Source organism: Silene latifolia, chromosome 8, assembly GCF_048544455.1.
Source record: "Silene latifolia isolate original U9 population chromosome 8, ASM4854445v1, whole genome shotgun sequence".
Taxonomy (NCBI): Eukaryota; Viridiplantae; Streptophyta; class Magnoliopsida; order Caryophyllales; family Caryophyllaceae; genus Silene; species Silene latifolia.
In genome coordinates this window covers 38,875,639-38,947,727 of record NC_133533.1, presented here as the reverse complement: position 1 = coordinate 38,947,727, position 72,089 = coordinate 38,875,639, and the positions used below count along the sequence as shown (strand labels likewise).

Below are 72,089 nucleotides of genomic sequence, written 5' to 3'. Positions count from 1 at the left end.
ATTAAGGACCGAAAGGTGACGTTCGTTACCCCTTAAATCTATTTGCTTGACCTTAGACCTAGATTGCTAAACTGATTAATCATGGTGAACCGACTGTCTTAGCTATCCCTCTTCCCTTGCTTTTCTCTTACTCTCTCGAACTCGTAGTTTAGAAAACCAATTTTATAAAACCCCCACTTGTGACCGAATAAACGAACCGTTAAAACAGATATCTTGCCTCCCTGCGGATCGACCCTTATTACTACCTTTTAGTAATTTGGTTTTATAAATATTATTTTTGATACTAAAACGACGGTATCAGTACCAAACCGGCTTGATCGCCGTCTCAAGGTACAAACGCTGGGAACTGCGAGGTCCCAGACGCTCCCTGACAGCGGCCGGCACCTCCGTGTAGTGCTCCCAAGGCCGCCCTATAAACTGCATTCAAAACAGAGCTACTCAACCGACTGGGGGCTTCCTAAGCTACCTAATCGTCCTATCTCTATCTATTTCTATAAAGAAGGAGAAAGGAACAGCAACTTACATCAGCAACTCGAAGGGCGTTCACACGACGCCTGTAGTCCTCGTAAGTCGACTTAATTGACTTCTTTCGAGCCACCGTCCAACCCCTCACAGCAGGGTAGGTCGAAGGGACACCACATGTAGTCCCCGGACGCAGAGGGACGAAGTAAGCATACAACCAAACCTGTAATCAAACACAGCAAAAACAAAACAGCCAATCTTTTCAAAAAATTGCCAAAATCAAAATCAAAATCAAACTCAAAACTACAACAAAAAAACGCTCGTACCTCAAAGATGAGGCCGGGACCAACCAAAGCAGGGGCACTACCATCCCCCACTGCCTCCGGACGCACCGCTGCGTGCATATACTGGGTAAAACTCTCCAAAGCCGACGTGACCCAGTCAAACTGACCCAAAGTGACAAGGTCAGCAAGGAGAGGAAGTACCTTGGTCGACAAGCACTCACCCTTGTCACCAAAGTACGTGGCACCCAAGAAGTACCACAACCGCGCCTCCTGCGCGTCAGCTCTAGCCTCAGCCTCCGGACTCGCCAACGGCGCCGGAGCGACACCCACCACTCTCCCTCTGAAGTAGTCTCTCACATACGAACTCGCGATCAGGTACGGAGTAATGTCAGAAGGCTCAGGCAAAGCAGTACCGATCAGACGAGTAACCGCAGGAGAAGACACCCTCTCCAATGTCTCTGTAAACTCAACAGGCGTCTCGCCACAAGGGAGGCCGGATATCATAGCAAAATCCTCTAAGGTCACGCCGACCTCCCCGAACTCCATGTGGAACGACGACGTCGTGTCCCAGTACCGATCCAACATGGCACGGATCAGACACAGGTTCGACCTAATCGAAGACCTGTGAATATCCCGCCAAGCAGCCACCAACTGCATAAAAGCCAACCTCTCTATCAACGCCCTCGTCCCGGCTCAGAGAACGTCGTAAAAACCCAGGCAGGTAGTGAATCCCGAGAAAGTCCTCATGGTGCCGATCTCCTAAAATAAAAAACAAACAACGTCAGAACACCTATTCAGGTCTGACACTTCAAAGGTGACGAAAGTTCAACCAGGTGACACAACTCACCAAGCCCTCATGAGCACGGTAGGAGATGTGTCTGTCCAGTCGAAGCAACAACTGGCTACCGTCAAAACCCTCGGCCCATGCAGGCGCCGCCCGTAGGTTCAGCCCCCGTGGGGCTGTAACCCGTCTAGCCTCCCAACTCGCGACGTCAGCATCGTCCTCAACCGTCTCCGCCCTCCGTCTCTTCTGACCGCGAAACTCAACGTGGCGGATAGAAGGCATCTCAACGATCATAGCGACGTTCCGTAACGTTCGTCTGGTCGGACGAGGACGACGCCTCCTCGTAGAAACCCTCCTCCCAGAGGTGCCAGCCTCAGACCCAGTCTGAGCTCTCTCAACACTAGTAGCCCCAACAACGGGCTCCCCACGCTCCACAACAGGCCCCACAGGTCCCAAATGGTACCCTACAATCAAAGGCAAACAAAGAACGTCAGCCGAAATTTCGGCATTACGACGGCGTAAAATGGACAAATCCAAAAAAAATCCAAAAAAAAACCTGCAAAGCAAAACAAGGGCAATCCCGCCCAAACCCAACAACAAAAACAATTCACAAAAAAAATGCACAAAAAAAACGACTCGCCCTTCTTTTCATGCAAAAGACGAGTCAAAACAACCACAACAAAAAGCGGCACCCCAAGGCCCATACAAGGTCCGCCAACAAATCAAAATACGTTCCCGGTACAATGGGGTATTTTTCTACGGCTCGAAAAGGCAATTCCTACGCCAATTTGAGCACAAACCGGTCAAAGATTCAAAATACGGCCACGACGAGGCAACATGATTTTATCACGCCTCAAAGCGACCTAAACTACCAATGGGGTCCATTTCAAGGCAAACTGACTCAATTCAAGCCCGAACAGGCACTTATTTTGTCATACATAAGACCGTCACAAAAGGCAAAAATTCCAATTTTGCCCACAATACCCAACAAAGGTCCACAATGGCAAATACGGTCTTTCCCAGCTACAATGCAACCTAGTGGGACCCATTACCCAAGCAAATAAACTTGGCATTGTGAGATGAGACGGTTTCATCGCCTCACTCACGTTTTTCAAGCATAGGGAGCGGGAACGGGGACCAAAATGCAAACTAAAAGCACCCCTATACTCCTAAACGGGTTTCTAACCTAATGCAATCATCAATTTCACTCGAAATGGGCTCAATCAAAAACGCCCTAATCGATTTTCTAGGGTAAATATTTTGCCCTAATGCAATCTATCAAAAGGACCAACAAATTCAAATGGATTCAAGAGGAAATACATACCTTGAGATGACATTGTTGATAATGGCATGAATGGAAGCGAGCAAAGGTCCAACAATGGCGGATTTTTGTGTTTTATCGAGACGATGAAGACGATATGAGAATGGTATGCGAACCATTCTCGCGTCTTTTACAGAAAAATAGGGAAGCTCCCTTGACTCGCCAGGTTGCTCGCGCCTCAATGAGGTGCTCCCTGCTCTTTCAGCGAAATTTTGGGCTTTGGCCCAATTTCCCGTAACAAACTTCAAGTTTTCAATGGCGACATTAAAGACCGTCATTTTTGAAATACAAAAATGATAGTGAAAAATCAAAGTTCACTATTCTTCAAATTTCAACGACGGCAATTAAAACCGTCATTTTCAAAATAATAGTGGAAATTCAAATTCACTATTTCGTCAAATTTCAAACGACGGCAATTAAAACCGTCATTTTCAAAATAATAGTGAAAATCTCAAAATTCACTATTTCTTCAAATTTCAAACGACGACAATTAAAACCGTCATTCTCAAAATCATAGTTGGAAATTAAATTCCACTATTTTCACCACACATGTCAACGGCGGCAACATAAACCGTCACTTCAAACGTAATAGTGAAGATTCCAAATTAACTATTTCCTTCACATGTCAATGGCGGCACATAAACCGTCACTTCAGACGTAATAGCGAAATTTAAAATTCTTTATTTCCTTCAAAAATTCAAACAAACGGCGATTAAATCCGCCACTTCAAATTCAAAAACGAGTAGTGAAGATTCAAAATTCACTTTTCCTTCAAATGTCAACCGGGGGCTCCCTCGCGATACCCGCTTGTTTAAAAAACAACGGTAGTGAAAATTCAAATTCACTACTTCCACGGCGACATCATGAGTCTGCTACGTTCAAAACAAGCCCATTCAACGCGGCTGTTCTCACGGTCAACTAACTGACCGCACCATGGCTGGCGAGCCTTATTACGCACCATGGCTGGAGAGCCTTACTACGCACCATGGCTGGCGAGCCTTATTACGCACCATGACTGGCGAGCCTTACTACGCACCATGGCTGGCGAGCCTTATTACGCACCATGGCTGGCGAGCCTTACTACGCACCATGGCTGGCAAGCCTTATTACGCACCATGGCTGGCGAGCCTTATAACGCATCGCGGCTGGCGAGCCCTCCTCATATACGCACCATGGCTGGCGAGCCTTACAACGCATCGCGGCTGGCGAGCCCTCCTCATATACGCACCATGGCTGGCGAGCCTTACTACGCATCATGGCTGGCGAGCCCTTCTCATGTACGCACCACAGCTGGCAAGCCTTTGTCCGCAAACGCGCAAGGACATATCCGAAGATGCCTCAGATATGACTCCTTCTTATGGCTGGCGAGCCTTTGTATGTAGTCTAACGGACTTTAAACGAACCGCAAGGATAGTCGACAGACTCTAAACTGTTCCCGACGATAGGTCCTTGGCTCGTACCCTCGAGTCGCCTTGGCGTCGCCCTTCCCGACGGCAGGTCCTTGGCCCGAATCCTTTCGAGCCACCTCGACGTCGCTTGGGTCTCCGGGTTGTAATCTTCGATTGACCTGAGGGCTCTACTTTGACTTTCGCCCTGTCCAAGCCTCAGTCAAAGTGGGGGCTCTGTAGATACCCAGTATCTGCTGAGACTCCAACAAACACCCGATGATTATCGGACTATAACATGCTTTGGAATCGCGGCGTTTGATCAACAGTTCGTGTACAACTTTACGACGGAAAACTTAAAACGATTTCGAAAATAAAACATTTCAAAACTTTTCAAAAGTACCTGGAGTGTTTAATGCACGACGACGAGGTCGCAGTTACACTAACTAGAGTCAAAACCGACACCGAACCAAAAACCGACTCAAAAATTCAAATTCCGACTCCAACAACGAGTCAAACCGAGTCAACCACAAAAAACAAACCATTTCAAACCTTCTATACTAAGATTTCCCGGATTCATGAATGGTCAAGTACCAAACATGTGACTACAAATCCTAGGATAGAACAAATTATGATTGCATTTGTGTGAAAGTGACAGGACAACTCGAACACCCGCGACGTGGCTCGCGCCTCTTTGAGCAGCCCAGGTGGCCACGTCGCTCAAAACTCACACAACCACTCATTTTCCTATAAATACCCCTCAAATGCCCCCATTTGAGAACTTACACGAGTGTCCGCCCCCTCTTTTCTCCCTTAAAATTCTCGACTCGACTTCCTAAGTCACAATCTGACGCGTGTTTATGACCTACCGATCGTAAATACAAGCCTTACACATTATTTGGTACCGTCATCGTGCATTAAATCACTTGACCGACCACTTCAACCACTACACCGTCACTAAACTTAATAAAACAATCTTTTTACTTACCAAAACGGTTTTAAACCGAGTCTTTTTCCGACCAAACGAGTTGTTACACTTACGTCGGTTTCTCGCCATAACCAAACATGTAAGTATGAGGGTGTGAAAATCTTTCTTTTATCATGTCTTTACTTGTTTTATGACTATAACATGCTAAATCATGCATAACACGATCCAAAACATAGGATAGAGGAGCCAAAACTGAGTTTTAACCTGAGACAGAAGCCCCTTGTTCTGCACAGAGGCTCGCGCCTCAATGCGGTGTCCAGGTCAGAACTCAGCCGTGTTTGTTCTCGTCTTTCCCCTTTAATCTATTTTCATATTTGTAATCGGTTTTTACCATTTCGAATATTTTCGAACCCTTTTATGTATTTTTACAAGTTTTAACCATAAAACGTTTTTCACCCTTGGTTCTTAATACCATGACGGTTTAATCCGTGTTTCGGTGATAATATTTGGTTAATAACATTTAAAAGGTATTTTAAAACCTTTTATTTCATTTCTTTACATTTTCAAAACAAACATATTAGTCACCAACACAAAGTCATCCTTGGTTCTACATACCATGCCGGATTTTAACCCGGGTACGATGATGAGTATCGACTAATTATATTCAAATGAACTTAAAACAATTAGTTCATGATCATTATCAAAACTATCCATGTCAAATCGAACCCGACGCCGAATATCGTCAAAACAATGACGATTATTCAAGCCTCGTTCCTCAAATCAACAAGTGCGGTCTAAACGGCCCTTTCAAACCAAATCGGGTCAAATACCCATTTTTCAATACGTTTTATAAACGTTTTTTAAATGGTCAGAGCACGGCATATAACCGTTGGCTGACCCGCGCCTAAATAGGCCTTTTCTTTCTTATTTTCAAAACTAGGGGAGACCCCCTTACATCGCCGGCATGCTCGCGCCTCATATGGCCGTCTGGCACAGGGCTTGTTTCCTTTCCAGCATTAGTCTAGGACGATCCCGACTCCGGCTAACCCGGATATAGGACGGATCAGATGACTATTTGCTCATTCAAAAATCGTACTTGCGAAACGCCTTACTAAGACAAATGTATCACGTTATGCACCATAAACCTAATACGGTAAATGGATGTTTAATTTCCGTCTTGCATGCAAATAAACCATAAATCCAACTCGACATCTTATACTTGATACTTGGATTAAATCAACTGACTTATAAAGCTCTCACATGTTAGGTTTAAATTATTGGATGCGCATTCATGCATTTAAACCGTTTTATCAACTTTTGCATTCAACCAACCAAGATCGATCAGTAGAGGCCGCTCATGGCGGGATTGGGTGTCTGATTAAAGGGCTTCCCAATACGTACCTTCACCTCTTACTCAAAAACTTTGGATAGTGGACGACCTTATCCGGGGCGTACGAGAGTCATTCTAGAGATAGGATGCTAAAGAGGGACGATTCCTTATCTTTAGTACCTATGTCAAACACTGCTTTGTGCTTCGTTTGACCGAGGTATAAAGTGGATTCGAACGGGTTCCAAGCATCCCACAATTGCTTGGTGGCGACTCCGAACATCTCTAATCGTTTCGAGACCCTTACCGAGACGAAACCGACCGATCTAAAACGATCCGGTCGAAAGCATTTTTACGCCTCCGAGCGTGGCTTTCAAAAGACCGTTGTATGTCCACACATCGGCTGGGTTTGCAGGTGGGCCATGTCCACAAGTTTGCGCTGATGTACTTATCGGATCTGATACGTTCCGATTGGATCCTGGCATTACCAAGTATAGAGATGTTAGGATATTTCAAAAAAAGGTATTTTAACCACGATTATTAACCACAATGCCCCACGGTGGGCGCCAAATTGTTTTGGTAAGATTTTACCGACTAAAGATTTGTGAGTCAATGCGGCTATTCCAATTAAAATACCATATTAAAGACTTGAGTAGATCGGTAGTAAGAACATAGCGAGAACGAAAGTAAACAACTAGTACGAAAGAGAAACAAACGAAAAGAAAGAGAGACAAACGACACAAGCAAAATTATGACGCGGGAAACCCAAAATGTGGGAAAACCCGCGGGGGGAATGGTATCCCACCAATGATCCACTAGTAGTAATAGGATCCGAGGGTGAACCTAGCTGGAACGATCAGGAGGTACAACAACAGTGATCTCCAAATGACTAAGTACAATTGATACGAACGATGTATTAATTTCTAAGTATGATAATGATATTAATTGTTGTAGGTGGTGAATGATGTTTCTCCGAGTGGAGCCAATGATGAATGCCCTGAATCCGATGTTTGTTTGATCTTTTATAGCCTTCCTTTGAATTGTTGCACATGCTCCCTACATATGCTCAACCATATGCTCCACTTCCTACGAAATAGGAAGTGGTTGCTGACTTTGTCAAAGCTTCTGCTGATCACCGCAATGTTCCTGCTGACCATTTCAACGTTCCTGCTGGCTGTTTGTTATTTAATTCAAACGTGGCCTTTGTATTACTTGAATGTCTAGGTTTATCCCCCCTTGTTCTTCCTTGCGTCTAGCAGCATGCTGCCTTGTTATTGATCTGTGTGCCTTTACTTTATCCAATTGCGATTTGCCACGTTATGATGAGATTGAGAGGGTATTTTTACCCATACAACTGGTACTCGGTCGAGTACTAGCCCGCACTCGGTTGGGTGCCCCTATATGGTTTGCAATTCCGACTAAAAATTACTATGCTTATACTAGTGATTACTTTACTAACAACTATTACTAATCACACCTTACTATGGTATTAATTAAATTCACATATATGGTATTGAAATGCTAAAGGAATGGGCTAGTGCCCCTCACACACTAACACGTAACAATCATTCTCGAAACATGGCATACTCATTTACTCTTTTTCATCCAATTTTTTTCACATATTAACATGTACCAAATGAATAATTACATCATGTAAAAATCCTATCAACTTGTTATAGAATACATGTAATTACACCACATTTCACATAGCCTTTACACATTGACACATAACAACCGCTCCAAAACATGTTACGCTCATCAATTATTTCATCCAACATCATACATGGTCACATTTCATTTGGTGAGTAACTCATGCAAGGTGTTCAACAAAACCATAACACACATATAATCATGCAACATTTCACTTCACGTTTCCCGACTCATAACCATCCACGTAGTGACCAACTGAAACAATAGGATCTAGTTTTGGAAATGAGGGATCCTTCTCACCCAAAACCGACCTCCTATTGTACTCGTGTCAGGTTCATTTTATTAGACACTCCTAGATTCAGTTTGGTTCATTGATTTAGGTTCAAAATTCGTCGCTCTGATACCACTTTGTAACACCCCCTTCTTACCCGGCCAAGGTAATTGGGAGATGTTACCGTCTCCGTTTCCCGAGGCAGTGAAATCGGAATTACAATTAAGAAACTCTTTATATAAATAACAAGTTTAGTTATTACAAACATAAACTAATGAATAAATGAAATACAACTCGTCTATGGCTATGTCATCCATGCTACACTACTCGACTCCGAGTCCAAGGCGCGGCCAAAATCGCGATCATGTCAATAAGCAAAACCTATACTCAACCTGCTCCCCATATGATCGGAAATATCATATGGATCGACACAGGCCACCCCGAAAATAGGTGCCAATTACAGAGACACACAAATGCCAATTTCAAGAAAATAAAGTGTGACACAGCTCAAAGTGTGTGAGTATGCAACGTGATTATGATATGAATGGCACGCTATCAAACAACCACCACCACGGTGCCGGGACACGCCCAGACATACCGACAACCACACTGGTACCGGGACACTCCCAGACATACCAACAACCACAAGCAGGTACCGGGACACGCCCAGACGTACCGGGTCCGGAAGCCAACCGGATCCCCTGCCAGACGTCGTGTCTCAACCACACAAGTCCCTCCGTAAGTCAAGCCATTAATGTGCACATCCCTCTTGGAGTGGGAAGTCCCAAGAGGCGACTCAAGCGTAAGACGGTCTCCCAACCATCTTACGTCTCCAAACAACAAGTAACCAATCAAACCTCCATGTTCTCTGACATATAAGACAACACAATAAATTCAAGATACCACCAAATAACATGTCAATTACCGATTCATTCAATCGTCTTAACCAATATCATGTTATAATGCAATCCAACCAACATACGTATCTCCTTAATGATGCTATTACCCACTAAACACGTTATAATGCAATTACTCTAATTATGTGACACTAATTACAACATTAACCACAACATATGTAATGACCACATTATTGAAACCGAGTAGGATTAACCTACCTTTTAGCATACTCCATAAGCAAATCCGAAACCACCAAGCCTCCATATCATAAAATCGTCTCATCCTACATAATTCCATAACAACTATCACAAAGCATCCTACAACAACTAATACCACTAATTAACCCTTCATTATTACCGATTAATTACTCCTAATATTAATTAAAATACTAATTAACAACACCCATAAAAACTCCCCAAATTCTAGGGTTTGACTCTTAAAACGAATTATCCAAATTAAAGGGAAAAAGGTAGTATAATACTCACCAAGTGATAAGGAACAAGAATATGTGAATGAATCTCCCAAATTCTTCATCCATAGTTGTAGATCTAGGATTTAGAGAATGAGGGATTGTAGAGAGAGGTAGGAGGGGTTTAGAGAGAAGGAAATAGGGTTTGGAAATGGGAAAAATCAGAAAATAGGGTATATATATGTCAAGGCCCATCATTAGAAAAGTCCACGCGTGAAAACTCAGCGGTTCCCGCAGCACTCGGTCGAGTGCTCGGTTCACTCGGTCGAGTGAGGCTCCACTCAGTCGAGTGAACCTCCACTCTGTCGAGTCACCTACGAATCATGAGCTTTAACAAATTTGCAGACTCGCTCGGTCCCTCACTCGGTCGAGTGAGGTTTACTCGGTCGAGTACTCGGCACTCGACCGAGTACTAGCTCTAGAATTTACGAGGTATTACACTCCCAACCTAATTAACTCCGTTGATGGTCAAGGGTTAAAAGTCAATAACAATCCTAAATTGAACATTAAACAAATTAAATCCTCTAATTAATTATCCCTAACCAATCCCCCAGTAACTAATCAAAGTGGGTTTTTATCGTGAAAATTATACATGTCGGGGATTAATCGAATCCTACTGAAAAGACTACTCGTTAATCATGGGTATTAGACACATAAAAACAATAAAGTTTGAGTCTTTAATATTAAACATGATAAAGTTTGAATTTTTCTACAATAACATGCAAGAACTAAACAACAATAAAAAGAAAGAGAATGAAAATAATACCAACTAATACGAAAAAAGGAACAAGGAAGAACAAGATTGAATAATAAAGCTTAAAACTTGAATTAAAATGGAAATAGGTGAAGGTTTGATGAAGTTTACAAGGAAATAAATTGAGTTTTTCTATCTAAAATGTTAATAAGTGAGGTCGAGAGATAAAATATTTGGGTTTTAGGTACTTATTGTAGGTTACAAAACAAGTAAAGTGAGTCGCTTTGGGAGCAGAAAGTTGTGCATAAAACTAAAATTGCGCACGGTGGACTTGAGGGAGGCACAACCGGATCCGCACGGCGTGGCCTTCCCGATAGGAGATGAGATGGGTAACGAATGGTCGGATGCACACTTCATGTACTTCTTTGGGTTTTGTTTCATTTCTAGTCATCCTCCTTCTATTGTTGGGCCATGGGTCTTGTGGTTGGTTCGTGGGCCGCTGTCAAGCTTTGTTGGGCTTTCATGTCACCTACAAAAGCAATAAAAACAAGCAAAATCGAACCAAGTATCAAGGTGACGAGTTTTATGCATTTTAAGAGATATGAATGTAAATAATCACATATTATGCATACAAATGAGGAATAAACAAAGGATTATTGTATGAAATACGGGTTAATAAAGCAGTTATCAATACTCTTCTTTTGTCTTATTCATCCTATTTAACTTGTTTTAAGTTTAAGACAGATATATGCATCTTAAACAGAAATTTGTACCATACCAGATATTTGAAAACTCTCTTTAAGTAATTATGTTAGTACTCATATTATTACAGTGATATGCATATATGGAACATTATTACCATTTTATTTCGGTAGGACATATGGGACATTAAATATCATAAATACTTTTATAAGTGGTCCTTTTTTTATATCATCAAGTATTTAAGTGTGCTTATAATAATATTAATGTTTTGGTAAAAATTTACCGACTATTGATTTAATTTAGTGAGTGATAGTGATTAATCTATGGCCAACGATGATGCGAGTAAAACTAATTTAACGAGCGTATGTACGGCAAAATAAAAGAATGACACGCGAGATTTTGCTGACGCGGAAAACCCGATGTGGGAACAACCGCGGAGGGAGTCAGAATCCCACCAATTTGGCACTATAATCGAGGCGGAAATACGAAAAAGAGGAAATACAATGGAGATTGGCTAGTGAATTGTTTATCGAATGTTAAGAGTTTTTTTGTCGATGTCTTGGTGATAGAATGAGGTCCCCTTTAGTTTGCCTTTGCTCTCCTTTATATAGTGGTTGAATGCTAGGGTTTGAGTCAACAACATTCTCTCAGCTTCTGCTCCTGAATTCCTGCGTCGGTTACACCAAAATAGGAGGTGGTTGTTTGACTCATTCAATGCCCCATTAAATACTCCTTTAAATTCTCCACTAAATGCTCCCCTTAAGACTAGCCATTATTGACTTTTTCAATTGAATGCTCCTTTCTTGCATCTGCGTCCAGGTTCTTCCGAATCAGGATCTGCTATTGATTTTCAGCCTTCAATCCCCAAATAATAGGTAACGGCTGTTGACCCATTTATTTCACCATTTACTCATTATGCTAAAGATTCCTTGTTTGACTTGTTCAAACCTTGCCAAAGAAGATATTTATATTTTTCCCACTAAATACATTGTTGGCCCCATCTTCCCATATCATCAATCTCTTCCTCCAAATCTTATCCACTCACACCATGCCACGTCATCTAGGTAGAAATTATGAAATTTTTCCCATAACAATTACAAATTCTCATTTCAGGCGGAAGGTATCAGTCTGAAGTGTGAGACAGGTTGGATAGGTACCATTTTGTGTGTAAATGGGTTAAATTTGTATTATGTAGCATGTGGCCATGTGGGGGTGTGACGTTGAACTGTTGTAGGTAGGATTGAGAGTACACCTACATATTATTATTTAATATAGTCTAGTCATTTACTTTTAACAAGACATTAATTGTGTTTGCAGGAGAATAGCCAACTTATCATCTCATCTCATTTGTCCTACTGTTCTCCATTATTCTTCATCTTCCATCATATTTTGTCATTCTCCATTGTTCTTCTTTCTCATTGCTCTCCATTTTCAATTCATCATTTTTATACTAAGAAATTTTTCTTTCATCATTTGCATTCACTATTTGAAAGATGTAAAAAAAACCTGGTTCATCGTAACTAACTAACAACTACGACAGCGAGACCTATAAATATTCCATTAATTTGGATGATAACGATGATGATTGCGCCATAATATTATATATGTTACCATTTCATTAGAATGTGTAGTTTTTCAAATCGTATAATTTAATCAAGACTGCATAATATTAAATCATTTCGTCACATCATGTCAGCATTTCAATGTACTTTGTAACCATTTCAATTTACTATATAACCATTTTGGAATTAAGAATTCCACCCAAAGAATTATTATAACATGAACCGGTAATATGTTACCATTAATATCACATATGTTATCACATGCGGTGTACTATAACATCATCTCATACGGTATAATTTTAATGTCAGTATAATCACAATGTCATTTCCTAATATGTAACAATATCACCATATATAGTTTGTTACCATTTTTACAAAATATGTTACCAATACATATTTTTTTTTTACAAACCAATACATATTTATAAAATGTCATTAGAATATATATTATTTTTTCTATTTCTCGGGGATCTCAGCCTAGGTAGCACCAAAACGGACACGGACACTGGACACGGACACGACACGAACACGTGACACGGCATCCCTTAAAATTTAGGACACGGGACACGTTATTTAAATTTAATAAAATATATATTTTATAATTATAAACGTTCGATTTTATTTTTATAAAAGTATTTGAAATTAAATTTAAATAAGTGAAGCTAAAACTTGCCCTTGATTATAACTCATTTTCATTAACATCCAAACGAATCTTTTAATCAATCTCTTTCGACAGCTCATTTCACGTTTAAAGAACATCATTCACCCCAAATGATGTCCAAATGTCATGGACACGCGTTGGACACGGCCGAAATACCATGGACACGCGTCAGACACGTGCCCGAATAAATGTAGAAAGTTAGACACGGCTTTATAGGTGTCCGACACGTTTCGACGTGTGTCCGAGGAGTGTCGGTGTCCGACACGGTGTCGGACACGGGACGGCTGATTAGGAGAAGTGTCCGTGCTACCTAGATCTCAGCATTACATACTATGTTACCATTTTCGAATGATATGTTACCCTTGACATTATATGTTACCATTTTATTGAACTATGTAAGTATTTTAGATTGTCTAATTTAATCAATACGGCCAACATTCAATCACTTTAATGTACTTTGTTACCATTTAAATTTCGGAATTACTTTTTCACATACGAACTTTACTCTTTCACATACATTTTTTCATTAACTTTCCATACAATACCCTTTTACCTATTATAATACCCTTTTACCTAAATATAACCAAATTACCTCTTATATCAATCTTTTACCCTAAAATCTAATCTAAATGCTCAAAGATTGGAACCATTGACCCTAAGTTTTTCTAATTAGTTAATTAAGATAAACTTTAATCATGGAGTTACACAAAACTACACCTAAGTTTATAATAAAATCAAAAACTAAGCACGAACACATCTTTGGTGCGATGAACAAGTGTTAATTAAATGGGAATTTGTTGAATTATAATGGGCTATGCCTAGGACTTATAAACGGCCATGAATGCGGAAAATGGAGTTTAAATCTTTACAAGAGGCAAATAATTAATGATATATCCCAAATTAATGTTGCAAATTTGAACAATGGCGTTGCTAATGAGTGCATTGAGCGATACAAAATGTGCTGAATTTTCATGGTTCTGTCCGAGGTCTTCCATGGCTGGGGCTGGGGTGGTCGGATCAGGGGGAGCGGGGCAGTACGGTTGGTCGTAGCCAGGTTCGCCGGAGAGACGACCGACGAACGTCGGTGGTGAAATGAGGTGAAGGGTGGATAAAATCACTTTTTGAGTTAGGAGTGAAAAAAATAACAAGGGTAAAATCGTAAAAAGCGTATGTAAAAGAGTAAAATGCGTATGTGAAAAAGCACAACCCTTAAATTTATGATGTTACTCTTATGGAATTTCACAAAAGAATGATGAATCGTATGTTACCATTATTATCACATATGTTACCACATTAATTAGACTATCATTTTCACAAAATATATTACTAATATATGACTTTCATCAAAAGGATTGATATCTTAGCATCACAACCTATATAACAATAATCGAATGATATGTTACCATATCAATTTGTTTACATTTCTTGCTAATATATATACAAATGGACTTCAAGTGGTGACACTGCATTCTTTGTTTGTCCTCCTTCATCTATTGTGTCACCTTCTTTTTTCTCTTATTGCTTTCATCTTCTCATCCTCTTAGTTGCTTTCATAGTTTCAAAATGGGTTAACACAAATTAACAATTTTAAATCTGAAAATTTAATAAAAAAAATGCAAATTTAAAACTAGCTTAATCAAATAATGGGGCGAGATGCATATGTTTTCGGTGGAGGAAAATAAATCTTAAATTTGACAATTTTACAAAACAAAACCAAAAATTAAAAAATATCTTCAACATTTTCATCCAGTACATGTAGTGTCTTCTCCTTTTTCTTTGCGTGTATCCTCTTTATCATAGTCTTTCTTACCATATTTATGTGATGATTAAAGATGATTTTAATAGGGATGAGACGAAAAGATGATTTTGGTGGAGGAAAATATATTGTGATGATTTTTGGATGAAATAAAAATCGGAGGAGAATAAATGATTTTGAAAATGGTATGGTAACTGCTCTTTTATGACACTTGGTTTTTGAGATGTATGAGTGTTGTATTGGTAATGTGAAAATAAAAGATTTATTTATTGCAAACATTTTCTTTCATTTTCTCTTTAGTCAAATCTCACTTTTTCATACTACACAGCTACCTTCCACCTCAGTCTGCATGCAATTAGTCCATAGGTCTACTTTTACCCATTTCCACACAATTTGGTATTGACCTGATCCGTTTTACACTTAAAACGGATATCATCCGTCTTAAGTAAGACTAATTGTAACAATATCCATCAATTGGCTTAAAGGACAAGCCAAGGGCTCGGAAGCTTTTACATAAAATGGTACTTTCGATCAAGAGACTTGAACTATGACAGAATCCGAGATGGATCCAGTGTGATTGATCTTTTATTACTCACTCCGTCCCGGTCATTTTATTGTCTTATTTTTCATCCACTTTATTATTAAGAACTTGACAAAATATAACAAGAATCCAAAAGAATATTGCCAAATGGAGGTAGAAAATTTTCCATATCACTCAATAGATATTTAGGCAGTGCACGTTGAGCAACCATCATAGATTTTCATATTGCAGAACATTTGTCACATACCCTACCAAATGCCAATCTCAATCAATGCCGACACTAAAATCCAACTTTGAAAGTCTTTTGTCATAAACAAAGTAGTCTTAGTCATATACTCCGTACAAAATTAAATCTAATTATCATTAGTCATCCTTAATTACTACTTTGATTAAATTAGCAACCCCTGGTCCTACTACCAGTAATCCGTGATGACTGCTTCTGCTAGTCTCCCTCCTGCTAACTTATGCCCAAGGGCAACCCGTCTGTGTTTAAATGGAAGAGTCATTGTGGGAGGCTGTACAGCTGGTATTTTGGTAACTTGGTATTGGTGTTGAAAACTGTAAGAGGCTGAGAGGGGAGTCGGAGCATGATATTTTTGCTAGTCTAAAGATGATGACATACAAATATACAATGCTATCGTAAACAGTAGTCATAATAACTCGTAATTTTAATGACCCTTGGATATTACTCAGAATTATCTCTTTTACGGTTGACAGTGGTCAATGACGAATTTAGAAGGGGTACATGGGAGAGCTGCACCCCTGAAATTTGAAAACAAGTAAATTTTAGTTTTGTCAAAGTAACAAGACGCGCTACTGTCACACAACTCACGGTGGTTGTCGCCTGTAGGTTATATGTCATCAATTTCATAAAAAGGGAGTCGATGTTCATATATGATAATTTCGAGTTGTGTTCTCTAATTCCCTTCATCGTTCTCACAATATATATAGTGATGTTTACACTGTGTTCTAGTGTGTACACAATCAAGTACTGTCACATATAGTGATGAAGGCAACAATGTTTTTCACTCTTCTAGGTTCCAAAGTGAAGGCGATAAGATAGCGATGGCATGACAAGAAAGCAATGTGCCTGGCTTAGCGTCTCAGACCAAGCGAAAGAATAGAAGATTCTTAAGAATACGTTGAGATAGAGGCAAGAATTTATACTATGTACTTATGCAGTACAGTAAGTTGTCACATAACTGAAACTTTCACTCTTCTAGATTCCAAAGCCGAGGTGCGAATATAGCTCAGCTCATAAGATTATACCACTGGGAAAGCTCCAGCAGCATCATGTATCAAAAATGTTTAATCAAAAAATTATGAGTTGTTTGGAGTTAATTGGATCATCAATGGCAGAAACATGGAATACCTGCCATATATCACCATGTAATAAGTCCAACAGCACTCCCCCATCCTTGGTCATTTGCCATAGCATTCTGAACTCAGGTCTGACTTGCAGCGTTTATATCTCTTAGCTCAGAATGAATTATGATGCTCATTATAGCTCATTTTGAAGATATTGATGTTAGATATCTCATCCAACAAGAATCGTCTGAAAATATGACCTAGATCGTGAGATATTGAGCTTTGAGTGATAGCAGGTCACTCATGACATGTGCTGTAACAGTTCAGCAACCAGGGGCATCTTGCAGATGCCCTAAATTCGGGGTAACGTAAAAGTAGGAAACCCATGAGTAGCCAAAATGAAGCTAAATGAGTTGGATTCCATCTCCAATTGGAATAATGCAAGAACATGACCTGGATTGAGAGATATAGGCTTTGAGTAAGTTCAGGTTAGGATTGAATGTTCAGCAGTTTTCCTGTGCAACAGCAGAAACTTTGATGCATCATATCTCCTGCCTCAGATTGAGTATAATTTCCCATAATAGCTCAAATTAAAACTAAATATGTTAGCTTTCATATACAAAAAGAATCACCCATAGATAAATATGTAAATCTCGAGTTATCAATCCTTGAGTGTTGACAGGTCACCTGTCAGGGAACGAATTGCATTCTGAGTGACAGTCTTTGGAGCTTGATTGTGACAAATATACTCAATGAAACTTGTTTATTCCAAATCCATATGAAAGAGGCCTTTTTCAAGAATTTATGCGTATAAAGAACACAAAAATTGACCTGATAAAACTCCAGATATGGAGCAAACAAAATGACCATAATTCTGACATCAAAACAGAATGCTATGTTTTGATTTTATTTTTTTTTTATTTTGGCTTAGGGAACTTCTTTCTTGGATTGTCATTATAAATTCCCATATCTCAACTCCTGTTGCAAAAGTATATATCTCAGACATTGGAAGACGAAGCTGCTCACCGAAAACTCATACTCCCACCATACCAATCAATTGTAAACATTTTGACTTTTTTGTACGAGGGATTTGACAAAATGATAACAATCTAATAAAATTAAGGAAGTACAACTTGGCTTATGAAGTTAGTGCATCTTTCAAAACTACCTTGGACCTCAAAGAGTCTCTTCGAAAGATTTTGTCGAAAGTGGTTTTGAGAAGGGAAAAAAAAGATTTTAAATAGGCATATATGCAAACCAAAGGAATACAGTTTCTGCTCTTGCAGTAAATAAACAAACACCATAGTGCAACGTAATTTGGATACGTAATGCGTGTAAACTAATTTGTGATTCGACAAGGGTCTGAGTGAATCCAGTAACCTTGCCTCAGACAGACTGTCAAAAGAGAACCACTGACATAGTCCATCCGCATCCAAATTAAAACTATGCTAAAACCGAACCGACTACAAGAATGTGTTAACATTGAAGTTTAAAGTCATAACGCACTACAAGAATCGTCATTTCCCTGTAGGATGAATTTTAAACAAATTACCATGAAATTGGTAAATAACTCGATAAAAGTCGTAAACTTAGCCATTACTTGATACTCAGTAAAATAGTTCAAGAAAAACAGAAAAGTTTCGGGCCAACATCTCAATATCACGTCAATCGTGAAAACGGTTACCAACTAAACGGTCGCCTATACTGATATTAATAGATTTAGTAGTAAATATGGACGAGACATTTAAATTTTTGAGTAAACGATAATTGCCAAAACGAACCCAAACATTGAAAATGTCATTGAAGGAGCAGAAAATTGTCTCCTGGGATTCCCTGCCAAAAGAAAAAAACCAAAGAAATTTTGCACCATTAGCTGCATGGAAATATTGCATAGGTTACTCACATTTAGTACAGAAAGCATCGATGTTTTAACAGCGAAATTAACAAAAGAGGACATGGTTTTGGTTCGAATCCAGTAGGGTAAAGGGTAATCCCTTGGCATCACAAGACGATGTTTAGTTACATATCGAAATAATTAGCCTGATCTAGCAGCACTGGCCGAAGATTATAAGCAAACTAGAACTCTCGGCGGAATTTCTTCAGCTGATTCATGCGATAGAAGAATTTCCCCATTTTTCTGCAAAGGATTTCAGAGTTAATGACATAATTATACGATTAATTGTTTCACAAAAAAGCATCATAAATTGTCCCGTAATCAATTTAAAAGAACTCAAATGGTATTAATTATTTGATACAAGAATGAAATGGACATGGTAGTAAATTCTATGACATCATTGAACACGGTCCCAGTAATCACAACAGTACATAACAATGACATGTTTTATCGGGGCTTGTTTTTATCGGACATATTGGTCAGGTATCTATTGTGTCAAGGCCTAATAACACGGAAAATATGAATTTGGAGATCAATTGGTAAACTGCGGATAGATCTAGTTTAATAGAGGCTCGGGTTAATAAACAAAAGGAGATCTTACTACTATATTAAATCTATGTTTGATACTTCATCACAAAATCGATTGTCGCTTGGTCGTTGTGCCATAAATAAAATGATATGCCTAAATATAGATCTATTAATACCATGAATAACACGGATAAAGTTTTTCATAAAGGAGAACACATATTATATATATAATCTTCAGACTTTGAGGAATGTCCATGCATTCATCGACAATAACTAAGTAAACAATTTTCAGGTAAAGAAGGGTATCATACTCAATTCCAGGTCTTCCCCGTGTAATAAGTTCCTCATCATCATTATCACTGCTGTCATTCTCATCATTTTCCTCCGAGATATATCTCCTACAACAACATTCACAATAGTCACCAGTCATAACATAGCAACATAGCATAGAAAGAATCCAAGCATATTTTTCATCGTTTGCTTCGGAATTACACTGCAGCTTTAGAACACACTCATAGCAGGACATTAGTCCTAGCAAAAGCATAAAACCAGGAATAGCAGTGTTCCACCAGCTTATGTGAAATGAAACAATCTACAGTCGACGTACTAAAGTCAATTAGAGGTCAATATAGCACATAAGAAAACAAGGTAAGGAGTATATTGTATATATGTGCAAAATGGACAAATCGGCAAACTACTAACTATGGCATTACTTTGGCACTTCACATTGGGGTTGGGTGCGCGTGTGTCGTGCATACGATGATACATCACTCCCACACACCAAATTATGAAACATTTCACAGAATAGACAGACTATTAGACACCATCTCGAGCGTGGCACTTGTAGCAGTTGTAGCTATGCCAAGGTAACATAGCTTGGGCATAAATAACATGAAAACAACAGCATGAAGAAACCCCCATATATCGACGTCTCTCCTATTCTAATCCTACAGCCAGATAACAGAAGTGTGTAATGTGTCGCGTGTCCTACATTCTAGGTGATTATTAAGACACTCAAAAAGGCTCAAAACCTCAAAATTTCCACAAAATGGCCAAGTCTGACAACTCGTGTTGGCCTTAACATAGTCCTAAGTTCAAATAGTCCTCAACCCAAATGAAAAAGCTTTTATAATAATCTACCTCATATTCTTCGAGTCCTGCCAGAAAGCCACATATACCATGTACATAATATAAAACATAAGACAATATTTAGAAACACCAAGTCCTATAACAAATACTCAAATCATGGTTACCGAATTCGCTATGAATACGTCTTTACCAATTCGCAATTCGCTCCTATAGAATGTGTGTTATATGTATTTTTAATAAGCAACATGATAGAATTCGCTTTTAGCAATTCGCGATTCGCAGGGCACCGAGCGAATTCGGTAACCATGACTCAAATTAACTTCCTTATATTACAGACAAGTCAAATTGACAAACAAAAGCATACAAGCGGCTAAAATCAACACAAAGAACAACCCATGTGGTACCTTCTATTCTTGCAATCCTTGTTCAAGAAAGCCAGACTCTCAACAAAAGAACACGCATCATAACGAACAGCATTCCCCGGTGCAAGCGTAGCCACATTGCCAGTTTCGATATCATAAGACACAAGCTCCTCATCCTTACTCGAAAAGAGCAACTCTCCATTCCTCCTCCAGTAAATACCCTTCTGTAAACTCCCCCTAAGATCAATACTAGCAACCTTACTCCAAGACCCGCCATTGTTATACTCCTTCTTAACCCACAAATTATACTGCACCAATTCTCCAACCAACATATTGGTCATAACATAGTGATTCACACACAACAACCCTCGACACTCTGAAACCCTAAGACCTAATGGACAAAACTCCCTCAACTCCAAAGGTAATTTCATCATTTGAAACTTCTCCTTCACAACATTAAACAACAACAGTAAAGTACTCTTATGACCACTACCCTCCTCCTCACTTCGCCTCTCGTAAGCAACCCAATGAATACTCTCTCTCACAAAACACTGTGACCACTCATTATCTATAGGACAATACTCCACATTATCAGCTTTAACCCACCTCCATTTCCCTTCCTTAACCTAGTACAACTCAGCTCGAGGCGGGATTTCATCCAACCCATCACTCCTTGATGGATACACAAGTCTAATAACCTTAAAGTCATCAACTTCATCATCATACCCAATCCCAGAAACATGCATATAAGGCCCAATTGTATCAAAACAAGCTCTGGGTTTAGGCAACTGGATAAAACAACTCAAAAGAGGATTCCATAAAATATAATTATAAGTATTACAAAGGTAATCATCTGATAAGAAAATAACACCATTAACTGACCCAACAAACCTAAACTGTAGCCCAATAATTGCAGTCTTGAAAGGACACAGAACACTCTTCTCAATTAGGGTTTCTAGGGTTTGATTCTTTGATTTATCACCATCGAAGCAAATGTGGTACAATTCCTTCAAGGGTTTTTGTCGGTTTTTAATGGAAAATGTTCTAAGAACAAAAAGATTGGAACTTTGATTGAATTTTTGGGATTTTGAAAGGAAGATGTTATGAGAAGAAATGAAAGACGGAGAAGTGATAAGTGAGTTCCATTTTTTTGACACGCACATGCAAATTCCTAGTTGTTTAGTTGGAACTCTCTTGAGAATCTCCGGCCAAAAGGATTCTATTTTGAGGTGAATCTCCGGTGAAATTATGGAGGAAATTTCCATTCCTTTGCTGTGTGGAAAAATGAGTAAAGCAGAGTAGTCTGAGTAGAGACCGAGGGTTTGCAGATGAAAAGAAACGGAAGCAGCTTTTAAGTAAGGATAAGACCAAAAAAATGTACGGAAAAGGCATTTTTTGGTTTTATGAAAATTATGAAGGCATTTTTATTATCGTGTTTGTTAAATCTCGCACAAGATTTTACTCAATTCTCCACATTTTACCTGTGACGTTCTAATTTTACCCTTCATCTTAAAAACCAAGTAAGAAACACAAATTCTTGTTTGTGACGCAGATACCCGTCGCAAGCTTGCGACGGGTCGAATAGTACACCAACCTTTAAGCAAATGGGTCGAATAGTGTTGATGTGAATTGATGGATTGTTTTTTGTAGGTTGCATAGTACTTGTGTAGGTGTGTACTTTATTACATTATTTTAATCACTCTTGATTTTCTAACCCATTATTTTAACACATTAAACACAAAAACACAACACAAACTAACGATTGATTTCTCAATCCATCAGCTAAATTTGATACTTCATTATTTGCTATTTTTCCTCATTCAAAGTTCATCATCCTCCCTAATTCCTCCCTTTAACTTTCTTTTTCCAATAACACAAATAACATTCCTAAAAATACAAATAGGTTCCCTTTCATCTTCAACTTATCATCCTCTTCATCTTCATCTATTCTTCAGTCAAAAACCAACATTCTGATGGCAAGGAAGACGATGACTACTTTACCCCATCTAAAAGGTATTCTTATTTTTATTGTTAGCATTACTATTAAAATGCATACACCAAAGTCTATATATCTATCTATATATATATATATATAAAAGAGAGTTTTTTCGAGCGATCTTAGAGCGTCCACATCATCAAAAATCAATTTAGGAAAGTATAATTTTTGATGTAAAAAATAAAGTGGAAAATCTTTTAATTATTATAATATGTATATTTCCTAAATTATATTCAAGTGATATTTCCAATTTTTATATCAAACTTTTACATTTCATTTGGTAACAAAATATCGTTAAAAAAATTATGAAAATAATATAATTAGCTTTGTGGTAAAAAATGCTATCATTAGAGTATAGATTTCATATTATTTGCACATATTAAAGATTGTGTACTTCTTAATACGTAAAATTGTGTACTTTTTAGTACGTTTTGTCCCACATTGAAAATAAGTAGGTGTGGTGAATATACTGCATATAAATAGTAGAATTGTCCCACATTGAAAGATTAATATAAGTTGATGTGATCCTATGATTATAAATAGGAGGCATATTTGGAACTTATGTATCCACCCAAAATTTTTTGAGTCTCATAAACATTGTTTTAAAGAGCTCTTAAGATTTTCTATCATTATCTACGATATGATATAAAAAAATAAAAAGAAAAATTTTTACTAATGGTTGTCTTCTAAATGCAGTAATAGAGCGTTAATGAGTCGATATATTTACGATATAGAGATTTCTATCTAATGATCGAGATTAAGTGATTTTACCTTCAAAGAAAAATAATATGTATACAATAGTGGTTTTTTTAAGAAGAGACATGTATTTATTGGTATGTTATATCTTTCACATTGAAAAATTATGTAGGCATGATGAACATAATACGTCTAAATAATTAAATTATGTATCTCACATTGAAATAATAGCATACGGTAAGGTGATTCTATAAATATAAATAGGAGGCATCCTTGAAACTTAACTATTAACCCAAAATATTAAGGTAAAATAGAAGAACATTTCATTCAATCATCGTCTCATTACACTATAACAATAAGGAGCAATACTAATTATTTAGAATTACACATACAATTGTTCATCATTAAACTATTACAAAATATTACAAGTAATACAATATGTAGAAGTTGTGTAGAAGTGAGCTAGATAACCGGTCCACGAGACCACGAGTTAGTTAAATATGTAGAAGTTGTGTAATTGGTGTGTATTTCATTAATTAACAATAACGTAGATATATAGAAGAGGTAATACAATAACCTAAAGATACAAAAATTCTAGGGCAAGCAAAGTATACGAAATACAATAGGCTAGCATCTGTTCATCCCCTCCCACCCCATAAGTTCATTCTATAAATATAAAAGATATGTACTTTTTAGTATGTTATATGTCCCACATTGAAAAATAATGTAGGTGTGGTGAATATATTATGTATAAATAATAGAACTGTCCCATATATATACATTTTCTATATTATATAAAAGTGATGTTTATAATTTTGATATCAAAACTTTATATTTCATTTGACAAATAAGTATCGTATGAAAATTATATAATTAGATTGTGACAAAAAAATGTTATCATTAGAGTGTAGATTATATTGTATTGTATTTTCTCATTATTAAATCGGGTTGATGTAAAAGTAGGTGCATAAAAAATGGTGTACTTAGTATGTTATTTGTCCTACATTGAAAAGTAATGTAAGTGTGGTCAATATACTATGTATAAATATTAGAATTGACCGACATCGGAAGATTACCATAAGGCAGGGTGATCTTATGATTATAAATAGAAGTCATAACCCAAAATCTTTTGATTCTCTTAAGTATTGCCACAGAGAGCTCTTAAAAGAGTTTGTATTACTGTCTCTACAATAATGATTTCTTACTTAAGTTAATCTTTGGAAAATCTTTTAGTTATTATAATATATACTCTGTATTTCTTATTTTATATTCAAGTGATGTTTCTAATTTTTATATAAAAACTTTTACATTTCATTTCGCAAAATAATGTCGGTAAAAAATTAGATTCATGGTAAGAAATGCTATCATTAGAGTATATATAGATTTCATATAATTTGCACATATTAAAGATGATGTATTTCATAGTATGTTATATGTCTCACATTGAAAAATAATATAGGTGTGATAAATATACTACATATAAAAAATAGAATTTTCTCACATCGAAATATAGCATAAGGTGGGTGATTCTATGATTATAAATAGTAGGCATCCTTGGAACTTAGGTATCAACCCAAAATCTTTTGAGTCTCTTAAGTATTGTCTTAGAGAGTTCTTAAAAGATTATATCATTATATTTTCTACCTATAGATTTTATATGTCCCATATTGAAAAATAATATAGGTGTGGTAAATATACTACTTTTAAATAATATAATTAGAATTGTGTTAAAAAAAATTCTATCATTAGAGTATAGGTTCCTATCATATCATTTGCACATATTTTAATTATGATAAAAAAAAATAGAAAATAAACGTCCATGGTAGCATGTGTAATCTATCAAAGTTCAAGGTTACCATGAGAAATTTCTAATATTGTAATGATATAGTTAATTAATTTTTCATTTAAAAGAGAGAGATATCCGTACCAATAAAATAATAAATGGGGTATTATTTTTTAATTGTTATTTTATTGCCACGGCATCAAACATAACGTCCCTTTACATTAGGGGGTACCATGGGCAAAAAATTGGAACCTCAAGGGTACCATAGGCAGATTCTTAAAAGTAGGGGTAACATGGAAAATCTGACAAAATTAAGGGGTACCACGGAAAATTTCCATATCTCAATTATGTTAAATTTTTTTTGAAGAAAAACAACGTACAAATATTAATGGAGAGTACTTGATCATATTATTAAATTTAAATATAACTATTAGATATAATGAGTACCAATTGTCTGTATTCGGTATTCGAGATCTGGTTGGATGTCGAACTAAGTGCAAAAAAGATGGTGTAATTCTGAATATATTATTTGTCCCACATTGAAAAACAATGCAGGTTTGATGAATATATATTACGTATAAATAGTAGAATTGTCCCACATCAGAAAAAAATCCAAGTTTTGTGAATATATTACTTATAAATAGCAGAATTGTCCCACATCGAAAGATTAGTATAAGGTGGGGTGATTATATAATTATAAATAAGAGTTAACCCACGTATATATTAATCTTTTATTTTTTTTGAAAGAGATATTTTAATAAAATGTAAACAAGTCATAAGACATAGAATGTAAATATTAGACCTTATAAAGTTTTTTTTTTTGGCATTATAAATAAGTTAATTACCCCGTTGCAACGCACGGGCATTCAAACTAGTATTACATTTGTTAAAGGTATGAAAAAATCAATATAAAAGAAAATTTTTAATTTATTTTGTTTACATTTGTTGAAGATATGAAAAAATCGATACAAAAGAAGAAGGGTTTTTTGTCAAACACAACCTTTCAAAAAAAAATTCTTCCAAACACCACCTTTAAAAAAACAAGTTTGTAAAACACAGCCTTTAATAAAATTTTTGTTGTCAAACACGACTTTTTGGCCGAAGGACTTAACATTTTGTAATGGGGTAACTTTCAGTCGATGTTTGAGATAGCAAACGATGTCGGTTTGAGGCGTTTTTGGACTCGTTGGAAAGGTGGAAATACAAGCTTTCAAGGGGTTATCAATATGATGGTCAAAGGCGGCCTTATGTAGGGTCTATTGATGTGTAAAGTAAGGCTGGTCGGAGAGATTAGCGGGTGGTTGGGAATTTTTAGTGGGTCTTTTAAAGAGGTTATGATGCTTTGTTTGGTCTGAAAATTAGTATGTAGGTAGCGTGGAGTGTAAGGTAGGTTGTAGTTGTGTTGTTTTTTGTGGTTGTTTGTTGTAAGTGCTGGTTTGAGGTGGGTGAATTGACCCACAAAAAAGAAATCCTACTTTGACATTCTTTTGAATGTTTTTTACCTTCAAATTAACTCCCCTCGAACCACCACTTGTAACCAACAACCACCACAAACAACACAACTAAGACCTACCTTGCACTCCCCGCTACCTACATACCAAATTTCAGACCAAACAAAGCATCACAACCTCTTTAAAAGACCCACTAAAAATCACCGACCACTCGCTAATCTCTCCGACCAGCCTTACTTTACACAATAATAGACCCCACATAAGGCCACTTTTGACCATCATGTTGATAACCCATGGAAAGCTTGTATTTCTACCTTTCTAACGAGTCTAAGAACACCTCAAACCGACATCGGTTGCTATCCCAAACATCGATTGAAAGTTACCCCATTGCAAAATGCTAAGTCCTTCGGCCAAAAAGTCGTGTTTGACAACAACAAAATTTATCAAAGGTTGTGTTTTACAAACTTTTTTTTTAAAGGTGGTGTTTGGAAGAAAAAAAAATTTAAAGGTTGTGTTTGACAAAAAACCCAAAGAAGAATCTTAATTTATTTAATTTGTTCAATCAAATCTATACAAAAGAAGAATCTTCACTTTTTGTTGATTATAATTGAAATTTTTGCTTGAATGTGCATAGGATGCTAGGAGCCATAGTAGGATTTGTTGTTAATTCGGATTTTTGGCTGTTTTAATTTTGGTTTTTTCAATTTTACGGATTTTTTGGTGTTTTAATTTTGGTATGTTCCATATCCTATTACATTTTAACTATATGTGACCATTTATGACTTATGCATATATGGTAACATATTACGGAGTATATCGATATGATGATAATTTATACTTGTGAATTGTATATTTGTGACCAATTTCTTTGACAATGTTGCTAAATTGAGATGGTTTCATATTTTGTTACAAATGATATATTTTTTTACTACTTGTGAATATAGCCTAGTTTTGTTAATTATTATTAATGAAAATGTTACTGAAGATGGTATCATATAAAGTTAAATTATCAACATGGTGAACTATTTGGCAAAGTTATGGATTACTATAAACTATAACCAATTATCAACTGTTTGTGACCAATTCTGCCAATTGTATAATGGTAACATTGTTTTATTTACGTGGTGACAGAATGTATATATTTCGATATTTCATGTCCAAATGAGTCCACAACTGAACGTGAACCTGCCACTTAGGATCCCGAGTACAACCAAAGCTACACACTCATGACAATCAGAAAAGGTCAAAAAACCGTGGGTGATGCTGCAAACGGTGGAGGTGGTGCCAAGAAATAGTAATTTGGTGTTTTGAGGCACTTATTTTGGACATGTTTGATGTTTGTATTAAAACAGTTGTTAATTAAGTTGTATGTAAAACTGACTTGTGTTTCGTGTTTTGGGAGCTTATTTTCAATATATTAACATTTAAATAAGTGAATTACTTATGGCATTCTATATGTTAAATAATGTTATCATTTTTGCACAAACTATTACAATTGAAATTGGTAACATAATGGATAAATATGTAAACAAGTTGTCATTTCTCGTGTACTACTTATGGCACTATATTTTAAAAATTATGTCCATATCTTGTATTAATATGTTAACATTAAAAAAAAAAAAAGAATTACCTATGACATTGTATATGTTAAGTAATGTACCAAAGTGTACAATCTGTTACCATTTGTATTTTACATGTTACCAATTTAAGATTTTTTCAGTTCTAATAAAACATATTGTATAATGATTACATACCCTCACTAATATTGTTACATTTTGTAAACATTTTTTAAAATGGTTACGTCTTCCGACTAAGATGGTAACATTTTAAACACATACTTTCACCCCACCATTTGTATTCATATATGTCATTATTTTAAAAAAAAAATCAATTAAATCAAACATTTTATAAAATGGTTACATAGAGTGAATAAAACGAAAATTTATATGTAACATATGATGCATTAATATAAACATGTCCTTTTTGTATGTGAACATGAACATATGGTGTTCATGTCCTTTGTATAAATTTATATAATGTTTGTAGAAGTTCACAATATGTTACCTTTTAATCTTTTATATGATGGGTAACATATATGCATTTAATGTGATCATGTGTGTCAATCATTTTTGTATTAACTCTTTGAACGGTACACTAATAGTTATGTGCATACTCTTTCTCAATAAGTTACCATAATATTAATCCATAACATTCATGTTAATTATGTGTTCAACATCTCGAGTTATGTTATCTCTGGAGTGTGACCCCTATATTAATAGGAAATTATATAAAGAGGACAACACATAGTCACACTATATTCCTAAAAATATTCGTAGAATTTCTCTATATGTTACCTCTTTGAAAATGGCAACATATTGGCATATTATGCAAACACTTTCCATACAAAAGGAGCCAATACCCAAAACCCGAAAAATCAACTCACGAGACAGATTTATCAAACAACAAATCCAAAATCTAACGTACTTTTTTTTACTCAATACAGACTTATCAAATAACTAAAAAAATACTCACATATTTCATACAAAAGGAGCCATACCCTAAATTTAACTCATTTTTTTTTACCAAAAATGAGCCTTTGACTGCTCATTTGTCACCACTTTCTCAGCATCTAACAACAACAAAATGAATAAATCAATTTAAAACTAAAAATCAAATCAAAATACAAAAAACAAATAAACTGAAAAAAATCAATGAAAATTAAAATGCCTCATCCGACATAAATAAATAAATTTTAATCCAACAAAACAAAAACAAACAAACAAACAAATAAACTGAAGGAAAATTTGAGAGAGAAGATAAATTTGTGTTAATGTTTTGGATTTTAGTTGATTTCTTCACCACCATCTTACCAATTTAATGTTAATATTTTGGATTTTGGTTCATTTGTATGAATAAGTAGGAGAATTTGAGAGAGAAGATGAATTTGTGAGAGAAGTAGGAAAAGTTGAAAGAGAAATGATGAAAGTGACGGTAAATGTGATAAGAGTAGGTTAGTTGTGACTTTTGAATCATGTGGTAGAAAGGGTGTCTTAGGAAGACAAATATTTTTATTGTTTTTTTAATACTCAGAGTCCACTCAGTAATTAATGTCGTATAGTACACACGTTATAACTTCTCTACCGTTTTGCATCTATTTGGTACAATCCGACCCGTCGCAACTTTGTGACGGATACCTCCGTCACAAGGAAGACGGACTGATTAAGAAAAGTTCTCTCCCTTTTTCCCTCTCAAAACTAAAACAAATCAATAATAGTGATGCACATGTATGAATAAAAAAAGCTATCTTAAATGATAGACTAGGTTAGCGCGTGTTCTGAGTACCTGTTTATGGGGTATGGTGTCGTGGGCGTGTCCCTGACACCGTGGTTGTGGGTACGTCTGGCGTATCTCAGTACCGGCGTGGTGATTGTGTGATATTGTCTCATTCATATCATTAGCATGTTAGCATATTTATCTATCACGGTGTGTCTTATGTTTATTTATTGAAACTGACATGTTGTGTGTCGGTGTAAATTATCACCTATTTTCGAGTTGGTCTGTGTCGATCCATATGATATTTCCGATCATATGGGGAGCAGTCTTTTACAGGTTATTTTTGGTATCACGCGGGAGATGGGACGAGCCTTGGACTTGGAGTCGAGTACATGGATAGTTGTTAGATGACATAAATGATAGTCAAGTTGTATAGTTCACATTTTATTCATTTATGGTTATGTAATTCATTAAATAATTTATTTATGTTAAATGTTTCTTAATTGCAACTCCGATTCACCACCCCGGGAAACCGAAATGGTTATCCTCCCGTTACCTTGGCCGGGTTAGAAGGGGGTGTTGCATACAACATGTGATAATTTACCAAAATGGCAAAAATCATTTCTAATTTTAAACCTTTGACAACTTCAAACTTCCATTTTGGTAAAAAGTAACATGCACAAATCTAGAGGTTTTGACTTGTGGTATTTGTGATCTTATTTTTCAGATTTGATTTCAAAACTTTGTATTTAAATTTTCAAACCTTTGAAAATATGGGATTTGTAGAGATTTGAACACTTATATTTTTTTATGAAAATTCCCCATTCGTACTACCAGAAACTATAGTGCATAGCACTGTTGCATGGTTTTGTAGTTACTTGACTATTTGAAAATGTTACACTTACTCGTTTACAACATTTGACTAAAGTTAAGGGATTTTTTGTCTTAACTTCATCTTGATCATTCTTGAACAATTATTTTTTTGATGACGAGGGGGTTGAATCCCCCCCGGGTCCATGCATTCCCGCACCACCACATGGACCATGTAAGCCACCCCCTTCGGGGGCTGCAGTGGCCAAGTGATCATCGCCCCAACTGATAGTCGAACCCGGGACCTCTCAACTCCTGCATTTATGCAAGCTTCAAGGTTTAACCCGGCTACCACTGGACTAACACCACTTGGTTACTCTTGAACCATATTTGAAAATCCATTGAGTGCTTCAAATTATAAACATTATAACTAAGAAACAAACAATTAAATAACAATGAAACTTGGCATCATCAACCAAGTGTGTTTTAACACATTGATTACATTGATACACATACAGTACATTGAACAAAAAAAAACAAATTCAACCATGAATGATGAACCATGTACTACGCGTCTATGCTGACCAACAACAACACTACGTACTACTGGCCACCGTTAAAAACAATCTGAGTGTAAGCGTACTATCTCGCCGGCCAACCCTTTTCGTCCAACCGAACTAACACCAGTATTATTGTCGAACTGCCTCAACCTCCCGCACCTATGATAGGCTAAGTCGCACACCTAACAAAGATAATTTTCCTATACACAAATTAATGTAGTAATAGGAGTCAAACACAAGGAGACGAGAATTGCGCTATGAAATGCTATGAAAAGATTTCTATCAAGGTCGATTATGTTTGGTTTGGTTTGTTGATTGGTTTGATGATTAGAAAATAAAATGATATAAAAATATATGATTAAAGGAGTCTAGGGGAGTCGAGTCACACATGCAATTGTAAAAATATATAAGTTCATGTTAAACTCGGAAATAATAACATTGTCAATTGTTTAGGCTTAAAGGCACTCACCTCACGATATTAGTGTCAACCATAGACCGGGTCCTAGAGAAACTCTCGTTTATGACTAGGTCGTCCTACTAAACATGCTTAGTCTAATCCGATTCCGTGCCTCTCAACTTATAGAACGAATTAACAAACTTAATCAATGAATAAGCCCTTTAAACAAAGATTAAACGTGACGATACAAACATGCGATAAAAACAATTAGACAATATTATATCAACCTAATTTATCATTTTACATATATTAGTTATTGCATGCTTTCCTAGTCCCTATACTAAGAAAATTTAGCTACTCATGTTGAAATGTAAACTACAAACTATGTTGTATGAAATACTAGACATGATTATGGAAATGATATAAACTAAATAGTGAATCATAAAATGTAATGACAAACTATGTGATATAACTAAAGTACTAATGATAAAATTATATGATAACTAAAATAGAAATGTAAACTAATAAACTATAATTAGAATTACCGAAATGGAAATGGAACTTGAATTAGAAACTTGCAAGGAAGAACATATGAGAACCAAAAGCTTGAATATAATGAGAACCAAATGTTTAACAACCAAATGCTTAACAATATTAAAACAAAAGATGAAAACTAAGAGAGAATTTTGTGCTTAAAGCTAATAGAGAGTGAAATAGTGTATGAAGAGGTATGAAAAAAATATCCTACAATGACGGATTAAGGCCCCTATTTATAGTAAAATAGGGGCATAACGTAAAAGTCCAATAGGGGGTCAACCCTGATCGGGGTTGCCAGCCCGATCGGGGGCATGGGTTTCTGGCTACACTTCTTCATCTGTTGATTAAATGCTCCAAGGAATCTCATGCAACGTCATTAAGCCTCCTTAATCACCCGGTTAAATGTAATATTTAGCATCCAAAGAGTATCCTAAGAATGCTAATTGACTTGGTCTTTGGATTACTTTTTGGGCTTACTTTCATTACTTTGTTCTGGGCTCCAATTGTCATCATGCTTGCTTCCACTTAGCTTAGTGAACTTGGTGTTTGCTAATGTGATAGAAAAAAGCCTCTAAATGCTTAGATTCCTACAAAATGTGATAAAATAAAGCAACACACCTAGAACACAAGATTAGCTCACAAATATACTAATTAAAGTATGATATGCAATAAAAACCGAGCTAAAATGAGGGGTAAAAGTATATATAAAATGAACACACCAACTCCCCCAAGCTAAACCCTTGCTTATCCCCAAGCAAGAAACCGTATCCCATCAATTGCAATATCCTAAAACAAGCTAAGCATAATGATTCAAAACCCGAGACAACATGGGCATGAGGAATAATGCAAAAACATAGATGAGATTTACACGACGGCGTAGCATGAAAGACTTTGAATGAACCTTTAAGCTCTTGCATGATCTTTTGACTAATGGACTCTCACGATGCACTCAAACTCATTTGTATGTGAAAGGACATTTTTGTGTGAAAACACTCACTTATCCTCAACTCATGAGAATGTGCCCGCAATCTAATATGGTAATCATTTCAAAACTACAAGCCAAAAACAATCATATGCAAGCATGAAAAAGAAGCCAAATGGGTAAGAAGAAGGATAAAAGACATGGGTAGAAAGGGGAACAAATAAATTATGGAAATGTGGAGCTTAAGTTAAGGTAGCAACTATTCAAAATGAAAGGATGCTCAATCCAGAAACTAACCCAATAATTCTGATACAAATCATAAGAATTCTTTCCAAAATATATGAATAAGACATGAGAGTTTTCTTACACCAACCTCTTCTTCAAGTCATACTTCTTCTTTTTTCATTTCATGCTCTTTTTTCTATTCTATTTTTCTTCTTCTTTTCTTTTCTTTCTTATCAATCATTTTTCATTTTTTTTCAATTCTTTCTCTTTCATTTTTTTTTTCTCTTTTCTCATTTCTTCTTCAAGAGCATTAAGACCAAGCTCACAATGATATTTCAAGATAAAATAAATCCCAAATGAGGACTAAACACAACTAATCAAGGCTACTAGCTCAACAAGGCAGACAATTTTATATGTAGCTAGGGATCAATTTTGTGAAGGGGTTCAAAGAGACAAATTTAATCATGTGAATGGCTCCAAAATGCTAACAACATATGAATGCATGCTTATAAAGAGATGAAATCAAGATCATACTTGTGCGTTTTGATGAAACACACACCATAAGGAGACCTACACTCACATAAGAGAGACCAGATATGGATGCATTGGTCCAAAGAGGTTCTACCTTACCAATATTGTAGCTTGTCAGTAGTCTAGATCAAGCCTATTCGATTCATTTTCCATCTCCCACCTACTATGTCAAGAAATTCCCATGTAACAATTATCTCATCAAATAAGAATAAATCATTAGCTATAAGCTATCATTAGGATAAGCTAGAGGGGAAAGTAGGCTAAAAGCAAGCAAAAACACACAATTTCTCTCAAAATTTTCAATTTTTTTTTCTACATGCAAACTATACTACAATGCAAATGCAATCCCCCTCAAGCTAAACACAACATTGTCTTCAATGTGCCAACAATTAAATTACCCAACTAAACCATAAAAATGGCTCAAAGCACATAAACAAGAAGGACAGGGGGTCATATTTAATGGGTTGCGGGAAATAAACTAAAGTACAAAACAAAGAAAACTTACTATACTAGCTAGCCTCCCCCAAGCTAGTATGTATACGGGGGACTCTTTCTTTCATCATTCATTCAAGAAAAGGGTCAAAAGTTGAACCCCTTCCGTCCTTTCTTCTTACCACTACCACTTCCGGACGCTTCACCTTGATGACCACTTCCACTATAATCATCCCCTTGGAGAGGAGTGACATATTCACCAATGTTTTGGCCACTACCAAGTCCATCACCATAACTACTATAACCACCATAGCCACCATAGCCACTGTACCCTCCCTCCATTAAGTGCCTCAACTCCATAATCCGAACCACAAAAATCTGGACCGGGAGCATATGTAGTAAAAGTACCTACATCATGGTTAGAAGGGGGAGAAGGAGGAGAAAATCCACCCGGGAGATAAGTATAAAATGAAGGGTGTGGCCCCTCGGGTCGAACTACTCCTTGCCTAGCAAAATGATCATATATGGGATGCAATGCAAGTCTTTGGTCATCACGAATGGTATTAATATTTAAGCTTAAGTCTCGCATCATATCCATCATTTCTAGATTAGAGGTGGAATTGCGTGCTTGAGAGGGTTGGCCTCTCTCACGCCGCTCAACGGTGGTAGGTGCCTCACCTTGTAGAGGCAAGTGATAAATAAGTCGAGTAAAATGGGCACTCCCATGATAGGGCTTGGTTTGGACTAAGGCCTTTATTTCTTTCTTCTCTTCCGGTAGACTAATTGAGTCTTGTCTACCAATTTTCCAAACCATGTTTGGATGAGAATCCCGAAACCAATTGCAAGATAGGAAGTAGTCATAGTCAAGTCCAACCCCCTTTTCCTTAGTGATAAGTAATGGTCTCAAGTTGGTGGTCTCTTGGTTAAAGCGGCATAAGTGTTGAGCAATTTTAGTAACCAATCCTCCTAAGACAATTGAACTATTTTTCGGGTTACATTGCTTGGTCAAATATACCGCAAAGTGGTAAAGGATGTTAATCCCCCATTTATCATCACCATTGACATTAAGAAAGGCACCCAAAATCTCAACCTCTATTTTCTTCACCGAATGAGGCTCATTTCTCCCAAAGAATGTCCACTTCATAAACCTTTGCCAAAAACGAATTTCGGGGTAGTGAATGTATTGGTGAGGGACATGGTCCCAATCTTTAAAAGGGGAGTGAGAAATGCAATTCCATGTAATAACCGGGTTGTAAGACTCGGGTGATTCAATGGCCAAGTTTTGATGAGGCAATTGGAAAATGTTAGCAAATTTCGCTAGGTCCAATCTATGATCATTATTAAACAACCGAAAAGTTAAAAAAATGTATATAACCTTCTCTTTTCGACCTATGAAATTCAAAAGAGCTCAAGAACTCAAGTGTGAGTTCGGAAAAGGTCTTATAGTCCATGGTGTAACAATGTTTCATACCAAGGTTCTTAAACAATGCCTTTGTAACACCCCGATATTCAGAGGAGCCTTAACTAGGCCTTCCTTAGCATATAAGGGCGTTACCATCTCGGTTGCCCGAGGAAAGTAATTATCAAACGTCAACAAAAGAACCATTAAGTTATATTACAAGTGATTCAAACCAAAATACAATACAAGGTACAACTCAAGACTACTCGCTATGACCATCGTATGTCGTGAAGACTCATCCCTGCCCGGACTCCAGCTATCATCAACACAAACACCTGCTAAGACCGACTGCTCACCATAAGGGATCACGGCAGACACACAACAAACAAACAACCACACAAGGTCAGTACTGAGACAAGATAAGGCAACGGCAACTACAACAACAACATAAACAACGACATCAGACTCAACCACAATCATAACAATCCAACCAAATCTATCACTGACTGTCCACTGGACCAGTCCTGCCAGTGGGGGACCGCAGCCATTCCCACCTAAGCCCCGCTCATCATACGAGCGATAACCCTGCTCATTAATGTGCACATCCCCTTCCGTGGCGGGTTCCACGAAGGGCGAAACTAGGGCGTGAAGCCACTCCCGCAAGTGACTCCACTCAGCCGAGGACGCGCCTCGAGAGCCATCAACAACGATCACAATCACAACCATAACACAATTCAATTACTATGTCAAGCAACCACAATACTATCACAACGACCGACACACTAGACGATCTACAGCAACTGAGTAGGCGAACCTACCTTTAAGCAACCGCAACCAATCCACGCTGACAGATAACATATCCAGCGACCAAGCAAGGCCTATAACCACCATACAAATATCTATTACTACAAGCAAACCCTAACCATAGAGACAAAGGCACGGATGATGATTATGACATACCTATTAGGGAGAGACAAGGCAAAAGACCGCTACCCGACTCAAGAGACGCTCTCCTAAGGCATAAGGATCTTCAAGAGGCATCCATGGAGGTTTTGAGGTGAAAGGGAAAGGAAAGGGGCGACTGAAGGATAGGAGGAAAGTGGCGGAAGTGATATGCGGATTTAACAAAACGCGATATATAACCCTCGCTGGAAACTGGGCACTCGATCGAGTACCCAACATACTTGATCGAGTAACCCCCTACTCGATCGAGTAACCTAACTACTCGATCGAGTAGCCTCTACTCTATCGAGTACCACTCTTTCAACTCAACTCCAGATGACCTCGGCACCTAACTCTAAGGCTATTCTCATTCCCAAGGTCAGTCAACGATGGTCAAAGGGTCCCTAAAAGGACGGGTATTACAATCTTCCCCCCTTAAAAAGAACTTCGTCCCCGAAGTTCACCTCACCTATCTCCCGCTCGAGACACGAAAACTACACGACTTCATCCATTTTCCCGCTCAACCCACTACTCTCTGGAATTATCACTTCCCCCCCCATGTCGTCATCATCACCGTCTATACATACATCTAAAGACTCTTATTACTATCATGCAAGCTTAATCACAGTTGACCTTTATTTTGTATATATATATAAAACATTCAACGCGCAATGCGAATCGTCACTCATGATCTCCCAACGTACCACAACAACTATCAAATTGTCAATTTAGAGCATATCTCCTATCAACTTTCATGTGGTGTGACCACTACCGCCATGTTATTTGGCAATGTGATTCCATCATAACCATCTTTTGAAACATACTACCACCCTCACTTTAAAGGACTAAGGTAACTCGTTAAGCTAAAGCAGATCATAACATCAACAACATTCTAAACAACTACCGACAACGTTATAAACAATGCAAAACATTATTCAAAAACAACCTTTTTATTCCGCGACATTACTCTTCCCCTCTAAAAAGGAACTTCGTCCCCGAAGTTCACCACCCAAATACCAACGCGTATTACTTATTATTTGTATCTTAATCATTAAAGAAAACCGTATTGTTTATTATGGACATTACTCACTAATTATACACTCGTTAAATTAAAATCATACACACGTCACCGGGATAACTAGCCACCGATTGATAACATATATTAATATGGTAAGCACAAATGTACGAGAAGCTACCACTCCGATAAATAGATCGTAAAAAGGCGCATACAAAATAAAAGCAACAAGAAATTATTACCGCCTCGCTAATTGTGACAAATACGCTTATAAAACTTCAATCATGACTTGTAACATATGAAATTAACGGTTCAAAGGTGTTACTACGTACTCACAACTACTTTAAACATTAAAATCGTAATTATAAAACAATTGAACATTTTAAATTTTCAAAAACCTCCTGTAACAGTGCTACTCGATCGAGTATGTAGCGGTACTCGATCGAGTGCCATGCTACTCGATCGAGTGTCTTGGCTACTCGATCGAGTAGCCCGAGATCAGAATGCTTCCTTTCTTTTCTTCCTGCAGCTACTCGATAGAGTGTGGGTTACTCTGTCGAGTACCGCAGTTAAATACCCTACACAACTCGTCATAGACCAACATATATAGACATGATTGTCACATAAAAGCCGGGCCGATGCCCCGACTCTCCATCATCCTGTCAAAGGTAAAAGTAGTAAATCCGGCCTTATGGCCTAACAATACAAGTTCATAAATAAAGTCTCAACTAAAACAACTGAAAATCCAACCACGCTACCAACAACAACTACCACTAACAATCACGAACGAAGATAAAACAAGGAGTATCACTCCCCCGCTGCCGCCGCTCGAACATCACCTCATCATCACCACCACCACCTCCGGATGAACCTACTCCCGCATCACCCCCGCTCCCGCTCCCGGCCCACGTACCAAGGCGTCAAGCCTCCATAAGGAAAGGACCGAGGTGCTCCCCATGTCGATCGTTCCACCCCGTAGGAATGGAAAACCCCGAGTAATTCCCAACGCCACCCACTGGATGGATGCGGTCCCTCGGTCCCTATCCCCGAGTGTACGCCACCTCGTGCATGTTCCGGAGTGTCAAGGTAGATGACACTCTCTCCGCCGCTGTAATCGGATCGCGTCTCCGGGGTGTCAAGGTATGGGTAGCATGGGAACGGCTGCTGCTGCTGTGGTGGTGCCATCGGCTGTGGCCTGGCCTCCGGGGCCCTCTCCCTCACTCGTCGGGGTCCCCTCACCACTCTGGGTCTCTCCACCACCCGAACTCCCGCATTCTCACCTTTCGTCGGCTCCGGCATCTCATCGAGAATGTCGCCGTCGATGAGATAGGTCTGCAGCTGGCGGGGTGTGTCCTCATCCTCCTCCTCCTCCTCCTCCTCCTCATCTTCCACATCTACAGTCACCACTGCCGGCTCCAAGGGCTCCGTGGCTGGGAGGTGCTCTGGAGCTGGGATCTTCATCCAGCTCATCCCATACACCCTCCATGCCAAGCTACCATCAGCCAAGGTCCTCAACCATTTCAGGTCGAGATAGTACTCACGATCCATGGTAGGCACAGGGGTAACTAGAGGCACGTATGCCGAAGATGCCTCAAAAGAGGTTAGCTTTTCGGCTAACCGAGTGGCAATAGCACCACAGCTCAAGTATCGAGAAGGAGAAGAAGCCATCAAGGCAAGAGCAGCACAAACTATGGAAGGAGCATTAAAGACCACTTTCTTGGCCCGCTCCGGATTGAGGTACGACATCAAAAGCAAGACCTCATGGTTATTCAACTTACTAATATCCTTTCGGTCATAGAGAAGGTTCGAGAGAGAACGGAGAAAGACCCTCAAGGTGATATGCTGAACATCATTAATCAGCATATTGCTCGAGGTGGGAGCTTGCTTCCCAGTCACACAAGGCATTAGGCGGCAAACGCCGCACTCAGCTGGAATGTCGGTAATGGAGCCCTTGGGAGGCTTGGCCAACCCAAGGTGAGAGGCAAACAGGTCCATGGTCAACAGAAAGCTGGTATTCATCAACCTAAACTCAACAGTTTGACCCGCTGGGTCATAGTTAAAGGAACTCATGAATTCTAGGGTAAGGAAAGGGTACGTGTGTTTCCTCAACCGGTACAAACCTGTAAACCCTAAGGTCTCGAATATGTGACGGACATCCGTCTCTATTTCCAACTCCTCCAACACAGCGGTGTCAATGCATTTTGTAGGTCTCATCTTGCGTTTTTGTAAAGCTACAAAACGCTCTCTTTGCTTAAAGTCAACAAAAACCACAGAAGGGTACTCAGAAACTGCGGGTACTACCGGTCCACTAGCCTCCCCCCTCTCAAGTGGATCAACCCTTCCCCGTTTACTCTGACGGGTTCCAAGGTTTAGTCTCGGCATCTGCTTTAGACATATGTTCAAACAATTTATATAAACATGCAAGCATATACTTCATGTAATTTGGGTTCTATATACTTAGTAAGTCTACTAATTCATCAACCAGTTCCACATTTGAAGCACATAAATCATGTCACCAAACTTAGTTGCTCAGCCAGACACACACCAATTTTCCAACCATTCTCAGCATGTGAAGCACATATTTCACGTTGTTACTTTGGGTATGGAAATAAGTATACATGTTCTTTAGCAGTTTATACGATTTCAACACACAAGTTCATATTATTACTGCTCATAAGGCATAGTGGTAAAAGTAATTATCATGATGGCCGCATATGTTCAGCGACTTTGAATACCCTATCATGCTTCCAAGGGTTGTTCTATTACATTGCTAGTTAATGTTACTAGTTCAAGAGAATGAATAATTTATGACAAATCAATATCACCCTTCACTATTATGTAAGACAACTCAATTAAAATTTTCAGACGGTCTTTACAGCTGTGAAAATTGTGGCATGTATTCATCAATCATTGTTTCTATTATCATATTGAAGTTCAATTCATGCTTATATTGTCAATTACAACATCAATTTTCTCATTCTAAGTCACGAATTTCTCATAAGACACCTTTAAGACGGAGTTTTAAGGCAACTTTCTAAGGGTAAAATCATCAAAATCTATCCTCCAACATGATATAAACCATAATTAAGGCTCAATTTCACTATCTAATCATTATAAAACAACCAAAAATCGATTTCAATTTGGGAACCCTAGAAATTTCGGGTTCAACTATTGCAATTTCTAATCTAATTTACAGCATATAATCACCAACAACCATAGAGAAGGGGCATGTGAATCATATTTCAACTATCTAAGGCAACTATTACTCATGTGAATCGAAAATTTCAGATTATCTCATCATTCTAACACATTCAAAGTAACATATCACATAAATTAAGAAGGATAACATACCTTGATTGATTAGTAAGATAAAGAAACGAATTAAACAAGAAAATCAACCCCAAGAATCACTACTAACCCAAAAGAAAGAGAAGCTTTGAGAGAGATGAAGGGATTTGAGAGTGATGTAGGGTGGTTGTGTCGAAATACGGAGGAATAAGAAGAAGAAATAGAAAGGTGAAGGGTTTTAAGAAAACCCGTAGGAATGTTGCACAGTAACCTACTCGATCGAGTGCCTGGGGTACTCGATCGAGTACCACCCTACTCGATCGAGTAGGAGCTGAATCATCGAGTAACTGCGGGAATTTTCCCACATTCCGATATCCTGGCTTCCTAATGGATCGAGTGAGGTCTACTCGGTCAAGTAAGCACTCGCACTCGGTCAAGTATAGTTAAGTACTCGATCATAAGTACGAAGTAAGTCGAGAATACCTGCAAAACAACACCACGTGTCGAGTCCAACTAAGTTCGGAATTCGACACTAATTATCGCATTCAATCATGTTTTATAACCATTGTCACACAAACTACAACTCTTCAACAACTAAGAGACATTTCACGTTATGTTATACAAATCACTCAACTCGGTCTACCTGTCACCGAGTTATGTACAAACCTAGCCGTGCTATTTTATTACATTTACTTACTTACTTTACATGCTATTACTAAACTCGTGTTCACATCAAATTGAAACGTATAATTAACATTAATTCCCCATATTTACCTTTCACATAATTATATACTTTGCAATTCACTTAATCAATTATGTCGTACATGTTATTCTAAGCAATCTATTTTGCATAATTCAAATATTTCGCAGCGGAAAATATCAACTAGCTAATAAAGCATATACACATTACCATATACCGTGATTCGAATTATTACTCATCCATACTATAATTATCACCATAGTCATCTCGGTAGGATCTACAAGCTCACTTACAACTTCCGTCATCATTAATTTTTATGACAAACACCTACATGTTCGCTATTCATATTACACGTTCAAATTCACACTTTCACGCATCTCCATGACGTATAGTCTCGTCACATAACTCCTAGCTATCCTATAAGTTCACTAATCATCCGACGAGCTTCAATAATCTCGTCAACGATTACCATAATCGGCCCAAGCACTACCATCACACCTCTATTAATTCTAACAAAACTTAACCGGAGGTAGCTCCGGCACAATTAACATACATAGCACATATAGACACACGGACTCCACATTCCCATCCCATGTGGCTGGCTTAAGTATCATGGGGCCAAGATTTTGAAATGAGGGCGCCTACTCACCCAAAATCTAGCATCAGCCGGGGCTCCCATCTTACATACACCAGGTTCATTTTATTAGACTCTCTACGTTCATTATGTTTATTTGTTACAGGTTCCAAAATCGTCGCTCTGATACCACTTTGTAACACCCCGATATTCAGAGGAGCCTTAACTAGGCCTTCCTTAGCATATAAGGGCGTTACCATCTCGGTTGCCCGAGGAAAGTAATTATCAAACGTCAACAAAAGAACCATTAAGTTATATTACAAGTGATTCAAACCAAAATACAATACAAGGTACAACTCAAGACTACTCGCTATGACCATCGTATGTCGTGAAGACTCATCCCTGCCCGGACTCCAGCTATCATCAACACAAACACCTGCTAAGACCGACTGCTCACCATAAGGGATCACGGCAGACACACAACAAACAAACAACCACACAAGGTCAGTACTGAGACAAGATAAGGCAACGGCAACTACAACAACAACACAAACAACGACATCAGACTCAACCACAATCATAACAATCCAACCAAATCTATCTGTAACACCCCCATTTATTTAAGGGCCTGAACTAGGACTCCTCAGATAAATGACGGTGTTACCATCTCGGTTTCCCGAGGTAGTGAATAACAAATTAAACTCCAAGGCAATTTATATAATATTTTAACTTAATTATTACAAAATTCTCCTTTTAAATTAAATTACAAAAGCTGACGTAAATGAAAGTGAAGTCTTCTAGATGATGATCTAGCTACTAGGTCGTCTGATCCAGTGTCTCACGCCCATCAAGCTCCCGTCCTATCTCTTAAACCTGTCAAGTCTGCTCCCCATAAAACGGTTCATCACAGGTGTTCACGAATACACAGGGTCAACCACGAGGTTGAGTAGGGAAAACAAGAAAATTGATAAATATGATATGCATGATACTCCGTCACCTCCATCTCCATCTCAACTCATCACACACAACCCCAAGCACGCCCACCATACCGATCCCGGTAGACTATGTATATCGACCGTAGTCGTAGTCGATCCGCCCGCTCGCGACGGAGGACACGGGCAAGTCTGCAGAACCACTGGGCCTTATCACAACATCACATCATATCTCATCATCGTCACCACCACACCATCCTCCAACTCCAATGCATATGCAATGCTCAACAGTAATCAATGCAACATGATATGTATATCAATGAATGAAATCATGCCAGCTATCAAAATAATGAAATAACATAATCAACACGAACAGTTCAGTCGACCACACTCCAGTGTATGAATTATAACATAAATTACAACCACGCACAAGTCATCGATCACAGCTCGGTCACATGTAACACAACAACCCAACACAATTTAACAACACCGGTAAGTCAAGTGTATTTCCCTACCTCAGATCTGCAGTCAAATAGTCGGGTGCTCAGTGATAATCCACAATAATTCGCCCTCTGAAAGATAATGAAATGATAACCAATTACTTAACTATTCCCGTTCCCAAAATAGAAATTACTAAAAATAGAAACTTTCCCGATATAGAAACTTTTCTCTTTTAACAAACCCGACTAAAAATCCATTTCTAATTATATAAACGACTCGGGGATTAAATTAAATAACTAATATGATAAATAAAGGATTAAACGAATTATACGATTAGGAAACCCGAATCAAACTTTAACAACTCAAACAACCCGTCTTTAATTATTTACTTAACTCGGAATTAAGTTAATTAATTAAGAGTACGGTCAAATAACGAATTATAACGATTTCCCGAATTAAATGATTTAAGAAAACCCGAAACAAACATAAAAACCACTCGAAAAACCCGACTCTTACACTCACACCATCACTCTCGCCCACACCCTTCCCGTGCCGCCTGAACCACCGCGACAACCACCAGGCGTGGTCCCCACTTCGACCCAGCCACCAACAACCCAGCCCCACTAGGTCGACTGCCGCCGGCGAGCCCAACCGTGGCCGCCATTTGGCCTGGTTCACCACCACGGCTCACCAAACACCTCCTGTTTTCCTTTTACCACCACCGCAACCAACAACCCTACCCCTGCCAAACCACCACGCCCTTGCTCGCCGTCAGCCCACGAACACGGACAACCTAGCACCACCTTGTCGACCTCCCCTAGTCGACGGTGGCACCACCCCAAGGCTACCCATCCGAACCCGCCCAAAACCCGTGTATAAAACCCGTTCTTCGCACCCCCTGTCGCTGCCACCTCTCACCGCCACTAGCACCACCTAAAACCACCATAACCACCACCATTTCACTCGTCCCTTACCACTCTACCCATATACCCCGACAACCACCACCAGAAACACCTCTATAGGACACGAAACAACAACCAAAACCCGACATCAAATATGAAAAACAGAGGGAAGGTTGAACTCCTTACCTTCCTGCCGCCATAGCTGCCACCACGGCCACCCAAGGTCGTCGACAATGGTTCCTTGCTCGTCCTTGCTGCACCGTCAACCACCTATGCTCTCTCTCTCTCTCTCGTTTTGCGTGAGGGTGAAGTTTGAGATGAGGAAAGGAGGGAGGCGGCTGGGTTGAGAGGGAGGCGGGTTGAGGGATTAGGGTAGGTAGTCTTTAGGTTTAATTAGGGTTAGGGTTAGGGTTAATGGGCTTTGGGTTAATTGGGCTGAAACTGTATTGGGCCGGCTCAAATGGGTCACTGTTTAATTGTTTAGCTCACCTTTCGAATTCCTTCTAAACCCGTCTTTATTAACTTGCGATAGATTAACTAATTATCGACTCAACTATTTCCCGACATAAATGTGATATAAAATGTATAATAATTAACATAAAATAATATCCGTTTAATTAATTATATTATATAAAAATACGGGGTATTACAGTCTTCCCCCCTTAAAATGAACTTCGTCCCGAAGTTCGCTCCCGTACTCAAACCTCAGAAGGGTACACTATATCGTACATACGGACGTCACGCATTTCTAACACAGTTAACACACACTTTTGACACATCAATTAAACATAACAACCACGAAATGTTACATTCTGCCCTCCTAAAAATAAACTTCGTCCCGAAGTTTAACTCATTTTCACTTAACCCAACTAACTACAACTAATAACTACCTGAGAACACAAATGCATAACAACTAAATAACCATCTGAGAACACCGTCATCTTCCATCTAAATTCCGATCTCGAACTCAAGTAACTCAATAACCATGGTCACACTGGACCGTAAATGTAACTCGGCACAAAGGCCCCACAATTCAATACTAGTGGCCAATCTCCATCTCAATATCAATAGTTTAACTACACTCTCCTTTTACACATCAACCAACCAACAGAAGTAGGAACAAAGCATATAGAACTCATTTGCATAGGTACCCCACAACGAAACATCAACTTGATCAACTACAATCTACAACAAGTGCAATTTAAGCATTGAGATTTTACAATCCTACCCGACTAGAAACATGGTTACGTCCTCGTAACCTCTTTTCAATTTTTATATACCTATACAACAAAATCATTATCAACCACATGTGACAGGAAAGAATGCATGATAAGAGATTGCGCATCAACATTAAGGTCGAAACGAGGTTTTATTAAGGAATCAACTGATTGTCAACAAGTAGCATTTATTACTAGCTCATGCTTAACTTAAAACACAACCTCAAACTAAAAGAACAACAAGAAAGGAACCAAGGTTTACACGGTTTCACAACTAAACAAGTTTGATGATCAATTATAGACTATGAACGAGCGAGAGCAAAATCAACAAAACAATTTAAGAACTTCTCACATTTGTAAACATACCACAGAAATAGATCTACCACTATTATCTATCACAATCACAGGATCTTATTGACACGTCCATTCAACCCTTTATTCACTCATTGGTTTAGGTCACGAATTAGGTCGATGAATTTAAGCAATCACCAACATACCCATAATTCATACTTTAAATTATAAAAAAAATTGTTTGCACGATATCAATTCTGAAACATGTTTCTCAATAAAAGTAACTACATATGATCTATGACAACGACAACATTACTTCTATATCACACCTATGGTTCACATTTTAGCAACCATATCATTCAATTGTGTCCAGCAACTTGGTAGAATTCATTCTCAGTAAAACAAGAGATATTGTATAAATAGTTTAAACATATACATTTGCCATCATATACTTTGTAGAACACTAGCTATGGTAAAAGATTAGCAACTTGGACAACTTCTCTGATTTGCACGACTTAAATAATTAGGCAACTCGTAGGCTCAATTAGATGCGACTATAACGACTAGTATTAAAACCAATGCATATCATGTGAATCATCAAAGGGTTATCCTATTATAATTGTCAACGTAGTTATCATAACAATCTTTATTTTAATATAATTGATAGTAACGACTCGAGAATATAAATATGCCAATTGTCGTGTTATATCAAACAGTTTCCTTTATATCACACCCATACAATTGCAAGAATCACTTTAGCATTTTCGACATTGTAATAACGAACATATTCAATAAGAAATAACAACACATTTATTATCATGTTATAGGTTTAAGTTCAATGAAATAATTTATTGCAATGAAAGTACCAAGTATAACTAGAGGCACACAAATTCGCGTAGAAGACATTGGAACTCAGATGACACCCTACACGTGTGAACATTTAGACACAATTATTATAATTATTCATGCGTGTATATTAGAACGATCAATTAACTTTTAACGCCATCAACTTACCAAGATTTGACAATATAGTTTTATATTTATATATATACCCGACCACTATGCAAATAAGATGCACACCCAGAGACATGACACCATGCTAAATGTATACAAAGTATGCAAACAACTGGACTCGTATAAACATTTCACCCTCGATTAAGAATCAAATTAAGCTATCCAATTTAATTCATGCTATCATGCCAACAATGTTATCAACTAAGTTTTAAATTTTATCACTTGTTAAGGTATATAAGTACTGAACATGCGTGCTACTACCATCATATAAAACATTATAATTCCACATTACTAAGGCTCATGAATTAAGCAATCAACTGTATGAAAACTTAATATAGAACGCACATTTTACAGGTCATGATTCACGTTGTAGCTTTCAAAATTCACGAATAAACAGCCGTTCAACGAAAACTCGAGTTACATTACTTTTCATAACATACAGAGAGTTAATAGTTCGTGATAAAAAGAATGAGGTCGAAAGTTCAAGAATTCAAATTTTAAAGAATTTTACAACTCAGTTGGTCCAAACAAGTATGAGACAGCAATTGGTCCGAAACATGGGTCAGTTTGCAAGGCTTACCATTTAATATAGAGACATCAAGATTTTGCGTGGCTTATCAATTTGAAAACGTGTGCGAAACCTCTAGTCAATGGAGTTGGAATTATGCAAAAATCATTTACACAAATTAAATGAGGATTTTTACAAAAACGTTGGTCAAAACATCACTGCACAGGAACTTCCCGACCACAGCCCACTAAAACATTTATTACTCTTAATCCGTATACCCTATAAGCATGAAACCAACGCCAAAAGAACACTAACTCACGAGGCTATTTCTCATAAAATTTTCATCCGTAGAAAATTAACAGGAAGGAAATGACAGCAAGATCAATTACAGAGTAAAATCACACAAAACGGATTTCAACACTAAATCATTCATTTTCCATGTTCCAAGCTCTTACAACCATACTATCGATACTAACTCATCCTAACTTAAATCTCACGCTTTTGTATTTATATAAACATCTATCCCATAGAAGTCCCTTCGCCTCCCGACCTACCCCTTACATCTAATCACGATTGCTACGACTAGAAACAAGCAATTCAATGGTGTCTCTCATTACTATCACGATACTATACTAGCATGGCTTTGGGATCACATAACCACATATCACCAGACATAATAGCACCATCAACACGTCATTCACATTCATCCAGATAAATATCATAAATTCGCAATAGGTCTCAAGGTATACATTAACTCGCTTATATCCAAGGTTTTCCTTCTAACTACCCCATTCACTCGTTTTCTCTTGGGTTGCCTGGTTCAAAACTGAGAGGGCAAAAGAGCACGCATTAAGGGCGCCTTCTTAACCGCACTGTGAGCTCCTAGCAGTTTGTTCCCAGGGGTTCATTTTATTTAGACACATCCTACGTTCATTAGGTTCATTGGTTTAGGCCTGAGGATCGTTCGCTGACGATACCACTTTGTAACACCCCCATTTATTTAAGGGCCTGAACTAGGACTCCTCAGATAAATGACGGTGTTACCATCTCGGTTTCCCGAGGTAGTGAATAACAAATTAAACTCCAAGGCAATTTATATAATATTTTAACTTAATTATTACAAAATTCTCCTTTTAAATTAAATTACAAAAGCTGACGTAAATGAAAGTGAAGTCTTCTAGATGATGATCTAGCTACTAGGTAAATCTCGATCCAGTGTCTCACGCCCATCAAGCTCCCGTCCTATCTCTTAAACCTGTCAAGTCTGCTCCCCATAAAACGGTTCATCACAGGTGTTCACGAATACACAGGGTCAACCACGAGGTTGAGTAGGGAAAACAAGAAAACAGTAAATATGATATGCATGATACTCCGTCACCTCCATCTCCATCTCAACTCATCACACACAACCCAAGACGCCCACCATACCGATCCCCGGTAGACTATGTATATCGACCGTAGTCGATCTGCCCGCTTCGCGCGGAGGACACCAGGGCAAGTCTGCAGAACCAGCACTGGGCCTTATCACAACATCACATCATATCTCATCATCGTCACCACCACACCATCCTCCAACTCCAATGCATATGCAATGCTCAATGATAATCAATGCAACATGATATGTATATCAATGAATGAAATCATGCCAGCTATCAAAATAATGAAATAACATAATCAACACGAACAGTTGATCGACCACACTCCGAGTGTATGAATTATAACATAAATTACAACCACGCACAAGTCATCGATCACAGCTCGGTCACATGTAACACAACAACCCAACACAATTTAACAACACCGGTAAGTCAAGTGTATTTCCCTACCTCGGATCTGCAGTCAAATAGTCGGGTGCTCAGTAATAATCCACAATAATTCGCCCTCTGAAAGATAATGAAATGATAACCAATTACTTAACTATTCCCGTTCCCAAAATAGAAATTACTAAAAATAGAAACTTTCCCGATATAGAAACTTTTCTCTTTTAACAAACCCGACTAAAAATCCATTTCTAATTATATAAACGACTAAAGGGGGATTAAATTAAATAACTAATATGATAAATAAAGGATTAACGAATTATACGATTAGGAAACCCGAATCAAACTTTAACAACTCAAACAACCCGTCTTTAATTATTTACTTAACTCGGAATTAAGTTAATTAATTAAGAGTACGGTCAAATAACGAATTATAACGATTTCCCGAATTAAATGATTTAAGAAAACCCGAAACAAACATAAAAACCACTCGAAAAACCCGACTCTTACACTCACACCATCACTCTCGCCCACACCCTTCCCGTGCCGCCTGAACCACCGCGACAACCACCAGGCGTGGTCCCCACTTCGACCCAGCCACCAACAACCCAGCCCCACTAGGTCGATCGCCGCCGGCGAGCCCAACCGTGGCCGCCATTTGGCACAGTTCACCACCACGGCTCACCAAACACCTCCGTTTTCCTTTACCACCACCGCAACCAACAACCCTACCCCGCCAAACCACCACGCCCTTGCTCGCCGTCAGCCCACGAACACAGACAACCTAGCACCACCTTGTCGACCTCCCCCTAGTCGACGGTGGCACCACCCCAAGGCTACCCATCTGAACCCGCCTGAAACCCGTGTATAAAACCCGTTGCTGCACCCCCTGTCGCTGCCACCTCTCACCGCCACTAGCACCACCTAAAACCACCATAACCACCACCATTTCACTCGTCCCTTACCACTCTACCCATATACCCCGACAACCACCACAGAAACACCTCTATAGGACACGAAACAACAACCAAAACCCGACATCAAATATGAAAACAGAGGAAGGTTGAACTCCTTACCTTCCCCGCCGCCATAGTCGCCACCACGGCCACCCAAGGTCGTCGACAATGGTTCCTTGCTCGTCCTTGTTGCACCGTCAACCACCTATGCTCTCTCTCTCTCTCTCTCGTTTTGCGTGAGGGTGAAGTTTGAGATGAGGAAAGGAGGGAGGCGGCTGGGTTGAGAGGGAGGCGGGTTGAGGGATTAGGGTAGGTAGTCTTTAGGTTTAATTAGGGTTAGGGTTAGGGTTAATGGGCTTTGGGTTAATTGGTTTGAAACCGTATTGGGCCGGCTCAAATGGGTCCTTTGTTTAATTGTTTAGCTCACCTTTCGAATTCCTTCTAAACCCGTCTTTATTAACTTGCGATAGATTAACTAATTATCGACTCAACTATTTCCCGACATAAATGTGATATAAAATGTATAATAATTAACATAAAATAATATCCGTTTAATTAATTATATTATATAAAAATACGGGGTATTACACTATCACTGACTGTCCACTGGACCAGTCCTGCCAGTGGGGGACCGCAGCCATTCCCACCTAAGCCCCGCTCATCATACGAGCGATAACCCTGCTCATTAATGTGCACATCCCCTTCCGTGGCGGGTTCCACGAAGGGCGAAACTAGGGCGTGAAGCCACTCCCGCAAGTGACTCCACTCAGCCGAGGACGCGCCTCGAGAGCCATCAACAACGATCACAATCACAACCATAACACAATTCAATTACTATGTCAAGCAACCACAATACTATCACAACGACCGACACACTAGACGATCTACAGCAACTGAGTAGGCGAACCTACCTTTAAGCAACCGCAACCAATCCACGCTGACAGATAACATATCCAGCGACCAAGCAAGGCCTATAACCACCATACAAATATCTATTACTACAAGCAAACCCTAACCATAGAGACAAAGGCACGGATGATGATTATGACATACCTATTAGGGAGAGACAAGGCAAAAGACCGCTACCCGACTCAAGAGACGCTCTCCTAAGGCATAAGGATCTTCAAGAGGCATCCATGGAGGTTTTGAGGTGAAAGGGAAAGGAAAGGGGCGACTGAAGGATAGGAGGAAAGTGGCGGAAGTGATATGCGGATTTAACAAAACGCGATATATAACCCTCGCTGGAAACTGGGCACTCGATCGAGTACCCAACATACTCGATCGAGTAACCCCCTACTCGATCGAGTAACCTAACTACTCGATCGAGTAGCCTCTACTCTATCGAGTACCACTCTTTCAACTCAACTCCAGATGACCTCGGCACCTAACTCTAAGGCTATTCTCATTCCCAAGGTCAGTCAACGATGGTCAAAGGGTCCCTAAAAGGACGGGTATTACAGCCTTAACATTATTTTCTATACCAATATTGTTTAAAGAAGCTTGATTAATGAACTTAGTCGGTTTCATACCTTTGTTGCGTAAGATGACCCAATTGTCCCATTGTTTTTTACAATTAAAGATCACTCCGGGAAATTGCGGATCTTACCATTCCTGTACCTCTTCCATTTGAACATCCTCCGCAACCCGGGAGGATTCTGCATCACCTCTTCTCCTCTTTGAAGCACCTTGGGTAGGAGGTCTTCTTGGTGTCATTTTTCTGAAATTTTAAGACAAAAATTCATCTTAAGGCAAACCAAAATCCATCCAAATAGACATAATAGAACAAAATAGAGAACTAATTCATCCTATAAACATTAATAGAGCATAATACAATCAATTTCTAGTACAAATAAGCACAAAATCAATTTTCCCCAATTTGAGTTAGGGTTTGACAAACTTGATTGAACTGATTAAAATGGATGAAATCAAAGAGAAAAGAGAGGAATACTTACTTGATGATGATAAATGATGAATGATTCTTGCAAAATGATGAAGGAAGTAGTGTTTTGTAGTGATTTAAGATGAAGAAAAGTGAAGAAAAATGATAGAAAGGGGAAGGAGATTACCGTCGGGTGCTGGGAAAATGATAGAGTAAATTTTGCTCTTACTCGTATACAAAATAAAGCCAAGAAAACACGAATCCACGTCCCCGATCGGGGCTGGCAACCCCGATCGGGATTGACCGGTCCTATGCTGACTTTTTTGCTTCCTCCGTATTTGATATATCTCGTCCCAATTTTGAAACTTACGTCCCCGAACATGGTTTTTGCATGGGAAAGCGCGATTTTTCTCTTTTAAGCCTCATTTTCTTCATTTTTCACCTATAAATCACAAAACAAAATATCGTCAAGTCTAGTAATTTATTTTTAATTCTACGAAAAATAGTAAATTGCGGAAAATTAAAAACAAAAATAAATAAAAGCAAATAAAAAGACTTGGGTTGCCTCCCAAGAAGCGCTGGTTTAACGTCCTGCACGATGTAAGAAGTTATTTGATCAAGTTTCATCATTGAGCTCGCCACCATCCGAGCTTCCTTTCATAGCTCCCTTTGCAAGTGCTTTCTTATTAGCGTAAGTTAATCACTCGAGTATTTAACGGTACTCACTTGAGTTACAACTAGGGTTAGTTGTACGAGTTTGGTTAGTAAATTTGTAATCCGTAGAAAGGTACTAAATTTATTAATCGAGAATAGTGGACGTAGGTTTCAATTTGTGAAACTGAACCACTTCAAAAATCCGTGTCTCTCTCTCTCTCTCTTTCGTTTATTTGCCTTGTTCTAATTCGTTAATTAGTTAAAGTTTAATCAATAAAATTTAAATAATTAATTATACAATTACAATCGAAAAAGTAGGTTAAAGTTTTTAATCCTCAATTCCCCCCTCTTGAGTATTTCAGATCGATAGACTCTTCACACTTACATATATCATGAATACACATATAAGTATAACTAGCCATGCCAGATCACCCAAATTATCACTTTTGAATATCATCCTATTAGGTTACCGTACCCAACATATACTACGGAACATTCAGATAACAGCTTTATAACTATCACATTATACCACCATGCGTGAGGTCAAAACCTCAAATAAACACTTACACAAATCATAGACCCATAATCAAATCTAACTAACCAATCCTGATCACGTAAGTTACCACCTGATAACGGTTACCTCTCGTCCGAGCTTAACTCGTATGCCCCTCATAACACATTATCCCATTCACGTAACCATCACCTCTTGACAAATGTAACCATGCCATTAATACTGAACTACTAGCAACCCCCTCCTATAACCACATCCTATACTCTCTCACAACCATACATATCAATCCGGCTGTAACACCCTAACTATCCGGCCAAGATAATTGGAGCGTTACCATCTCGGTTTCCCGAGGTAGTGAAATCGGAATTACAATCAAGGAACTTTAATAAATAAATAACAAGTTTAGTTATTACAAACGTAAACTAATGAATAAATGAAATACAACTCGTCTATGACTATGTCATCTATACCTAGTGACTATGTACTCGACTCCAAAGTCTGTAGCGCGGCCCGAATCCCGATCACGTCAACAAGCAAACCTATACTTAACTTACTCCCCATATGATCGGAAATATCATATGGATCGACACAGGCCACCCCGGAAATAGGTGATATTTACACAGAAAGACAAACGTCAGTTCAATAAATATAAAGTGTGACACGACACGAGTGTGTGAATATGCAACAAGACTATAATATGACTGACATGCTATAAAACAACCACCACCACGGTACCGGGACACGCCCAGACATAACGACAACCACAATGGTACCGGGACATGCCCAGACATACCAACAACCAGAAACAGGTACCTGGACACCCCCAGACGTACCGGGTCCGGAAGCCAACCGGATCCCCTGCCAGACGTCGTGTCTCAACCACACGAGTCCCTCCGTAACTCAAGCCATTAATGTGCACGTTCAGCACATCCCTCTTGGAGTGGGAAGCTCCAAGAGGCGACTCAAGCGTAAGGCGGTCTCTCAACCACCTTACGTCTCCATAACAAAAATTAATCCACCATGTCGTCACCAACCTCCAATACACAAGATAATTATAACAAATGCAAGACGACACTTTATATGCCAAATACCGACTCATCACATCGTCTTAACCATCATTACATTGTGATGCACAATAACCATCATGCTTATCCTCTTTATGACATGATTAGTGACTAAACATATTATAATGAAATTACTCTAATTATATGAGATTAGTTACAACATTAACCACAAAACATGTAACAACCACAATATTGAAACCGAGTAGGATTAACCTACCTCTTAGCATAATCCATAAGCTAGTCGAAATCTCCAAGTATCCATCTCATAAAACCGCCTCATCCTACATAAATCACATATTGACTATCATAAATCACTCTATACTATAATACAACACAAAACCCCTTATTATTACCCACTAATTACCCATATATTAACAATAATTGCTAATTAACCAACCCAATTAAAAAACCTCAAAATTTAGGGTTTATAAGACTACAAAACGGTAGATCTTAACTTACAAATCATGAAGAAGGAAGGAGGAAGGTGAGCAATCCACTAAACCAAGCTTGAATCCCCTAATATGTTGTTTGTGAGGGTTTTAGAGAGAAGGGAGAGAGTTTGGAGAGATAAAGAAGAAGATAGAAATGATTTTAGGGTTAGGGAAGAAAAGGTTTAATCCCGTGTTCTGAACAGCGTCACTCGATCGAGTGGCGAGTCCACTTGGTCGAGTGTCACTCACTCGGTCGGGTGCCGGTCCACTCGGTCGAGTTAACCTCACTTGGTCGAGTGCGACGCAGTTCTCAGCAATGACGAGTTTTCGTAAAACAGTCATATCTCACTCGTTTCATGGTCATTTTGGGCGTGTGACCTACCGTTGGAATATTAAGAGAACAAGCTATCACCTCCAATTGGAATCACATCAATATCATGTCTAGATCTCACGTGATGACGGTTTTAAGACGACCCTTCTATAGACGGACATTATAACAACTCCACTAAGTCTAGTATTGGTTATACTCAGTCCACTCGGTCGAGTAAACGGTTTAGAAACTACGAGGTATTACAATCTTCCCTCCTTAAAAAAACTCCATCCTCGAATTTCACCTCACTCTCTCCTTTCCTTAGGTCTCCTCAAGTTTCATCACCGATTCTCATGCACTCTTTCGTACCTCACATGTCTATCAACTGTATACGTTCTTTTATAAACATCGCACTCGTCTCAAGGTTCTTTGTTCAAATCTCATTACTTTCTCACATTCCGTACTTCTCTTTCCTTAACTTCCGAATTATTACATCCACTCCCCCTAAAACAGAACTTTGACCCGAAGTTCAACTATCAAACCTCATAACGTGATATCATACGCTCATTACTAAATTCCACAAATAACTATGTTTCAGGTTCAACACTCACTCTTACCTATTTCAATTCCATTATCAAATCTCATATCGTCTTATGTCATTGCTATAATCTCACTCTAGAAGCCTCTCTAGAAGTCTCTCTACGAATACCTCTACGAGCCTCCCAAAGGTCAAGCGCCAGGTCTAATCCACGGTTCGGAACTCTAATCTAATAGATAACTTCTAACTCATATTGGTTATATGAATACGTATTTATCACGGGGTATTACTCAATTATTATTACGTATCTATGTCACTGATATACGATTTATTTACACCTTATTTCCCTCTTTCTTTTATGCATTCCGGCTCATATCGAGTCGGTTTCGTGTGCCTTTCCTTGCATTTTGTGCCCGATCCCCGTACTTGTTATTTTGTGTATCCTTTTGTAGGAACCGAGTCGAGTATAGAGGAATTGGGGCAAGATAGGCATTCTAATGCCTTTACATGAAGAAAGGGGAGATGAAGGAGCTGAGGATAATCCTCTGCCGGCAGGCCGGCAACCGGCCCACCGGTAGGGGATGTTGCTATGAGGAGAAAAAGGAGGAAACCAGCTGAGAAGATGTTCTCTGCCCAAGCGGTTTGACCTGCCCACCGGCAGGGAACACAAGTCCAACACTTAGGAAATTTTTGAAGAAGTTTTTGGCCAAAAGTTTGAGGAACGCGCTGCCGGCCCAGGCAACCGGCAGTGGGTACCTGGCATGAAGAAATGGAAGGAAATCTCAAGAAGAAGAATTCTCTGCCGGCAGCCGGCCCACCGGCAGGGAATTACGCAACCTCTATTTTCCTCAGTTTTTGAAGAACGCGTTGCCGGCACAGGAGGCGCGTAAACGCCCGCCGCACAGAACACGCAACACGCAAAATGGGCTTTTTCTCTTTTCCTCCCTTAATCCAATGATAGCCTATAAATACCCCCTCCTTAAACCCTTTGTGAACAGAACCCTAGATCTGAAAAACATTCCATATTTATTGTAATCCTTCCTTAATCAAGTTCTAATCTTTCAATAATTATTATTAATATTTAGTAAGAATTAGTAAGTTCAAGTAATTGTCAATTGTTTACACTTGTTTGTTGAAGATTGTATTGGGAATTTTGAAGGGTTTTCCTTCTTATTATTCAATCAAGCAATCATCTTTCCTTGTGTTGGTATATTTCCTCTCTTATTCACTTGTTAATCATTTGTTTACATTTCTCTTGTCTTTCATAATTGTTATAATAATCATCATGTCTTCTCTTTATGTTATTTGTTCTTCTTCTCTTATTAGCATGATTATCCCCAATATGAGTGAGTAGTTACCCCTCTATGGTTTAGGGGGAGCCTAAATAGGATTAATTGGCATGATTAGTTGATAAGTTTTAAGTCTTTGGTGTAGGATTTTGTCTTTCATAGCATGCACACAAGGTGTTTGACGAATTGTTTGAGTGAAAGCTTGTATCTTTTTGTCTTAATCGCTTAATTCCTCTTTTGAATGAAAATTTGTTGGTGGTCTTGTTGTTTGTTTTGAATTAGTTGTTGCTCAACGAAAGTTGGTGACCGCCTCTAGGACAAACCCTCACCTTAGACTATTTTATCGACTTTGTTGCCCCTTAGTTCCTTTAGGTGACCCCGAAAACCCTAGTCCCTTAATCATCGTATTCATCTTCATTAAATCGTTTATTTAGTTGCTTTAGTAGTTAAAACCAAAACCCCTTCTTTTATTATTGATTAAACTTGACTCTAAGTTGAACCTAGTAGCAACCCCCGCCATCTTTGTGTTCGACACCCGACTAAATACTACATTTAATTGGGTTTTACAAATAGTTTTGATAGAGGGAAACCGCGACAATCTCTTACTTATCAAATGGCGCCGTTGCCGGGGATGGTGTTAGGTTATGCTTAGTTTTATTTAGAGTCTTTGCTTTAGTCTTATCTCAATTGTTAGTTTGCTTTAGTAGTTGAGTGTTGTTTGTAGAGTGTGTGTGATTTTTGCCTTTCCCTAGTGTGTAAAAACACTAGGAGACTTACGATTTGTCAAGTGTATGCCTAGAAGGAATCACCAAGCTCTTCTATTCAACTCCGACCCCGAAAGGCTTTTTAGAACCTTGAGGACTAGGACTCTTGAAAGAGTAAGGAATAATTCCACACAAGCAAACATTGACCAACCAAACTCACACATCCCACAAAATTTTGATACAACAACTACGATTCAACCAAATATCACAATTGAGACTTTAGTAGAGAACCCCTTTCATAACTTCCCTAATTATAATAGCCCACCTCAAACACCACCACATCAAGAACCAAACCCACCACCACAAATGACTCTTAGAGATCATAACCGGCCTAACCATAATGATTCATGTAACCCCATCAATTTTGGCACCTTGGCCCCAAACAACTTTGAAATGCATCCCGCCCAAGTCGGGTTAATCGAGAAGGACTTGTTCGGGGGGCATATTGAAGAGGATGCCCATGCTCATCTCCGGAAATTTAAGAGGAAAGTTTCAATGATGAAGAAGAATGGGGTGTCCGAAGACACCTTGAGAATGATGTTGTTTCCGTTCTCATTGACGGGCAAAGCGGACCGATGGTTGAACATTCACCCACCGGATACTTTCACTACTTGGGATGCTTTGGCTAAAGCATTCATGGCCAAGTATTACCCTTCCTCAAAGACCGCGATGCTTCGTAATGAGATTCATACGTTTCAACAAGAGGATGGAGAATCTTTGGGTGAAGCTTGGGACCGTTATCAAGACTTGATAGCAAGTTGCCCCCACCATGGAATACCGGAATGGTACATCACTCAAACATTCTTCCAAACTTTACTACCAAGAACTAAGGAGATGGTAAATGCCTCCGCGGGGGGAGGTTTTGACCACTTGAGTGATGAAGAGGGCACGACATTGATCAAGAAAATGGTGGATTCGGAGGCAAACTATGGTTCTAGAGGGAACATGCTACGAAGGAATGGGAAATTTCCTAAGGAAAATGCCTCCAACTCCGAGACAAATGCCAAGCTTGACTTGCTCACAAAACAATTTGAGAAGTTTTCAAGAAATCAAGTGAATCAAGCCGCAACCTCATATGGGGCACCCATGGAAGAAGTGGTTCAAGTCGCGAGTTGTGAACTTTGTGGAGGAAGTGGTCATACTTATGACTTGTGTGGCAACAGTTACAATGGGGTCTATGACGAGAATGTTCAAGAGGTTAACGGTTTTCAAGGTTTTAACAACAATTCAAGACCCACAAGACCACCTTACAACAACCCAAATGTCTACAATCCAAATACCAATTTCTACCACCCCGGTTTGAGGAACCACCCCAACTTTAGCTACAAAAGCACCAATGTTCAAAACCCACAACACATTCAACCACAAGCCCCAACCAACCCACCCGGTTTTGCTCAACAAAGGGGAATATTCTCCAACCCAAGACCTAATCCCGGGAATCAAAACCAATGGCCAAACAACAATCAAAATCAAAACTATGGCAACCAACAACAAGGGTACCAAGATTTTGGTGGAAACCAAGGGTTTTACCAAGGGAATCAAGTGAATCAAGCAAACCAAGGATTCGGGCAAGGGTATGTTCAAGGGTTTCAAGAACAAGGTCAAGGATCGAACTCCAACAACAATGGTCCTAGAGCTAACTTCCAAGGGGGGCAAAACAACAATCAAGGTCCCAATGCTCGGTATGACTATGGGTTTCCTTTGCCCATAGCCAACCAACCTTATCAAGAACCCCAAGGTGAGCTCTCTCAAGTTGAGCTTTTGAAGATGATAAAGAACATGCAAATTCAACATAGTCAAGAGATAGCTAATTTTGCTAAAGCTACTCAACAAGAACAAGCAAACTTGAGGGCTACCTTCCTTAAGGACATGAGGGAAATGGAATCTAGGATGGCTTCCCATGCTATGGCTAACCCTCAAAGGCCGCCCGGTGGTTTGTTGGCCCAAGGACAAAGCTCCAAGGATGCCTCAAATAACCACCATGCTCATGCGGTAGTGCTAAGGAGTGGTGTAGAGCTTGAGGACCCCTACAAGGACCTTGTGGTAGAAATGGATGAAGACCCCAAGAGGGATGAGTTGGAAGTGAATGATGAAGAGGAAAGCTCACCCATTGAACAATTGGGTAATGCTAGAGAAGACAAGAAAGGGAAGAAGGCTTGTGAAGATGGGTCTAGAAAGGTCATTCAAGAGGACAAGGATGTTGATGGGTATATTGAAGACCTCCCTTATGAGGAGGAAGCTAGTGAAGAAGTACCTTTGCCACAATCTAAAAAGGTAACAAGGAATTCGACTCCTCCAAAGGTATCTTCTAATTCCCAACTTGTTCCTAAAATTCCGTACCCTTCAAGAGCCATAAAGAGTAGGGAAAACCTTAAGTATGCCAAGTTTTATGACATGCTTGAGAAACTTGAGGTTACCCTACCCTTTACGGAGGTGATAATGAACATGCCAACCTACTCAAAATTTTTAAAAGATATTTTGACAAAGAAAAGAGTCTTGGGTAGCCAAGAAATAGTGGCTATGGAAGAGGCATGTAGTGCTCATATCCTTAACAAAATGCCCACTAAGCTTGGTGACCCGGGGAGCTTTTCAATCCCATGTGTGGTAGGTGGTGTGCCCATATCTAGAGCTCTTTGTGATTTGGGAGCAAGTGTAAGTGTTATTCCTTTGAAGGTTGCCAAGAGAATCGGCATTCAAAACCTTGCTCCCACCTCAATGACTCTCCAATTGGCGGATAGGTCCGTCAAGCACCCTATGGGGGTGCTTGAAGACGTACCCGTCAAAGTTGGAAAGCTTTTAATTCCCGCCGATTTTGTTGTCCTCGATATTCCGGAGGATAGCCACACTCCCATCATCCTCGGTAGGCCATTCTTGGCTACCGGGGGAGTTCTCATTGATGTAAAGAATGGGCGGCTAACCTTCCAAATTGAGGGCAACAATGTCGAGTTTAACCTCCCAAATTTGATGAAAGGTCCAAGAGTAGAAAGGTTGAGCACAATTGAGGTAATTGATGAAGTAGTGCACGAAGTAGCCCGTGAAGAAGCGGAGATGGAAGAGGTTTTTCAAATCTCTTTGCATGATGAGGCAATGAAAGAGGACCATGAAGTTGACGAGGAACTATTGAAGAAAGTGGAGGGCTTTCTCCCTCCAAAGGTACAACTCAAACCCTTGCCTCCCTCACTCAAGTATGCTTTCCTTGATGAGGGAGAGGCCTACCCGGTGATCGTTAATGCTAACCTAAGTGAGTCCCAAGAAAAGAAGCTTTTGGAAATCTTGAAAACTCATCGAGGAACACTTGGGTATAGCATTGATGACATCAAGGGCTTAAGTCCGAGTTTGTGCATGCATAGAATAGTTTTGGAAGAGGGGAGTCAACCCAAGGTTGACGGTCTTAGGCGGATTAACCCAAAGATGGCCGAGGTGGTGAAAAATGAAGTGTTGAAACTCCTAGAGGCCGGTATTATATACCAAATTACCGATAGCAAATGGGTTAGTCCGGTCCACGTGGTACCAAAGAAGGGGGGGGGGGTACAAATGGTTGAACAAGAGGATGGCACCACCCTACCTACTAGACCCGTGACCGGGTGGCGCATGTGTATTGACTACCGCAAGCTCAATGCCGCGACCCTAAAAGACCACTTCCCAATTCCCTTCATTGACCAAATGCTAGAGAGGCTCGCGGGCCATGCATACTATTGCTTCTTAGACGGTTATTCCGGGTTTTTCCAAATTCCCATCCACCCGGATGACCAAGAGAAGACGACCTTCACTTGTTCAATAGGAGTTTATGCCTACCGTAGGATGCCATTCGGGCTTTGTAATGCGCCCGGCACCTTTCAAAGGTGCATGATGGCAATCTTTTCGGACTTTCTAGAGAAAAGCATGGAGGTCTTCATGGACGACTTTAGTGTCCATGGAGACTCATTTGATCATGGTCTTGAAAACTTGACTAATGTGTTGAAGAGATGTGAGGAGCACAACCTCGTCCTCAATTGGGAAAAATGCCATTTTATGGTATAGGAAGGGGTTGTACTCGGTCACATTGTCTCTAGTAGGGGTATTGAAGTTGATGGTGCTAAGGTTGCCGTTATAGAGAACTTGTCACCTCCTTCCAATGTTAAGGGAGTGAGAAGTTTTCTAGGCCACGCCGGATTCTATAGGCGTTTCATCAAAGATTTTTCAAAGATAGCAAAACCATTAACCTCATTACTCCTCAAAGATGCCCCCTTTGTGTTTGATGAATCTTGTCTTGAGGCTTTTCATAGGTTGAAGAATGCATTGGTGACGGCTCCCATAATCCGGGCACCGGATTGGAGCCTTCCTTTTGAGATAATGTGTGATGCGTCGGACTTCGCGGTTGGAGCGGTTCTTGGGCAAGTTGTGGATAAGAAGCATCATGTGATTTATTACACAAGCAAGACTCTTGATCAAACACAATGTGGATATGCTACAACCGAAAAGGAAATGTTGGCAATTGTTCATGCCGTGGAGAAATTCCGACAATACCTTGTTGGGTCTAAGGTGGTGGTTTACTCCGATCACACCGCCTTAAGGCAATTGATGGTGAAGAAAGATGCGAAGCCCCGACTCTTGAGATGGGTCCTACTCCTCCAAGAGTTTGATTTAGAGATTAAGGACAAGGCCGGGTCGGAAAATGTTGTAGCCGACCACCTATCAAGATTGACCGTTGAAGATCATGGGATACAAGACAATAGTGGACCCATCAATGAGTGGTTACGGGATGATGGACTCATGGAAGTTACCGTCAAAACCCCTTGGTTTGAGGATCTTGCAAACTACATTGTAAGTGGTTTCTTGCCGGATGAAATGGAACCAAGAGAAAGGCGGAAGTTGAAGAATGATGCTAGAAGATACTTTTGGAATGACCCACATTTGTTCCGTAAGTGTGGGGATGGAATGTTCCGGAGATGTGTTTCGAGAGAGGAGGGCTTGGAGATTGTCGACCGAGTTCACAATTCCGCCTATGGGGGACACTTGGCCACCTCTAGAACCATTGCCAAGATCCTCCAAGGTGGGTTTTATTGGCCCTCCATGTTCAAAGACATCCACTACTTGGTTAAATCTTGTGATGCTTGCCAAAGGGTTGGGAACATTGGGAAGAGAAGTGAAATGCCCTTGACTAATATATTGGAGATTGAGCTTTTTGATTGTTGGGGCATAGACTTCATGGGACCCTTTCCCAACTCTTGTGGAAATGAATACATCTTGGTCGCGGTGGATTATGTATCCAAATGGATTGAAGCGGTTGCCGCCCCCACCAATGATAGCAAGGTTGTGATGAAGCTTTTCAAGGGCACAATTTTCCCAAGGTTCGGAACACCAAGAGTAGTCATAAGTGATGGCGGATCTCATTTTCGCAAAAGTACTTTCAAAGCTCTACTTGAATCACATGAAGTGCGGAATAAAACCGCCCTTGCCTACCACCCTCAAACTAGTGGGCAAGTGGAGGTTTCTAACCGCCAAATTAAAGCCATCTTGGAGAAAGTCACCAACAAGAGCCGGAAAGATTGGTCCCAAAAGCTCCCAGATGTCTTATGGGCATTGAGAACCGCCTTCAAGACACCCCTTGGCACCACCCCGTATAAGCTTGTGTACGGGAAAGCTTGTCATTTGCCGGTGGAGTTGGAGCACAAAGCTTGGTGGGCTCTTAAAGAAATGAATTTTGACTTTGATGCCGCCGGAGAAGTACGTTTTCTCCAAATGAATGAGCTTGAGGAATTGAGATTGGAGGCTTATGAGAGCTCCAAAATTTACAAGGACCAAACGAAAAAATGGCATGATGGTAAAATCATGAAGAAAGAGATAAGTGTTGGGGACCTTGTTCTCCTTTTTAACTCCAAGATCAAGGTGTTTCCGGGTAAGCTCAAATCAAGATGGTCGGGACCCTTTAAAGTGATGAAAATATTTCCTTATGGTGCTTTCGAGCTTTGGAGTGAAGAAGGAGGAACGTTTAAGGTCAATGGTCAAAGAATCAAGCGCTACTATGACGGTGATAACAAAGGTCCCATTGAAGTGCTCTATCTCGGGGAACCCCTCCCCGAGGAGAGGGCAAATTGAAACTCTTGAAAGTGAATTGGTTTGGTGGTGTTCCACAAGAACCACCATTTGTAAATATCATGCATGTAGATAGAATTTGAGATAGTTTGGATTGAATATTCTTGGCGAAGTTGAATTTGAAGGTGGAACCCCTAGCCTCGCCCAAAATCCCGACACGAGCCGTCGGTTTGAAAGTTGAAAACTCGAAAAATGGGCAAGTATAGGAATTGGAAATTGATTGTTGAGTATTAGAGGAAAAACGGGTTGGAAATGAGGTGGTGTAACTCCCTGCCGGTGGACCGGCAGCCGGTGCCCTCCACCGGTAGCGCGTTGAAAATTTTTGATCAAAAAAATTGAAGGAATTAAGCTGAGGAGAATCCCCTGCCGGCAGGCCGGCAGGGGGATCCATGCTTGTTGGAAATCAATGAACAGTTGAAGTAGGAGAATCCTCTACCGGCAGGTCGGCAGCCGGCCCACCGGCAGAGGAGCGCATGCTTAGCCAAAAAAAAAAAAAAAAAATGAAGGAAACATTGAGGAAAGGATTCCCTACCGGCAGGTCGGCAGGCCGGCAGCCGGCCCACCGGTAGAGGGTCTCTTAAGTTAATGAACATTGGAGAATTGAAGAAGAAGGAATTCCCTGCCGGCAGGCCGGCAGCCGGCCCACCGGTAGGGGAATCGCTGATGATCTAAATAAGGGTATAGGGGTACGCTCTGCCGGTGGACCGGCAGCCGGTGCCCTCCGCCGGCAGCGCGTTGAAATTATTTTGACGAAATTTGATTTTTGAAAATCTTGGGACCAATCCCTTACCGGCAGGCCGGCTGCCGGTTCGCCAACCGGCAGGGGAACTCTTTTAACGCCCAAATCTACCCGTGAACCCCATTTTTCCCTATTACTTTCTTTTTCCTTCTTCACTCATCTCCCTCATTCCTCACCTCCATTACCCCAAACCCACCCAAATCACCATAAATCTCCCTCCATACCTCAACCTCCTTCATTCCCCTCCTCCTCCTTCCCTTCTAATCCTTCATTCCTTCATCAAAAATGGCAAACAAGAGGACAAGATCAGAAATGGCGGAAGCACAACGGCGTTTGGTTGAGGCGGCGACGAGTGACACTAACCCGGATCCCGACTCCCCGGATGTTGAGTTCGTCACGCAAGAGCAAAAAGGTAAATTTATCTTGTTCAAAAATTGCCCCTTAACCCCGACTAAGTTAATTTGTAGACCGGCTATGAGAAATATGGGATTAGACGGAGAAACTTTTGAATTGTTTAAGGATGTCGGTATGAAAGGCTTGTATGATTTGCACGAGGAAACTTATCCCCGCCTCACATGGGAATTCCTTAGTAGTTTCCGTCTTGATAAGCACCGACAAACCCGTATGGTCGAGCAAATACACTTCCGGTTGATGAACCGTGATCACTCCTTGTCCCTTGGTAGACTTTGCCGAATTTTCGGCCTCAACAATCCCACAAAATTTAAGGCACCCGAGACCGCTCACTTTTCTAGGGTGTGGAAAGCCATTTCGGGATTAGATGACCAAACCGGCGTGAAAAGGCCTGAGATTGCGTGCCACAATGCCCCCATTCGCATTTGGCATCGATTTGTGGGAGGTTCTATCTTTGCGACCCATGAGCCATGGGTTTTTCGGGTTACTGAATTGGAGATTTTGGGGTCTTACTTACTCACCACCCCGGCCCCCTATGAAATCAATGTGGGTCACCATTTGGCCCTCCACTTGCAAACGCTTTCTAAATCGTCGGGGCAAAAAGTCCCTCTTCATGTGGGTGGGATAATAACCCGAGTTGCTAAGTGCCTTGATCGCCCGGTGAGCTTGGACAACTTGAGGTGGATCCGGGGGGAGACCTACATCACCAAACTTTGGTTAACGAAGAACCTTGAGTGGATTAAAACCAATCCTTTTGATGGGGTCGAGTATTGGCAAGTGCAAAAGAAGAATTCCGTCCCAATTCCCAACGTCTCAAAATTCAAAATCAAGCCTGGAGAGGAATCCTACCTCCTTGATATTGAGGAGGAGCCCGATGAGACCCGACCTCCCCCGACCAACCCCGTCACCTATGGTCGTGACAACCGGAGGGAAACTCCATCCACTCTCCACTACTTCATGCCCTCCTTCCGACCACCACCCACCTTCCAACCTCAACCTTGGGGGGGTAATTTCGGTGAAGGTTCTTCAAGCAACGTTCCTCCTCCCCCGCCTCCTATGCATGCCGATTTGGTCACTTTCATGAGTGATATGCGGTTGGGTTTGCAAACCGCCGCTAGTGAGAGGCGGGGCATTGAACAAAGGTTGGATCAGATTTACTATGACACCTCCGTGGGTCAATTTCCGATCTACGACGATTACATGAGGAGGAACTATGAGCATCCTTCCCACCTCCACCCCTCTTACTACCTTGAGCCGGATGGTGGTTACCACAAAGATGGGGGTTTTGTCTACGCCGACATCAATCTTCGGCCGGATTACTTTGCCGCCCCGATCTTTCCCACTCCCGCTTCTCATGAGGAGGGGCATGATGCACAATGGTTTGGAGGTACCCCCTCCATTTTCTCCAACCCCGAGGTTGGAAGTGCCTCCGGAGCGGTCACGGGGGGCTTCATTGCGTCCGACGTAGGTTTCGGTGATTCCACCGTTCCCATGAACACCGACGACTTCCTTCGGGAGTCCGCGTTTGGAGCGGTGGACGGGGATGACAATGATGATGATGATGATGACGGGGACAATGAGTCCTAAGAGGCCTCAAGTTGGCCTATCTTTGCTCCCTTCCCAATCCAAATGTCAAGTATGTTCCCCAACAATCCAAACTTCTCATTCATATTTAAATTTTGTATGCATTTAGTTAGAAATTCATATAATTGCATTCATATAGGATTGCATTAGATTTCAATTTGTAATATATTGTCACATTTAGTTATTGCATTCATATAATATAGCTTGCATTGTATTTCAATATTGCATATAGGTTAGACCATGCATTGCATGTTTATTTGCAAAAACCACTAAAAATTTGAAAAATCAAAAAACACCAAAAACACGTATTTCATTTTCGAATTTCCTCCACACATTCATTTCCAACGGAAATATGTTAATAAATAAGTGTGGGGAGGAAATTCCACCAATTTAAAAAATACAAAAACATGTTATTTCTTTTCAAATATTCAAAAACCCAAAAACAAGTCCTTTTAATTTTCCAACTTGCCCTCCCATGTAAATGTATAAGTGTGGGGAGGGCCTAAAAAAAACCCAAAAACATGCATTTTAATTTCCGAAAACAAAAATACCAAAAATATGTTACTTTTGAAGGAAATGTAGATCTATATACATACTAACATACTCATATATGTTAAAATTAATTTGTCATAAAATTAAAAGTGGATTTTATGCATGCAAACTTTAATAAAAGAAGATAAGAAAACATTTTCTCACCATAATAATTTCGGTCATATTGGGCACCAACAAGATCTCCTTCTTGTTAGTTCTTGAGCTCTCCAATAATGGATGAACATACAAAAATCCCAAAGTAGAGATTCTCCAATTAGTAGCACCCAAGACAATCCCTTAATCCCACAAACTAACATGTACTAGATGTTTATATTGTGGTTTACCTTAAATTTGATTACTAATACTCATATATTACTTTGATAAAATTAGTAATCTTACATGAACAATATGGATTAAAATCTCATCTTTTTGATGAAGATTAAAGAGAGAGAAGAGAGAATATTCATGAACACTTGCATGTTAATTGAATGGTAGTGTGAAAATAAAAGAAAAGAACCAACTACCCATAAAGAGAGGGAGTGTCACGGTTTTGGAGCCTCAAATGGCATCATTTCTTTTCCTTTTTCTCTTCTCAAAAATAGTAGGTGTGTAAGACTAGTTGTAGGTAGGCATTATTATGTTTATTTTATCAATTAAAATAAAACAACCAAAACCCACTAACACACCCTCCATTTTCGGTCCATTACTTAAAATGGACTACCATTTTATTTTGTCAATTTGTCATTTGTCACACAATATGTCACATGTAGTATGATACATGTTATTAATCAATTTAATGCATATTTATCACATAAATATCATTTCATGAATTAATTAAATTACATACAACAAATTGACAAGTGATACTTGATCACATAAATAAAATGGGTCATATAGTTATAATTCACAACTTCTTGTAATTATAATTAACCATTCATTCTTATCTTTATTGTTTCTCAAACAATAAATAATTTTAGCAACAAATCATTTTATTACTAAAATAAATCTTATTTAATCCCATTACAATAAGATATCAATATTCTCTCTCACAAATCGAATTGTTCAATTTTAAGGAATTAATTAATCAGACGGTATACAACTAATTAACCTTTTCAATTAAGGGAATCGTCCTTTAGGTGTGACCTCAAGGGATCAATTGATCACCACCGTCGCACGACAATAATGTCAAACTCTAGCCTTGACCAATCATTACCGATATGTGTGGACCATTGACTATATATGTAATGTATCATCCCTTCCGTATTCTTGAAATGAGATTTAATAATGATATTTAAATCATATGATCGCACTATTGTTGAGGACACATTTCCCAACAATCTCCCACTTGTCCTCGACAAGTGTGCGTCACCAATTCTCTTGTCCTATTACTATCTCCCACTCAATGCAAGGTGTCTTTCGGGTCGTACTTGCAAGTGATCATATCGAGAGTGGTTTCCTCGATCTGGAGAATAACTGATTGACCGGATTTATCCACTCTGGATACCTTCCGAGCGTGGCCACGCATTTCCAGTTAATTACTCCTCGAGTGGCCCTGAGATATTGTTTTAACCCGACAAGGGGTGGACAATTCTATCGCACTTATTCCCTTCGACTAGCCACGCCCATCATAACCCAAAATATGCCCATTTGACCCCATTTACGAAGGTCGTAGTAACACAAATCAAAGTTAATCAAACTGTGCCATCTTAGGCGAGCAGTCTTTAGTCAAAAGAATTGACTCATTAGAATACTATAGTAGCTCTCGCCACGACCAGGCTTTATAAATTTGCCAGAACTCTATAAGCGGTCACGGCCCGACAAAGTGTTCCTAACAGATGATGCCTATGTGATCGACTAGTCATCTCACATGACTCTATGGCACTTGAACTTGCCATCAATCGCATCACACTCTAGTCACTTCGAGACGTCACCTCATACAAGTGACTATGGGCGAATACAATGCTAATCCGTGTTCACTTTAACGGGGTTCAATTGTCTCTACAACCCGTTTGGATGTAACAAAGTATAATAAAAGAGTTTTAAAGTAAAACTCGAACGACAAATGCGATTATCACATATGAATAGTCAATGCCTGATTACTATTTCATGTTCTATAATCTAATTTGATCTTGCATGTAGTTGTTAATTTCAATTCAATTGAAATGACATGACTCATCATGTTTAGCCTTTGAGAAGGCTTTGGTTAGTAGGTTTTATCAATTTCTTGTACCTTACTCAACCTTACTACATACTCGTTTTCCTTTATAATGTATACATTTCCATCACAAAACTTTCTAAGTACGTGTCGAGATCCAATCAAGACATAGGTCCTCTAGCCTAAGAATAGCTCCCACTATTTTCACAGTGTGCGGGACTCATCCTCTTTCACATCTCATGATTGCAAGTGTACTCAATTTCCGTTATAAATATCTCTCATTGTTCTTTATTGCCTAGAACGATTCTAGAAAATCTACTTCTTAATTATTATAGCCACAATGGTATCTTAACCATCCTAATGTGTTTTGATTATGGTTTTGTCGGAAACCATGCGCAACCTCAATTGTCAATTGTCACTTGTGTAACACCCTTACACAAAATTGCATCATAAACACTTTGCTTTACTTCCTTAATGCTTCTGCATGCACTTAAGGGTAATCTTTATATATACCAGGTAAAGATTACTTAAATTCGATTTTGAAAACAATTCATCATACTCAAAGTATATGAATTGTTATACATCATTACTCATTTAATTGATCCTAAGCGGAATGAAGCAAATGGAATCAATCAAATATGTTCAATTTAATTGAACTAGTCATGAATCTTATCAACATAAGACTTCTTACTGACGCTAATATCATGTGGATTTATCTTCATAAATCTGGATATTAAAGATGTATTATAATACTCCAAAAGTCTTAAATCATTCATATCGGACTAATTAAAATTTCCGTAACTCCCACTAAACTTCATGTATAAACACAACTTCTCGACTTATCGAGAAATGTTTTATCACATGATCAAAATGTTGATTCTAACTCATTGATGTCCTACTTAAGACCCTATGTTAAGTTTCACATTATCTTAGGATTGCAAGAATCTTCAAAACTCAAGACATGTATTGAATACATTCCTTCTAATTGAAGAAGTGGGTTTTAGATTCACTCGCTATGTATTTCATAATAATAAAACACAATCCCTAAGAAGATCCAAATAGACTTAAGCATTTCAATTGGTGCAAAACCCTTTGCAACCAATCAAACCTTGAAATCTCTCTTTATTAGTGCAAAACCCTTTACAACTAATCAAGCCTTTTTTTTATTTCGGATTTTCATGGCTCTAAGCCTTATATTGAGTTGTGACTTAAAGACTCTTATGTAAGTCATATGTTCATTACTTTCTAGAAGTAATCAATTTGAATCAAACGATTTCTTTGTAAGTTATAAACATGATTTCAATCGGTATCATGAGCCACGGTTATTTGCATGCAAATTGGTTAAAAGTTTTTCCGAGTTATAAGAATAATAAATAAAACTTGTAAAATTTGTGTTATTATGATATATCACGAAATTATTACATGCATGTTAATATTTCTGGTCCTAAAATGTTTTAGGATTTTTGGGTTATTTTTCGGATTTTTATTGTTCATAATTTACAATAATGGCATTTAAATGTGATTTTATGAGTAAAAATGTCATTTTTGGTCTAAAATTTGCTATACTTCGAATTTTCCAGTGATTTTTGGATATGTTGTCACATATAATATTTTGAGATAACCTGTAAATTTTCATAATTTTTGGACTTGTTATGCTCGAAAAATGGATTTTTCATTTTTAATTCGGATTTAAAATGAAAAATAGGTTAATATGAGTTAAATTTCGAATCTGGTCATAGTTTTTTAATATGTTGTCACATGCAATTTTAAAAGATGTGTGTAAAATAATTGGCCATAAAGAAGTCCTTATGCATGATTTATGGATTTTTGAAGAAAAATAGCATAAATAGTGACATTATTAGTGAAAAATTAATAAAACATAATCTATGACTTAGGAAAAACGTCTAATGTTGCTTTTTATTATCTTTTTCAGATCTAAAATTGAAAAGTTAATAGATATAATTTTTCCTCATGTTTTATGATTATTTTAGTTAAAATCGATAAACCGCAACATTGTTTTTCCGGGAAAATTTCGAAATTTTTAACCTAAGATTTTGAACATTATGAGTGTCATGGTAATTTTCCAGAATGTTCATGAATTTAAATTTTGAATTTATTTGAAGTTTTGTGATTTATTTGAAGTTTAATAGCTTATTTTTGTAATTTTTGGACTAATTTATGAACAATTTTAGTAATTTAAGTTAATTATGGTCAATTTATTAGTGAAGACTAAATTTTGAGTCCTAAGTGGTTAGGGTAATTAACTAGTGCATAAATATGAATTTATGTATTTTTGTGATTATAAAATGTTGAGATCACGCAAATCCGTAAAAACCGAGTAATATACGATATTGGCTAATTAAAGGCGATTTAGCATAAAATTGAGCATGTTCATACATATTATAATACTGCATTTTCTTTATGATTGTCATAATTTTAATTTATGTAATTTTGAATTATGTAATTTTACTTAGTATGGCCTTAGATTTTCATTGGTATTTCCCGAAATATATGGGAATATCGATTCGGTTGTAATTTTATTGTGATCTCGTATCACCGTTTTGTAATTTAATAGATTTATTTTATTTAGTTACAAATGTATAATAGGAAATTATGTAATTTATTATGTAATTTTATTCATTCCGGAGTTCCCAAAGACGGATTTCTTCAAGAATGGCGATACATAAAGACGGTGTTACCTCGAGATGCGTGCCACAACCGAAGTTC

General features: G+C 38.8%; 1 protein-coding gene and 1 non-coding gene across 2 annotated transcripts; both read right to left on the bottom strand.

The window, feature by feature from the left end:
* Positions 1–18,876: 18,876 nt before the first annotated feature.
* Positions 18,877–34,830, bottom strand: LOC141595070 (uncharacterized). Its single transcript, XM_074415041.1, has 5 exons — positions 34,671–34,830; positions 21,574–21,728; positions 20,918–21,501; positions 19,736–19,822; positions 18,877–19,139 (listed from the first exon to the last, which is right to left on the bottom strand). Exons 1-5 carry the CDS (start codon positions 34,828–34,830, stop codon positions 19,079–19,081), a joined length of 1,047 nt encoding a protein of 348 aa, XP_074271142.1. The 3' UTR covers positions 18,877–19,078.
* Positions 34,831–58,536: 23,706 nt separating this feature from the next.
* On the bottom strand, positions 58,537–58,643 carry LOC141597825 (small nucleolar RNA R71). The gene has a single exon (XR_012523039.1). It is a non-coding gene; the product is annotated as a small nucleolar RNA R71 (small nucleolar RNA).
* Between the last annotated feature and the right edge of the window lie 13,446 nt (positions 58,644–72,089).

Coding starts and splice junctions, on each gene's coding strand:
- LOC141595070 (XM_074415041.1), bottom strand. CDS start 34,830: ATGGAGGGAGGGTACAGTGGCTATGGTGGCTATGGTGGTTATAGTAGT. Junction 19,823..20,917: donor AAGGATTGCAAGAATAGAAG/GTACCACATGGG, acceptor ATGTTGTTGTAG/GAGATATATCTCGGAGGAAA. Junction 19,140..19,735: donor CGGGGAAGACCTGGAATTGA/GTATGATACCCT, acceptor AATCCTTTGCAG/AAAAATGGGGAAATTCTTCT.